This window comes from Myxine glutinosa, chromosome 4 (assembly GCF_964187855.1).
Source record: "Myxine glutinosa chromosome 4, kmMyxGlut1.1, whole genome shotgun sequence".
Lineage (NCBI taxonomy): Eukaryota > Metazoa > Chordata > Myxini > Myxiniformes > Myxinidae > Myxine > Myxine glutinosa.
The window spans coordinates 61031436-61089785 of NC_136264.1; the positions used below are offsets into that span (position 1 = coordinate 61031436).

At 43.7% G+C, this 58350-nt stretch overlaps 1 long non-coding RNA gene across 1 annotated transcript; it reads left to right on the forward strand.

Annotated features, from left to right (window-relative positions):
• Window positions 1-19112: 19112 nt before the first annotated feature.
• On the forward strand, window positions 19113-44310 carry LOC144891721 (uncharacterized). Its single transcript, XR_013623063.1, has 3 exons — window positions 19113-19192; window positions 22637-22710; window positions 44220-44310. It is a non-coding gene; the product is annotated as an uncharacterized LOC144891721 (long non-coding RNA).
• Window positions 44311-58350: the final 14040 nt, after the last annotated feature.

Sequence of the window (58350 nt, forward strand, 5' to 3'; positions counted from 1 at the left end):
AAACTTTTCAGACACAAGAAGTGTCAACAGTTATTCATATTGGTCTAGTGGTTTAATCTGTTGAGGCCAATCGTCATTTTGGATCTGCAGCAATGAAGGCCTAATCGTTATCTGAGGTACCTGTAAGCACTGGTACCCTTAATCTTGGTTCTCCCTTGCGAAATCGTGTTTTAACATATGGACATCTTCTTTTCCAATGTCCCATTTTCCCACAATGGAAACATTGATTTCTGTTGTTGCCTGGTCTGTCGACCTGTTCACTTGTTTTGCCGGGCTGCATCTCTGGGTCTCTGGGTTGCCACTGCGATCTCTGGTTACCTCCTGAAACATGAAAAAATTCTCTATGCTGTTCTCTTTGGGGAGACAAATGGGATTCAGATGGGACAACTGTCACTTTTATTCCTATGTTCGAGGGCAGTTGTGCATCTATCTTCTTCAATGTATCCTGTATCGTCGTTGTTTTAAGTTCTCGGTCCATTATCCGTTCTTGCTGTTCCCTCGTCCTGGCTTCAACATCCCAACAATGGAATGCAAGCCAGTCTACTGTTAAATCCTGTTGCTCCCTGGCCTTCAATTCTTGTCGTAATCTCTCCAATCGACTTCGCTCAAATGTACCATCTCTTGGAAACTCCTTAGCATGTCCCTTTGTCCACAAATACCAATTTTCAACCTCTCTAATAGCCTCTGCACCATAACGGTCGTACATATAATATGCACAAGTACCTTTGTTTGGAATATCTGGTTGTCCTTGTGTATTCTTACAGGCTCCATTCCCCATTCTGCCTGTATGTGAATAACACTCAGTATTCGTTCAATGTACTAGGTAAATTACTAGGATCTGTGCTTTGGAATACACCTGTACACACCTGTACTATAAGTACTGTAAATAAAATCTACTAGGGTTTGTTCTACCTTTTATCAAAGTAGCGTTGGATGTATTGTTGCCTAGCTTGTTTACTTAACGGTTCCAATCGTACTTCCAGGAAGGATCTCTCCACCTGTTCAAATGGTGATTTCCAGAGAATCTCTCTCACTTCTGGCTTTTGCACAACCCAATCTCACAGATCTGTATTGCAGATGAGCCAAATGGGTCAGTATGAAATGGGTGAATCCGCAGGTCTTCCATTCTGTTGAAGGGGGGATCAAACAGAAAATAACCACATATATATAATATATATCTCTATAAACCCACCACCTCGCTCTGTTTTTCCAAGGTTGTCTTCACAATAATGTCTCACAAACAGCTCAAAAGTTCTTTCTTGAGACTTCACCTTTATCAATCAATCGATCAATTCAATTAAATCTATTCATCAACATTCATCAATAAATCACATTAACCAATCAGATAACACTATACCTAAGCGTTTCCCAATGTTGCCAGAACAGTTCCATCCACGATGGAGATATATGATCACTGGTCGTCACCCTTTGACCTATATCTATTTGTCAATTGACAAATCGCCGTTCTGCCCCTGGATCATATCTAACATGTTTTACAATCTTGTCTGGTCAATATATCACAAAGTCAAGTTGAGCAACCACTGAAGGCAACCCAACCTTCCATTTGTGAAACAGTCAGCCAAGATCAATCAAACAGGTATGAGACAGGTCACTGAGAAAATGTCGCAATTTAAATGGTAAGCACTCAAACTTCTTGACAATTAAAATTTCGTAATTTATAATATTTGCCAATTGTAATCCAAGCATGCTAAAATTTTGACACTTAACCCTATTACTCATCATGCCTCATTAATCTTACAGGGCTCAAAAGTTGTCCTTTAAGCCCATGCAATCATTTTACACCGAAACCCTTCTGATCATATTCCTGTCAATCATAACATCATGATTTTAAAATCATCATCATAATTATCATCACTATTATAATCATGGTCATAACATAAGCATCTATTTGAAAAAACAAACATTTCCTGCATCACCACATCCATGTGGTATAATCATCGATAAAAATAAAACTGCATATAGCAAAAGGCTACCTCCTGACCACTGAGTATACCTATTGACAAGAAGTCATAGCAATATCGAATAATCGTTAAAAAAATTTAAAAATTAAAATCGCGTCTAATTCGCCTGCCGCTTTGTCGTACCAAAAATCGTAAGATATAATCAACAAAGAAAAATACACATACAAAAAATACACCAGGTCGACCAAAGTACAATATTATACCATTTCAGTTGACATGACAAATCGTCATGATGTCTGAAATGTTCCAGGGTTTCTGCACACCTTAAAAGAGGTATACTTGTGGTGTTACCCACTTACCACATTGAATTAGCCATTTCAGTATCGTATTGATTACTGAAATGTTCTAGGGTTTCTGCAAACCTAAAAAGAGGTATGCTTTGTGGTGTTGCCCACCTACCACATTGAATTAGCCATTTCAGTATCGTATTGATTACTGAAATGTTCTAGGGTTTCTGCAAACCTAAAAAGAGGTATGCTTTGTGGTGTTGCCCACCTACCACATTGAATTAGCCATTTCAGTATCGTATTGATTACTGAAATGTTCTAGGGTTTCTGCAAACCTAAAAAGAGGTATGCTTTGTGGTGTTGCCCACCTACCACATTGAATTAGCCATTTCAGTATCGTATTGATTACTGAAATGTTCTAGGGTTTCTGCAAACCTAAAAAGAGGTATGCTTTGTGGTGTTGCCCACCTACCACATTGAATTAGCCATTTCAGTATCGTATTGATTACTGAAATGTTCTAGGGTTTCTGCAAACCTAAAAAGAGGTATGCTTTGTGGTGTTGCCCACCTACCACATTGAATTAGCCATTTCAGTATCGTATTGATTACTGAAATGTTCTAGGGTTTCTGCAAACCTAAAAAGAGGTATGCTTTGTGGTGTTGCCCACCTACCACATTGAATTAGCCATTTCAGTATCGTATTGATTACTGAAATGTTCTAGGGTTTCTGCAAACCTAAAAAGAGGTATGCTTTGTGGTGTTGCCCACCTACCACATTGAATGAGCCATTTCAGTATCGTATTGATTACTGAAATGTTCTAGGGTTTCTGCAAACCTAAAAAGAGGTATGCTTTGTGGTGTTGCCCACCTACCACATTGAATTAGCCATTTCAGTATCGTATTGATTACTGAAATGTTCTAGGGTTTCTGCAAACCTAAAAAGAGGTATGCTTTGTGGTGTTGCCCACCTACCACATTGAATTATCCATTTCAGTATCGTATTGATTACTGAAATGTTCTAGGGTTTCTGCAAACCTAAAAAGAGGTATGCTTTGTGGTGTTGCCCACCTACCACATTGAATTAGCCATTTCAGTATCGTATTGATTACTGAAATGTTCTAGGGTTTCTGCAAACCTAAAAAGAGGTATGCCTTGCGGTGTTGCCCACCTACCACATATCTATAATACAATAAACATTCCTTCCATTCATCAGAACAAACATTTCCTGTATAAGCATTTCAAAAACAATAGATGAAGAAGAATTCATTTTCAAAACCAAACCAAAATCAATGCTTTATTGAAAAATAAAGAAGAAGAAAAAGAAGCACGCCTCATTTTCAAATCAAAATCAAAATCAATTCTTTATTGAAAAATAAAGAAGAAGAAAAAGAATGAAATGAGAGCTTGACATAGGACCAAGCCACAATTAGGGGTATTAATACTGTGCGAAATATGACACTCATTGTCATTATCCTAAAGATAGCTGTGTATTATTGGTCGCACTCATTACTTTAGTGTTTTATAACTGTGTTTTTCTACAAGGCTTTCAGAGATTTTTATGTTCATGCTGTCCCCTGCCTTGGTCTATCTGTGCGAACCGTTACACTCATTTAACCATTTCAACTGTGTCGTATCATCGCACTCATTACTTTATCACTATGGGGCCATGGTTTGAGGGAGAGGGGGAAAAGAAAAGAGAAGTGAGGATAAAGGACCTTCATTCAAATCAGAAAAAATGAAAAAAAATGAAAGAAAAAAAAAATGAAAAATAAAAATAAAATGAAATTTAAAAAAATGAAAAAATGAAAATGCAAAAAAAATAAAAATGAAATGAAAATAAATAAGATGAACAAAATCACAATCATCTCATTTCCATTTAAGGACGTAAATGCTCCCTTTTCAAGAATTCACTTTTTAACCAATTTAAAAGACAAACAAGACAAGACAAACAAGCATAATCCCTTTTTCCAATTTGGTCCAACGTCAATTTTGAAAATTAACTCAAAAAGTCAGCCAGAAGGTTTAACCGATAAAAAATATTCGTCCATTCTGATCCATTTTCCCATCCAATGGAAAATCTGCCAATTTTAATCCGAATAAAATTTAATAAAACACCAGTCAGCTCAATACAGCCTAATTCCCCATTTTACAAGTGGGAAACACAAATCCGCTTCTTAGGGGCCCTCCAAGAAGCGAAATGCTTCACACTTATCCTATGACCTCCATCAAAAGAGGATATTACATTTAAACCCATATGATTGTCTGTCTGCACAGAACAATTTTGATTTTCTCCACATTTGTTGATATGAATGACAAAAATCCTTCCTTCCTTCACAGGTGTAATATCCCCTGTGCAAGTGTGTAAAAGCACAAGCATGTCGGTGTGTTTTAACACAGCCATCGCAAAATCACTGAGACACTCCTACACAATCCTGATTTCTGTGTCTGTTCATAATTTGAATCCAAATAAAATTTTCAAATGAACATTCAATGATTGTTCTTCATAGATCCGACATCCCAGTGACATGGGATCGTCTCTCATCATTTTGTAGACTAATTGGATAAATCTGAGCTGTCATCCAAGATGGCGGCCGAAATAAAGATAAAATTTCAAATGTACCTTTAATGATTTTGCCTTATAGATCCTGGATCACACTGACATGGGATTACCTCCCATCATTTGTTACCTTATTTGAAGGAATCTGAGCTATCATCCAAGATGGTGGCCAAAAAAGAAAAAAATCCTGAAAACTGTATATTTTCCCGATCGGGATTTAAATATGGAAAGAAGTACTGTGCAAACATCATATTGCAGAGCGGGAAGATGGTGAAAGGGTGGTGGGGGGTGGGGGGGGGGGTTCAGGGAGGGAGGGGAAAAGGGGTACTGGAGGGAAGGGGGGGTACGATGGGAGTGGATTATGGCCAGAACCAGGGTTAGGGTAGAGGGGGCACATAGGGTAGAGGGAAGGAATGAAGGAGGCAAAAAGGAATGAATGGAGGGAATGAGTGAGGGAGGGGCACAGAGGAATGAGGGGAGGGGGGCGGAAGACAGGGTGGGAAGAATAAGGGGGGATGAAGGTAGAACGACAAGGCAGAGACAAGCTGGGACAAGCTGCAATACAAATAAATTGGAAGAAGAAGAAGAAATATGTGAGAAGGGGGAAAAACACACCAACAACAACACTAGCGATTATTTGCTCCATGGAAGCATTTGCTTCCTCGAATAACTCACTCACTGGAAGAAAAATTAAGGGGAGAGAGGAGGGGGAAAGATGGGTATGAGGGGAGATGAAAAGTGGGATTTAAAATAGAAGGGGGAAGGATTGATGAGAGTGAGACAGGGAAAAAGAAGGAGAAAGAGAGAGAGAGAGGGAAAATGAAGCGATGGAGTTATGTAGTTTCTCCATATTTCATGCAAATAACAAACATGACACAAATTGAAATGTATTCGTTCGAACGACTACATTCTATACACCCCCGGCCTCAACATGACAGGGGCACTGAATCAGCGGCACAGCTGTTCCTTGTCGTTCGAACCTCCACTCATCTTATTTGTACAGTCTCCAAAAGAGGTTGCAACACAAAGAAATTGGAAGAAGAAATAAGAAGATGAGGAGGGAAGAAAAACAGCAAGACTGGCGATGAACAACAGACAGAAGAAGTGACATCGTCAACAGTGCCCAGTGCTCTGAATGTCAAAGCGACGGGTAAACGGCGGGAGTAAGGATACACACCAGCCTTGTACCACTTTAAAATGCAAAATTAATGGAGACTCCCGGTGCTCCTCAATTTGCCTACACTGTATGAACCTCAACCCCAAAACTGAAGTTACTATTGACAATTCAGACTTATTTGCAAAAAAAAATCCACGCATGATATGTCCCTCCCACATATCTCAGCAATAAATGCAAGATAATCAGACAACTACCGCTTTTTACACGATGGTCAAACGTAATGACGTCACCGTACGCACACACACACACAGCATGGAATGTTCCACATCTGCACAGTGACGTCGCAAGCACACACACACACCCACTATCATGGTTCTGTAGGGTGAGGATGCCTGATCACTTCATGAAGAAGAAGATCAAAGAGAGAGGGAAAAATGAAGTGCTGGGAGTTCTATATCTCTTAGACATTGACATCCATTTACAGATCTGTATGTAATCGATATTCCATTTAAAAGCTTACAAAATGGGTCAGATCTCCGTGTACCAGCTTTTCCTGGGATTTTATATTCACAATTCCAGACAGCCGTGTGTGTGTGTGTGTGTGTGTGTGTGTGTGTATGTGTGTGTGTGTGTGTGTGTGTGTTACATCACACACAATCGCATTGTCCTTCCCTCGCGCAAAGCGATTTCCACACTGAAGTCATCCCATTGTTTATAAAAACAAAACCGCCTTTATGTGCACAAGACCACCTCACTTTTAGCGGGTCTGTGTGTGTGTGTGTGTGTGTGTGTGTGTGTGTGTGTGTGTGTGTGTGTGTGTGTGTGTGTGTGTGTGTGTGTGTGTGTGTGTGTGTGTGTGTGTGTGTGTGTGTGTGTGTGTGTGTGTGTTGCAGAAATGAAAAACGAGATGTGTGTGTGTCATCGTGGGTCCTTATTTCTCTGAAGAACTCGTTATAAATGAATTTCAATCAACATGACGTGACAATAAACGTGACAGGTGTACATGTATGATGTCAATCCGGTGATGAAGGTTGGGGTAAGGTGGGGGTGGAAATGCGCGGAGATCAGGATGTGGTGAGGGTAGAGACGCGGTGATGGGGGAGGAGGGCGTTCGGGGGGGGGGGAACTCCCGTCTCACTTTGGCGGGTTTTAGGTGTACCGTAATGGTCTTTGTACAGACGGTGTACAGACGTTTTAATTGTGAAGTAGAACACAGCGCCCCCGCACACTTCAATTGAAACAGGAAAAAATATAATATCAACCAATAATGTCCCAAAAAAATAATTGGATGTTGCCACAGGATTTGAACCGACGACCTCTAGATCTGTTAATTGGCGTGTTGACTCATGTGTCCATTTCTTAAGCTTGTACACTAAAAAGGAAAAAATATATTTATAGGTGTCGGAGCGTGCCACTATTTATTTATTTATATATATATTTTTACATGCATTCCACATTGATGCCAGCGAAGCAATGTACTATGTATGCTGTGTGCTCCGTGCGTACCGTGCACAGCACGGAACTTTGAAACACATTTTACAAATGTCACGAGCACCCGGCCACAACTTTAATTAGAAACCCATCCGCCCATTGCGAATCTGGAGCTATCTTGGTGCCGCGTTTTTCCGTGCGCACGTCAAACGGCTCTGTGTGCAGTAATCCAGTGCCCCCTGTTGCCTCGGAGCAGGAAATTGTAATTAGTTCAGGTTGCCGGCGATAGCTCGCCCGCTCCTCGCTCACGCGAAGTAAACGCGTCTTCAGTGACTTGCTTGTGTCAATTTGGGGCTCTCTCCGATCCCGCACGTAATTTGTCAACAGGACACATGAACAACGATCCCATGGTCACATGTGACATGTAACACGGAACATGGAACATGATCACAGCTGTACCATCACGGTTTTCGAACACCGACTAAGTAGTAGGAGACCAGCCTGTAGGTCCCGTGACCAAATTCTGGGAACAAAGGTTTGAAAGTGTTTTTGTGTTCCCTGATGAATACCGAACAATTTTGACTTGGGCTGCCCCCTTGAAAATGTCAGGCATTTCCGGGAAGGGTCAACAAAGGTCAAACAGGGGTCAAAATTCAAATATATTCCAATCGTGTCGATATGCATATCAAATTACTCGCCTTGTCATGAGGATTCCAAAAATGTATAGTTTGTTATACCTACGACCTTAAATGAGGGCGCTATGGTCAAAAACGTCGAAAGGTCAACGCACTTTTGACTGGCGGTCAAATTCACCAACACAGTTAACATTGTCCGATTCTAATGATTTTAGTGTCTAATAATATGTTTTCTGACATGGCAAATTCAAATAAGCAACTTTTAAAAGTAAAGGTGGTTGCCATAACCTTGAAATTTCAAAATGGCTGGCAAAAGGGCTACTGAAAGACTTGAATCAGGATCCTTGGCCAACAATAACACAGTTATTTCTAAACACATTGTCCAATGATGCTTATCTTGCTTTATTGCCCAGTTCATCATCCTACTCAGTGTCATATCCATCAGAATCAGAGTCAGAATCACTGTTACAATCACTAGTATCTGAATCTGTGTCAGAGTCTACAGTGCGGTTTGTTCTGGCATCAAGTCGACGTTGAGGTAGTGCCGGCTGTGAATACCGTATTGGCAAACATTTGCCCTCTCTCAAGCTCCAACCATGCTGAAGGGGAGATGATGGAGCATCTGGATTCATAAAGTTTAACATGATGAATGCCTGATAGTTGGCCCGTGTTACCTTCAAATTATGTGAATCTGTATCAGGAGGAATCCTGAGAGTCGATTTCCTCTTCATCCCCTCCCACTTTTTGGCCCGAGCTTCTGCGAGTGTCTTGCTTGATTTATCCTTGTATATGTATTTGATGGTATACTGCTCTAGCTGTTTAAGAGTTTGTGATGTCACTGGGAGACATTTCCCAAGCCCTCTAAGTAGCTCTCGTGCCTCTTCTGACTTCATTGTGCTGTCAAAGACTGATGGTTTTCCACGGCCATAGAAACTGGAAATAGCATCTGCACCAGTGTGGATGTGAAATGGGATAATGATATCACTAATATCCTTATCAAGGAGTGTTGCGCAATCAATTATGCTTTTCTTCCTTTTCAGTCCTAGCATACCTTCAATTTGATGTGCCACATACGATACTAAAACCAACACATCTGTGTCTTCTGCATCAATGACAACGGCATCTTTTACTCCCGACTTTCTTAGTTGGGAATATATGTACAACAGAATGGTGTCTGCTTCCATATGCTGACATGTCAACTCAACTACCTCCTCATCAGTGGACAAATCACTACAGCGTTCCCTCACAGAGTAAATAAATCTGGTATCTGGATGTTGGAGTAACAGGGTTTTGAACTCAGTCTTCAGAAATTGCTGCAGACGAATTTTGTTTCCTGGGTTCTTGAACATGTTGTTGAAGTGCCTAGGGGATGGCACTTCATCATTTCTCTTGATGAAAATATTCCTGGTCCCAACAACAAAAGGCAATTCACCTGTTCGCCTTTCATGTTCACTATCTTTGATGCTGTGTTGTAGATCATATGGGTCATTTACAAATATTATCTGGGAAGCCGTAGGATGGCGTTGGACAACAAGGTTAAACATTTTAGCAGCATAATCGCCCCATGTATAAGCACTTTCGTCTTGCTTCTCTCTATCCTCAGCAGACGGGGTTGATAGCCTCCAAATGAACCCCATATCTACTAGTGCAATGTATCTATCCCGGAACTCCAGTTCAATAAAGTTGAACTTTTGTGCCAGTTTACATTTTTGCCCTTTGCGCATTGTTCCATTTACATTGAAGATGGGGAGACACTCTTCTGTCACGCGGTATTTCATGACTTCAGATAGCACTAGACCATCATCTAACTCTTGTGCCAAAGTGATGATCTCGGCCATGGCTTTGTTTTTCCATAGCATCTGTTTTTGTGACCTTCTGTTTTGATGCGTCTTTGATAACTGGTGGTTTGCTGAAGCTGTGTCTGCTGTTTCTGTGTATGGTTGCATCAAACTGTTTATCACCAGAGAACTTGCGCTCTTTGAAGAATGATTGCACTAGAGTCTCCCCATCCTCATGTGCTGAGTCAAAGTCTTTGACAAGTGCATCTGATGCGACCATTCCTGACTGGAGTGACCGCAAGATAGGCTGTGTAAGGTCGAATGGGTCACAATCAAATTCCGTGATGCAATTGTCTAGATCTTGTACACCGCGCTCATCCAGCAACAACCTCGTTGTGGAGTTCTCTCTGTGACCTTCAGATGATTTGGTGAGGTTTGCCAATGCATGTAGTGAACTTCTAACTCTATTCACAGAGTTGATGGTTCTTGTGTGAGTCAACAACATCTTTTCATTTTTTAAGATGCGCTTCCAACCTGCTTTCATCTTCGACCCTTTATTCATGGTCATTTCTATCCAGAGATCCAGGGGTAAGCACGAGTACGGTTTCCCGGTCATTGATTGCGCGAATAGGCCATCTCGCATGTACCTCTCTTTTTCTTTGGGGAGACTGCTAATCTCAAGCCAGAATTCTACAAGCCATCTGCTGTATTTATCATTGTCGTATATCTGCAGCCATGGCATCATCATTCGGAGGGATGCTTTGAATGAATCCCAATCCTGTGTCCTCAGGGCGTATATGTTCATGATCAGTATTTCAACCATTTCCATAAAGCTCAACCAGAACCTTGCCATAGGGCTGTCTGATTTCCCAACACTCTCAAATGCTCTTTCTACAAAGGACTTGAACTCTGCATCCATCAGGAAATCATCTGCGATGGCCTGTAATTGTTCTTTTGAGCTATTGGGTGGACTTCTAAGAACTTCCAACTTTGATTTGAGCTCCGATGATAGCTTCAGTCCCTCGCTGACCCCACGAAAAATAATCCTGCGAATGAGCACCTCATACATAAGTGAAAGGCACCTTATGCCTCTGTTGTAGTGTTTACCACGAAGTGCTTGGTCAACTGATCCTTCTGAAATTATATCGGCTGCCACAAGAATTTCAGATAAACCTGAGCCATGGAACCGCTTGTTTATCGCCGATATGAAGGAAATGTGAGCGTGGAATGGACCCAAGAATGGAAGGATAAGTTGAAATTTCTCAGGATTCTCATTTTTCAGCTGGACAATAAGGGCATAGACTGGTTGGTCGTCTACCAGCTGAATAAATGGCATTGACTTGCACTCGGCTGCGGTGACCATGCGACACATAACCTCGTCAACCACTGACTTCTGAGGTGGCTTTGGAAATGTCAGAAAATAGTATGCTGTACTTTTCACCACATACTCATGGATATTAGCCTGGAACCCAGTGAAACTTCCAACTTTCTGTTCATCAGCTGGTATGTTCTTCCCTGCAATATCCAGACGGGCCAACACGTGCATAACACCTCGCTTTCTTTGCTCATCACTTGTTTGAAGTGAGATATCAATTTCCTGATGAACTGCTGGCTGGCCACGTTTGACTGTTTTGTAAGGATGAATCTTGTGTTGTAAAGTACTTAAATCTTTCAAATCTTCAGACTTGGTCAATTGAAGTATAGGACGACCCTCCTCTGAGTCCATTGATGTAATATCATCAGGTTGTACAAACATAACATTGGTCCGGTGAGATGTATCGGCCCCTGTCAATGTATCATCTTTGAAGTCATCGTTATCTAGGATACCTGTTCCTGGAAAACCATCTGCTAACTCGTCAGGACAAGCAACATTTGCTTTGATATCATCCATGGCCCAAGCTTCATACAGAGCAAGAACATCTTTGTAACTTATTCCAAGAGCAAATTTTTTCAAGATGTCAATGATTTCACGACTCCGAGTTAATCCATGAAGAGTCACTAATAACTTTGTTTGGAAGGTGTGCGTTTGCCGGTGATGAACGAAAACAAGAGGGATGCCAAAGCAGCAATTTGTGGATCATGACATGCTTCAGTAAAGTCATTGGAATCAGGATCCTTGAGCCATGTCAAAAGTTGGCGCAAAAGTTCATGGGGTTCTTCAATATTTTCAAGCTCATCAACACGGAGAGGCCAAGATAAACCCACTTCTTCTGTAAACTTCTTTCTCAGACGCCTTGCAACATTGTTTAGTAACTGTTCATCACTTATTCCCCAAGAAAAAATGGCTGCTTCAATGTAACTTCCACCAGCAGATGCATCATAGACAATTGTGCTCTGGTTCTTGTGGAAACGATCATGGAATCCAATGTTGTCTTTGAATTCATTTTGAAGCATTTGTTTTATGGTGCTGGTTTTCATCACAGTTTCAAAACCAAAGTTTGCACTCATTTGGTTATAATCAACCAGAAGACCCTGTAATGTTCTTGGCTCATTCATCTCCAGCACAACTGTACGGACATGCCTAAAAAACATCTGTCTAACCTCTGTAAGTCGCACGTTCTGTAAGTGCATTCGGTCACCAGATGAATCAGAATGTTTGTAGTGAGGCTTCACATACTTCATCCAGCAGGAACGATGATAGCGTATTTCTGATGCAAAGGGATCAGGGGTAGAATCTATGACAGTTAAAATTCTTTCTCTCATCTGGTCATCTTCCAAGTGTATTGTATGTGACTTGAAGGTGTTCCACGCATTCAACTGTTGGATAATACATAATGTTTTGGAATTTTTCAAGTCTTCTGGTTTCATACACCAAATGCACAGATTCTTTTCATTAAGGAGACCTGTGCTACGTGAAGATCGTCCAGCTTGCTGCTGGTCTTTTGCATGCGTTTCTTGTGTGTCCACTGTTTGTTGTTTCTGTTCTTGATCTCTTTTTCTTAATGCTTGTTGAATTCCACGTTGAGCTGCCAATGCAGTCCTGCATGCCTTATGAAAATAGACACCATTCGGTCCTGCATCCCAATTGACTGAATCATAAACAGTTCCAAATTTATGCAACCCTTTCCAATCTTGTGCTTTGCCCTTCATGCGTTCCCATGCTTCAGGAGAAATGTTGCTTTTATCTTCATCGCATTGTTCATTACACAAAATACATAGTCCAGATATTTCCTCTCGTTTTCTTTTTCTGTTTGGTTGAGGCTTCAGTACTGGTGTTGACTTTGGTGCTGACATTGTTCCCAGAAGATCTAAAATATAAAAATACAGAGCAGATGTTAGTCTTGATCCTATGGGGATCCTAATCATATTTACTTTACATCAATACACAGAAGAAATGTTTGTAAAAATTACTAGTATGTGGACGTCATGAAACAGAACAAATGACTACCAGATATTCACAGCCCATCATCATCATTTACCTATACACTTTATATGGTACACAATATTATATCGAACATGTGCTCTAAAGAAAAATGATACACATAATTAAAAATCATTATTTTGTTTTAAAAATGGAGTGTTTCAATTGTTCGTGACGTTTCGGTGACAAACATTTAATAATTTCTTATCCATGGGTTTGGGAAAAAAATTGTTGTTTTTGGCTAATTTATGTTAACCTTTTAGCAGCCATTTTGAAATTTCAAGGTTATGGCAACCACCTTTACTTTTAAAAGATGCTTATTTGAATTTGCCATGTCAGAAAACATATTATTAGACACTAAAATCATTAGAATCGGACAATGTTAACTGTGTTGGTGAATTTGACCGCCAGTCAAAAGTGCGTTGACCTTTCGACGTTTTTGACCATAGCGCCCTCATTTAAGGTCGGAGGTATAACAAACTATACATTTTTGGAATCCACATGACTAGACGAGTAATTTGATATGCATATCGACACGATTGGAATATATTTGAATTTTGACCCCTGTTTGACCTTTGTTGACCCTTCCCGGAAATGCCTGACATTTTCAAGGGGGCAGCCCAAGTCAAAATTGTTCGGTATTCATCAGGGAACACAAAAACACTTTCAAACCTTTGTTCCCAGAATTTGGTCACGGGACCTACAGGCTGGTTTCCTACTAAAGTTGTTATCTCGACGCCGTCGTTTTATTTTTATTTTATTTTATTTTTTTTCTTCAGCTCTGCATCACGATGCGTGATAAATCATGCTCCACAAGTTCGATGGACGATGGCCATTGCGATGTAAAATTATATTTGCCGACGCAAATCGAGTCTTTCATGATCGCGATTCATATCATTGTGGGCTCACGGGTATAAAATCTAACCAGCCCTTTCAGAGATATGAATATTGTTTGTTTCTTTTTCTCTGTTGTTTTTGTACGTGCGAACACGCTTCGCTAACATGCAGGCAGATCCTAGCTGCGTCCAAATTCAATCTTTTAATACAATGGTGAAGATTTACTTTAAAAATTCTAGTAGCCGAATCCGGATCTTCACCAATATCAAATCAAATCATTCCCTTCCTGTCACAGACGCTACACCTCTTGCCAAATCTCGTCCGAATCCGTCCACAATTTTGAGATATTTTGTTCACAAACGGACAGTGGGGGGTGGTGGTGGTGTGGTGTATGGAGGGATGAGTGCCATGAGGGAGCAAGGGAGAGAGGGACAGAGAGAGAGGGGGACAGAGAGGGGCAGAGGGACAGAGTTTGCATTTAAAACATGAGCAGGGAGTACATGTGCACAAAGCCACGCATATGTCGATCAGATTTGTCAATTTTTTATCGAAATTCGCTAAAAAGAGCGGGAAAATCGTTATTTATCGGGGAAAAAGTTGTGTTTTCACAAAGTCCGTGAGTGTCAGTGACCATCGTGAGATATGTACAATTTGAGACAAAAAAAATTAGGGAAACATAATCTACACAGAAAAAAACGGAATTCTGCACACAACCCGAACAATTTTGTTCCGTAGGTTCATATATCAGTCTGTAAAAAATCGACAAGAGGCACACTTACATGTGATCCTTGTCGTCTTGTCGATCGGAAGATGATATCCTCGTTGGGCGCCAATTGTGGAATAGTTCCTCTTCACTAATAAAACTAAGATAAAAGAAGACTCCACTGAATTTGTTCACTTTGTTCGGATTTATTAAAGCTCTAAGGGAAGGGAAATAACGAATAGATTCACTTTATGAAATAACTATGAACTAACTAAACTCGACGAAGTCTCGATCAGCCGGTCGAAGCATGGCCCAATCTTCCCTCCTTCGGTCCTCGGTCCAGCGCAGCTCTGTTTCGAAGTCCCACTTTCCCTTTTAATATCAATGTTCACTCCTTATAAGGTAAGGTATTCGAGGCTCCGTACGGCTCATACAGAGACACTCTGGTCCTTCTCTTGGGGAACTCTGAGACATATCTTAGACAGCTGTCACAGTTAACGTGAGAAAACACCTTTTTATCTATCCTATAGGTCACTCCTTCCTGACCTCTCCGAACAAGAATGTTCCAAGCTTCATTTCAGAGAAAAACACATTTTAACACGAGTCAAGGAGAATATAAATAATTATATATGCCTCCACATCACAAAGGTCAAATTTTCAAAGTTGTCTGAATCGAACCGAATTTTCAGTATTGTGCAGCTAACTAACCTCATAACAGATAATACATTCTTATTTATATATTTTCAATGTCGGTTTTGACCTTTGTCATTGATTACCGCTCGCTCCTGAACCATCGTCATCTCCTGACTTGTCTAACTTACACTGTTTGAATCCTCAAGGTGTCTAATAAACGAATTTTCATGTTCCCAAGACGAAATATTGTCCCATGGGGTCCGTTGGCTGCCATCTTTGCGGCCATCTTGGATTTCCGATGAAAATCGCTAATTGGTATAACTTTTGAACTGGACATCATACAGAGGCAATGATCCCATTTTTCCGGCTAATTCTGGCCTGAAGAATCGTTTGAGATGATTATTTTCATGATTTAAACAAGTTTAATACAATAAAACTCGAAGAGTATGCAAAGAATCATTAAAATTTCACTCCAAATCTTGCCAGACATCTAACTTCAAATATACCAAACTATAAGATGCCCATGCTTACTGGAAATGATAATACTTGTGAGTAATTAGGGTTAAATAAGACAATATAACACACTATTAATTCAATAAATGAAAATAAGAAGAAAACGTTGCCAATAATGTTCTCCTCTTGCACGACAGGTCAAGCCACAGAAGCGGTATGCAATGTCATTTTTTCATGTCAATGTCAATTGGCCATTCCACACCGGGATGAATTACATGGGTATGGTGACTGATCACAAATGCAGGGGCTCAGGCTACTCTGAAATCCTCATTGAGGCTGGACTCGTCACAAGTGGCTGCCTGAATAGTGTGCTGAGGGGGAAGGCATACACGAAAGCCCTGTTCTGTCTCAAAACAGTCAGTGAAGCCATGAAACGGTTGTTAATTGAGAGATTCATGGAGGAGGAGAAAGTTGGGGTCACTAACCCCGAGGCCCTGCTCAATCTCATGCAGACATGTAGTCGCGAGACCCTCGACCTTACTTTGCAGGACCCTTCCACTCTCACCATCCTCGAGAAGTATGTGGCCTATGAAGACAAGGTGCGTGCCGGCCACCTCGGCAAGACCACTACATTCTGGCTCAGCGTGATAGACCATACCCGTCTGATCCTAATGTTGCAGTATTCTGTGAAGACAAACACTTGGCCCTCTTCCACAAGTGCAACGGGGATATGGCAGACCTATTCTTTGCATATGATGGGCCAAACTACTCCAGGTAAATGTCATTTCAGCCTAAAATGTGCATCTTAAAATTAGTATGGTGAGTAAACTAGAAGAAATGATGTCATTATCTGATTTGTAGTCGTGATGAAATAGTTACTTACATCCTTTCTATCCCTCCACAGGTACTTGTTGTGGCTGGAGGAGTTCCTGACAAATATCAATCAGTCTCATCATGGAGCCAAGTAGCTGCTGAAGAAGTGTGGCATCGCGGTGGCACGGTCTCTCATTCCTGGTGCTCTCAGCCTGGTGGACAAGACGATGGAGGAGACCTTCATGAAGTTCGCCAAGTCAGCAGGTACTGAAATACTATAACTACTTTGGTGTTTTAGATGAAAGTTGGTATTAAAATATTTTCTATCACTCCATTATTTATCTCTCCAGGTGGATTCGTGGGGCTCTTCTCCATGTCCGGTGCCTTCCAAAGATGGTGCCGTACGACGTCAACCCGTGCTCAGTACTTTGAGAAGATGCTAGAGATGTGTGGCCTAATCGACAACCCGGAATGTCCGAATGCTGGGAAACACCGTGAGCTGGAGAGAGCTGAGATCAAGACGTCTGACCTCTCACCATCCCCTCTGCCCTAACCTCTCACCATCCCCTCTGCCCTAACATCTCACCATCCCCTCTGCCCTAACCTCTCACCATCCCCTCTGCCCAAACCTCTCACCATCTCCTCTGCCCTAACCCCTCACCAGCCCCTCAACACTAACCTCTCACTATCCCCTCTGCCCGAACCCCTCACCATCCCCTCTGCCCTAACCTCTCACCATTCCCTCTGCCCTAACCTCTCACCATCCCCTCTGCCCTAACCCCTCACCATTCACTCTGCCCTATCCTCTCACCATCCCCTCTGCCCTAACCTCTCACCATCCCCTCTGCCCTATCCTCTCACCATCCCCTCTGCCCTAACCCCTCACCATTCCCTCTGCCCTAACCTCTCACCATCCCCTCTGCCCTAACCCCTCACCATTCACTCTGCCCTAACCTCTCACCATCCCCTCTGCCCTAACCCCTCACCATTCACTCTGCCCTATCCTCTCACCATCCCCTCTGCCCTAACCTCTCACCATCCCCTCTGCCTTAACCTCTCACCATCCCCTCTGGCCTATCCTCTCACCATCCCCTCTGCCCTAACCCCTCACCATTCCCTCTGCCCTAACCTCTCACCATCCCCTCTGCCCTAACCCCTCACCATTCCCTCTGCCCTATCCTCTCACCATCCCCTCTGCCCTAACCTCTCACCATTCCCTCTGCCCGAACCTCTCACCATCCCCTCTGCTCTAACCTCTCACCATCCCCAATGCCCTCACCTCTCACCATTCCCTCTGCTCTAACCTCTCACCATCCCCTCTGCTCTAACCTCTCACCATTCCCTCTGCTCTAACCTCTCACCATCCCCCACTTATACCTCTAACTTCCCCAATCCTTCACCATCCCCCCTCTACCCCAAACCCCCCACACCCGACGTGTGCCTCTCCCTGCGGCTCCGAGCTGGACGGGACGCGGATGTTGTGGCGTTTAAACTGATTGTCATTTGTTCGGCGCTTGTATCGAGTTTCTCGTTTTACGGATAAACTGTCAAGGGTGAAATGAAGTGGAGAAAAGTTTGAAGCGAGTTGGGAATGTTGATAAGAATTCCCTTATTGTAAACGGGTCCAGGTATTGATACTTCCGACCTTATAGTTCACACAATATAATATATGATGATGAATTTATTCAGCTCTCAGTGTTGTTTCGGGTGTGGAAGAAGTTAACCCTGTCGATTAATTACGTACCGAGAGGATGGGAAATTTCACAATGCCACGAATTGAAGTCACAAAATATTCCCTGTGAGTTGAATTTGCGGAAATATTTATTTATAATGTAAAGAGGAATGTCATGAATGAAGCAGCCGAACTACATGTGTTTCATAATCAGGAACTTGAAGACGAAGATTCTTGTTTATGTTCAACTGTTGGACTGTTCACAGCTCTCTGAGACATGGATAATGTGAAGTCAAGATGGTGACTTTCTCCGAGTCGGTCCGTGGGACTCGGAATTCAATGTTTTATAATGAATGTAACTTCATTGACAGGTAAAAGAAGGGCAGGTAAATGTTCCATGCGAATTCATTTCGATCTCAAAGTTCGGACTCTCCTGCAATGAACAAACGGAACTTTCTTTTCGATGTTTCCCTCCATCGATTTTTAAATATATTTTTCTGCATGGTTTGAAAACAGCGTCAAAACATTGATGTGAACAATTCAAACCAAAAACGTATTTTTTACACTTCCATCTTTGACGAAACTTCCAAATATTCATCACCACCTCCCCCATCACGTGATGCGTCCGTCATCCATCACGTGCCTATGCTCTTGCTTTCATGAGGCAATTAAATATGTATATCATGTAATCTGTACACACAGTAAAGTTTCTTTGAAGATAATGTTTCATGTAAAAATGTGTTGTCATCGATTATTGTTTTCTTTACATTTCAATAAGAACACTTAATCACGTGTTGATTGCTCAACATTAAGTGTAATTGTACTTGATTGTAATCGGGATTTAGGATTTTGCTATAAAACCGGGACCATCCGGGGCTCATTCTCCTGTTGTGCTCGTCGAGACCGCTGTACCTTCACATCGCCGAGGATCCATTGCCTCCTCTTGCTGTCGCGGTGGACACTCTCTCCTCGATGCAAAGCTTCGGTTAACAAGTATGTCAATGAGAACCAATAATCACAAAATATCGCGAGAACCGTAGAGTTTGTTGGGAAAACTTTCGAGTCGGATGTTCTTTCTTTGTCCGTTTGTTACCTGCGCCACCAAAGGTTGATGGAGGTTTTGTTTTCACCGCTGTCTGTCCGTTTGTGAACGAAATATCTCAAAAAGTTGTGGACGGATTCGGACGAAATTTGGCAGAGAGTTATTGTATGTGATAAGGACGAAATGATTACATTTTGGTGAAGATCCGGATTCGGATCCGGATACTAGAATTTTTTAAGTGAAAATTTTTAAGCGAGAGACGACCATTGGAAAATAGGGCCAAAAATGATACATAGCAGGATATCTCAAAAAGTTATGGATGGATTTGGATGAAACTTGTTGGACAAGTTGTGTGTCTGACAAGAACGATTCTTTTCGATTTTGGTGAACATCCCAATATGGATTCGGATATGAGAATTATTTAATTTTTCATGTGATTCTTCAACATTGCGACATGGGGCCAAAAACGATACATAGCAGGATATCTCAAAAAGTTATGGATGGATTTGGATGAAACTTGTTGGACAAGTTGTGTGTCTGACAAGGACGATTCTTTTCGATTTTGGTGAACATCCTAATATGGATTCGGATATGAGAATTATTTAATTTTTCATGTGATTCTTCAACATTGCGACATGGGGCCAAAAACGATACATAGCAGGATATCTTAAAAAGTTATGGATGGATTTGGATGAAACTTGTTGGACAAGTTGTGTGTCTGACAAGGACGATTCTTTTCGATTTTGGTGAACATCCTAATATGGATTCGGATATGGGAATTATTTAATTTTTTAAGTGATTCTTCACCACTGAGTGATATGGCCAACCAGGTGGAGGTTGTGATATGATATGGTTATGATATGATATGGAGTGATATGGCTATGCCCTCTACTAAGTGCCGTTCTAGTTCTTTTAGCGACGGAGCGCACGGGCTAACTTTGAAAACCTTTTCAAACAAACTTTTTGCCTCCATTTGCATCGCCCACGATTCGCGCAAGAAGTTCGAGTTTTATCTTCACATTGACGAGTTCTCATTCGTTTTATGTTGTAAATTGCATCTTTACCGCAAACTTTTAACACAGACATTCCGTCATTCGAATAAAAGTTTATGGCTGTTTTAATAAGTTAACGTCGTCGTGTAAAGTAACCAAAGTTAAACAAGTACAGGTGCAGTCCGTTCATCCATTGTCGTTCGACGTGCATTCACACCTCGTCGGTCTTGGTGCTCTAAACCAGACTCTCTCAATCACGTGGTGGTATGTATCCCTGTTAGTGATGGACACGAGTTGTTTCACACTCAGGGTGATTCACCAATGTATGCGACGTCCCTGCAGGTGAGTCATCGCCAGCATCCTTAACAAATTTCGAAACACGCAGGTGTGTACTTCTTAATTCTTAGATGCAGGCATAAAAAATCCTACATAAACGCAGCCATTGGGCCTCGGAGGCCCAACGGATGTATTCGTGCGATATTTTTAAAATTCATTAATTTTTTTAATAAATTTTTTTCTTTCATATCCTTTTTCAATCCAAGTCGATGCTCAGATGTGTATTTGCTCAGAAATGTGAATCATTAATCCTATTAGGTGGAAGAATCCCATGCACGTAATGAATAATGTTTGGGTTTTTTTGGAAAAAATATTTTGTTCTTGGTTTTTCAACTTTTTTCTCTCTAAAAAGTTGAGGCTCGTGGAGGAGTATTTGCTCAAAAATTATGATTCACAAATCCTTTTAGTTAGAATGTATATGTCCACAACTGTCAAAAATCCTACAACTACGCCGCCATTGGGAGGAGGCCCCACAAATGTATTCGTGTAAAGTTTTTTAAATTTTCATATTTTTGTCACTGAATTATTTGTAACGAAGTTATAGGAGCATATAATGAGGCTCATATCAAGAAAATAATGATATAACATAGTAGTACAACAACATTTATGTCGGGCCTCGAAGGCCTCAGGCCTGCATTCGGGTCGGATTTTCAGGTTATAAGTGAAGACTGAAGATTTTCCCATGAGCCTGAATGAATTTTTTTTCCTATGTCACTGAATTTTGTGTAACAACCTGAAAGTCGGTGAAAATGAGGCTCATTCCCCAAAAAAATTGTACAGCATAGTTTTTGCAAACAAAAAAACCTTGTGGGCCTCCGAGGCCCAATCACTACATTCAAGGGTTAAAATCATCCAAATTCCTGCCAAAACTAACGCTTGGAAGACAATTGTAAACCACCCAGTGTAATATTTGCTCACGAACTTGTTTTGGAAGTTTGGAAGAGCATCGCACATCAGAGAGAGAGAGAGAGAGAGAGAGAGACATAGCTACCCTTTACCGGTGCATTGCCCCTCAATTTTTATCTCATATTTACATTAAACTAGGGCATGCCCGTACTATATATATATATCTAAAATTATATCCCCCCCCCCCTCTATTTACATGAAATGGTTTGGTCCAAAGCGAACGGCTTGCGAGTACGGTGACAATCCCCCCCCCTCTATTTACATGAAATGGTTTGGTCCAAAGCGAACGGCTTGCGAGTACGGTGACAATCCCCCCCCTCTATTTACATGAAATGGTTTGGCCCAAAGCGAACGGCTTGCGGAGTTTGGTAAAGAAATCGCCATAGCGTGCACAAACGCGCAGGAAAGCGAAAGAATCGCAAATTAGTTTTAATTAGTTTTAAAACATAGTTTAACGCCAACATAGCGGCAACATAGTTTGCCAACGTGAAATAAATGAATACGCTCTCAAATGTGCCGTCCGAGGCAGAGTCTGTTCGGCACGTTCGGCACACGTGATAGCTCGCTGCTCTCTGATTGGTTGAATCGTTTTTTGGACATAGCTCGGTAACTACTTGTCCGATTAATATGAAACCATGAAAAGGCACATCCTCGGGTCCCCAGCAATATACCTGGCAAGTTTCAAGTATATCGGACCCGTGGTTGTCGAGAAAGAGCGGTCACAGACATACAGACATACATACATACATACATACACACAGAGATTACTGGAATTATAGATCGATTAGACAATACAAACGGGGATGAGGAAACTCTGTCTCAGTACAAACGATTTCGAGAGACGAGTCTTTTTTTCCTTCATTAACACGAGATTTCCAGAAGGTTCCTTGGTAATGGATATCAAGCAAGATTTGTTGTAAAGTCAGTTTATTTTTTCAACACAATTACAGATTTGCTTTGTCATTCGAAGTGAAGTACGTACAATATGCAGTTTTGATAATGCATGTTAATATTTGATCATATAACCTGTATGATTGTGCATGAGATTTTAAAGGAAGGCCATTTCATAAAGAATCATATTTTTTTTAAACCGTTACATTTTCATTAGGTTAACGCTTTGCATGACATGATGCATCATCTGTTGAATTGCTCGTTTTCCAGGTGGGAAAACCATATAGGTGCGAGCAGTTGGTGAGGCGTTTGCTTTGACATCCAGAAAGTTCCACACCATGGTGGTAAGTGCCAATTACTTTGGGCAAAGAATGTATACCTTGACATCGATCAACATGGAAGGCATCTGTGTTTCTTTTATCTTTTATTTTCTTAGTTTATGGAGGCATTTTTTTCACAGATTATCATATGAATAATATAATAGGCCTTTGCTTGCTCTTTCTTTGTCAGTGATCTGTGCGATATTCTTTCTTGAATATAATGGTCCACTCGTGTTCAAAAATATTGGCACTCTTGCACTTTTTTTCAAACAACTCACAGTTTTCTCGAAAAATATGTTGAAATTGACGAAACTATTTGGTCTCTACTATTTATTTAACTGTTAATATTACAGAACCTTTGTTTTAGATTCAGAACTTAATCTGTCACTTTAAATCAGAAAATAGAAATTTTAGCACAGCCTTTGGACAAAATAACTGCAGTCAAGCACTTCCTACACCTCTCTACTGGCAGTTTGTCCCGCTATTCTTGTGCAAACTGCTCCAGTTCTCCCAGATTTGAAGGGTGTCTTCTCCCAACTGCTGTTTTCAGATTTCCCCACAGGTGTTCAACGGGATTTAGATCTGGACTCATTGCTGGCCACTTCAGAACAGTCCAGCGTTTTGTCTTGAACCATTCCTGGGTGCTGTTTGAAGTATTTTTGGGGGCATAGTCCTGCTGCAAGACCCATGACCTTCGTTGGGACCCAGCTTTCTGACAATGGGATGAACATTGTGCTCCAAAATGCCTTGGTAATCTCCTGATTTCATGATGCCATGCACACATTCAAGGCACCACCCAGTGCCAGAGGCAGCACAGCAACCCCAAAACATCACTGAACCTCCTCCATGTTTGACTGCAGGGAAGGTGTTGTTTTCTTTGAAAGCTTCATTTTGTTTTCTGTTTACATAGAGATGATGTGCTTTACCAGAAACCTCTAATTTGATCTCATCTGTCCACATGACATTCTCCCAGAAGGATTTCGGCTTGTTCAGGTTCGTTTTGGCAAACTCCAGTCGGGCTTTCTTATGTCTATCTCTCAGCAGCAGTGGGGTATTCATGGGTCTCCTTTTATTGAGTTGGTGACGGATGGTGCGAGTTGACACTGTCGTACCTTGTGTCTGAAGGTCAGTTTGAATCTGTTTGGCAGTTGATATAGGTGCTTTCTCCAACATTGAAGCAATCCTTCGCTGCAATCTTCGATCAGGTTTTCTCTTGCAGTCACGTCCAGGGAGGTTGGCCACTCTATCCCTGATAACATTGTGTACGGTTGACACAGGAACGTCAAGGTCTCTAGAGATGGACGTGTAGCCTTGATATTGTCCATGCTTGGCTACAATCTTGTGTCTGACCTGCTCAGACAATTTCCTGGTTTTCGTTATTTTCTGGTTTTCGAGAAGCACCGAGTCTAACAACACCTCCCCCCCCCTTCCCCCAACGTGGTAAAGGCTCAATAAAGCTCCGCATGTTCCCTTCACGGTGCACACGAAAAACGCGACCGCCCGTCACAACGCCAGCACCAGACAGAGGGGGAGAGTGAGAGGGATTACCTCGGTGGTTGTGGCGTGGGCTAAGCCCAATCGGCAAATGTGCTGGGTTCCGTCGGCTTGTCGGTGTTGTGGCTAATGGAGCCCATTGCACGGCCGGCTGAATGAATGTAAAAAAAATAAAAACACACGGGAAAAATCACAAGGGTCAATTCCACACTGGGTAATTAATCTTAGGCCCTGTCTAGTTAACACAAGAACCCCGCCCCTTATGGCGACATGCAAACACTCTTAACCTGACGGGTTCCCTACTTATGAGATTGAGGTTCTTCTTCTTCGCGTCCATGCTTCATACTAAAACCTATACGATCCTAACTCCATTATGGCAATTCGTCACCAACCCCCACAAACGTAACGGTATTCAACCCCCTGCGTCAATACTTTGTAGAAGCTCCACTGGCAGCGATTACAGGTTTGTGTCTTCTTGGGTATTTCTCTATCAGCTCTGCACATCAGGATTTGGGGGTTTTGCCCATTCCCTGATAAAGGTCCTTCCTGCCCAGTTGCTCAGTTTGGTCGGACGGCCAGCTCCAGCAAGAGTCTGGGTAGTTCCATATTCTACCAGAAGGATGCATACTGCACCCTTCCTCATCGGGCTCAGTAGTCTGTAAAGACAGGATCCAACCTTTCACGGTATCATTTTGTTTGCTTTTATCTAAATCCTGCAACAGATTATCTTGTGGCGCACTTGCAAAACCATTGTTTAAGCTGGGGTGCAACATGAATTATTTGTGGTGCCTGGCAAATTCTGCCGCATGATCCTGCAAGCTCTGATGCGAAGAGAAGAGAACGTTTCTGACCTTTTGCCCCCGAGTGACGACATATCGTAAAAGACAATATTGTCTCTTTCTGTTTTTAAAAGACCCAATATTATCTCTATCCAAAATTGAGCATAGAAAATTAACATTCCTTGTGTTTAATGGTCGTATTGAAGTATTTATTTTAATTGGAATAGATTGATATCCGTCATATTTAGCTGTCATGTAATGCCCCACTGGAATGCATAACAGCGTTCAGGATATGTACATCTATATATATATATATATATATATATATATATATCTGCACTATTCCGGAGTGTCTAAGCTTCCAAAAGGTTGAAGAGGGTGTGAAGAGACAAGCACCTCGACCTATCTTTATTCGCAGACTAATTAGGCACGATGAAGACTCGGTCAAGCACACTACGTGACCACAACTTCAAGCTCTATGAGCGAGTCTTGGTGCCTCGGTTTGGGAATCTGAAATTGATTGGGAAATGCCCTTTAATCATCCCCAGGGAAATAATCAACTCCACGGAGGTTTCGTGAATGGAATATATTTTTCAAAAGTTATTCACGACGTGTAACGCATCATTGTTATGGTGTAGGGAGGTGGTGAAATTAGAATGATCGCTCATTAAAAAGGGTTTTTGTAATTGATTTTTAATATGCTAATTGTCTGTTCTCTCTCTCTCTCTCTCTCTCTCTCTCTCTCCTCCCACTTTGCACAGCTGCCGCTCGCTTAGCACGCACGTGCGATTGCCAGGTCTGTTGCTCAGTCACTGGCGGTACGTGCTGTGTCTCGTGTTGCTTTTTCCTTTCTTCCTACCTTTTGGTCCTTTATTCCTACCTTTTGGTCCTTTCTTCTGTCCGAGTGTCGGTGTCCCTTTCTATCGTCTTGTCTACTGAGCGAGAGAGGGAGAGACAGCGCGGTTAGAGTTATCCACTTTAGGTGGTTAACGGGATTTATTTATTTATTTCCCAGTTATTGTTGTTGTTGTTTATTTTCATTTATTTCGGCTTTATAAACCTTTGTACCATTTATTGGTTCTTTTTCGTTTAGTTACTTCAAATGGCTAGCAAGAATAGTCGAAGTAATGCCGGTCGTGACGCCGATGAGGTGTTAACAGATGAACACGGCATGTGTTTTGTCCCACCGGAAGATGTCTCGCTGGAGGAGACGCTCCTCGCAATCGGAGGATTGATCGGTTGTGAGAACATACGGGCAGCGTCCCGAATGCACCACAAGGTGGTTGTCTTCGTTTCACGTGTCCGTTTCGCGCGCATCGTCGTGCAGAACGGACTCACCTTGGGCAATGACCAGTTTGTTCCGGTTTCGCCATGGAACACTCCGGCCTCGAAGGTAATACTATCAAACGTTCTACCGACGCTGTCTAATGAGGAAATTCTTCAGAAGCTCGGTCAGTACGGTACTGTGGTGTCGAGAATTATCCAAGCCTCCATTCGCACCACAGACGGGAAGCTTAAGCATATCGAAACGTTTAGACGGTTTTGTTATGTTGTTTTGAAGGATGGTTTGACGCAATTGAATGTCTCTCTCGTTTTTAAGTCGTCAAAACGTGAGCACAGGATTTTTGCGGCAACGGAGAGGTTGATTTGTTACGGGTGTGGTGTACATGGACACACTCGGCAGTATTGTCCTGATGGGGAGAAAACGTATGCCACAGCAGCCGGACCACCTCCCCCCGTGACCACTACGGATGATTCTATAGATGTTTCGCCTTCAGTGCGGGAATCTACATCGGACCATCAAGGTACGGCTAAGAGTGGTGCTGATGAGACCCATACGGATGTGCTTCGTGTAAGCGATGAGTCATCCAGTACAGCTGGCCATCGTGCAAACGATGAGTCAGCAAATGTAAGGGAGAAGCCTCTACCTGTAGAGGGAATGTTTTGTGAGGAGCAGCAGATTGTAGATGCCGCGTCTCGGAAAAATTTGAAACGGTCACTTGTAAGTGCGAGGAATGAGGACAAAGGTGTTAAAGTGTTGGTGGTGCAGACAGGAAGCAGTTTAAACGATTCAGACAGTCCTCCACATGAAGATCAGCAAGGTGGTGAGACTATGGCTGACATGATACCACCTGCTCAGGATGAAGGGGAACTTTTTCCTGAAGGTTGTAAATCAACCTGCGAAACCGAACAGCCTACTGATGACCATATCAATTCTAATGGGGAATGCAAAATACCCATTACTACTAATAACGACTCCTCCCCCCCCATTGCAATGATGCATGAGGATGAAGAGGATGAAGAACCTAAGGTAGATGGGGATGGAACAGGTGTTTCTGTACAGGTTCAGGAGGAACTCGTTACTAGCGTCACGGAGGGAATTCTAACTACAGAGACACTGATCGGCCATGAGGAACCAGTGGCAATGGTTGACAGGGCTCCCCCCCCTCAGGAGGAAGAGCAGCCTTTGGAGATCTCAAAAGAAAATATTGTCAGATTTTTGAAGGAAACTTTCAGACAAAGGCATGTACGAATTAAGGATCATTTTCCTAATATCCAGGCCTTCCTTGCAGCCGCAAAACCTTTGCTGCAAAGGAGTGAGCATGTGGAAATCTCCGAACCTGAATTTCAGCGGCTGAGGAAATCCATCACGAAGGCAAACAAGGAATTAATTGAGGAAGAGGACTTCACCCCCTAGAAGAATCAACCATGGAACTAAATGTTGTATCCTTAAATATAAATGGGGGTCGTGCCCCCTTACGGAGGGTGCAAACCATTCAAGCGGTTGTAAAAGAAAAGGCTGACATTATTCTCTTACAAGAGACCCACGCTACTAGTGCTCAAGTAGCCGATTGGGGGAAACTTTTTAAAGGGCAATGGTGGCTAAGTGGGTTCCCTACACCTCGGGCCGGTGTTGCCATTTGCCTAAGTCACAAGATTTGTGCTCAACAGGTTTCATTTAAAGAAATCTATAAAGGGCATTTGATCTCCGTAGATTTTCTTTATAATACCCAAAAGATTATCGTAGTGAATGTTTATGCACCGTGTGACCCAATGGAGAGGAAAATTTTCTTTTCCACTCTGCGGGATTTTGTAAAAACTCTGGACCCAACAGCCTTTATCTGTATCGCGGGAGATTTTAATTGCACAATTTGTCCGTCGATTGATAGGAATGGTCATGAGCCTCATGTTGCCTCTACGAAAGCTCTAGAGGACACCATCAACATCTTTCGGTTTAAGGATGTGTGGAGATCACAACACCCACTCTCACGCTGTTATACATGGTGTAGATGCAATGATGGTATTATGTCAATGGCAAGGCTGGACAGATTCTATGTGAACAAGCCAATGTTGAATGTGGTGTCTGTCTCCAAAATTTTACCAACTGGATTCACAGACCACAGTTTAATCTCAATGTCCTTTAAGTTACCCTTTCCACCCGGTGGTAGTGCTTACTGGTCTTTGAATACTCGTCTCTTACATGACAAGGAATTTAATGAGGCCTTTCACGTCGTGTGGGAGAAAATTCGCTCCTCCAGACCTGAGTATGATAGTCTCCGGCTGTGGTGGGACATTGCAAAATCCCAAATTAAGAATTTCTGTCAACAATATAGTGCATACACCACCAAAATCCAATCAATATCAATAGATCAGTTAAAATCTGAAATTATATCGTTAGAACAGAATGTTGACGAGGTTGGGAGAGGTGCACGTGACCAACTAATATGGGCAAAGAAAGCAGTGCTGGAGGAAGCGGTACGGCAACGGGCGATGGGTGCCTTGGTCCGAATGCGAATGAGCTATTTAACTCTGGACATGCCAAACAAAGAGTTCTTTAAGTTAGAGTCTTCCCTCAAAAGGTCATAACAAATTCATACTTTACTCACTCCCAATGGGTCGCTGGTGACCTCTCAGCAGGCGATCAGGTGTACTCTGAAAGGGTTCTATTCTAACTTGTATTCTCCTCAGAACGTGGACAATGAGGTGATACGAGAGTTAACTGCTGGGCTTCCGAGTGTCGAGGAGGATGAGCGATGCATGCTCGATTCCCCAATCTCGGCTGATGAACTTGAAGCAGCTGTGCGGAGCCTGAAAGATGGGAAAGCTTCTGGAATAGATGGCCTGCCCACAGAATTCTACAAGACCTTCTGGGCCCTTGTGGGACCTGACTTACTCGATGTACTCGATGAAAGCATACGTGTCGGAGAACTTCCAATGTCTTGTAGACGAGCAGTCGTTTGTTTGCTACCAAAAGCTGGGAATCTTCAACTGGTTGATAACTGGCGACCTGTCTCCTTATTGTGTGTTGATTACAAGATTTTCTCTAAAGTACTTGCTAATCGTATGAAGACTGTGATCAGTTCAGTTATACACCCGGACCAGACCTACTGTGTGCCTGGAAAATCTATTTATGATAATATTTTTTTGGTAAGAGATATTATTTCATGCAATAAGTTCCTGCGTGACGATTTTGGGTTGCTGTTTCTTGATCAAACTAAGGCCTTCGATCGTGTTGACCACAAGTACCTTTTTTCTGTCCTGAAAGGAATGGGGTTTGGTGAAACTTTCACCTCTTATGTGAAACTCCTGTATACTAATACTCAATGTATGATGAAGATCAACAATAGGTTATGCTCTCCCTTTCCTTTCCAACGGGGTATTCGCCAAGGTTGCCCCCTCTCTGGGCTTCTATATATAGTCGCCCTTGAACCACTCCTTCGGTCTATTAGACAGCAAATACCTCAGGGAATGAGAAGTATAGAAGGAGCAGAATTTGTGCAGACGGCTTATGCTGATGATGTCTGTGTTTTGATTAGAAGCTCCAATGATGTCTCTGCTTTACAACGTTGTATGCGAGATTTCTCTGCAGCCTCTTCCGGTGGGATCAATTGGAATAAAAGTACAGCATTATGGTGTGGCAAAGGCAATCTCTCTTGTGTATCACCACCCTCACTCCCACACAACCTGGTCTGGAGAACGGACGGGGTTAAATATCTTGGAGTGCATATCGGTAATCGTGAAACAGAAATGAAAAATTGGGAAGGAGTGTTGGAGCAAATTATGCACAGATTGAAAGCATGGGAAGGACTGCTGAGGTCCATCTCCTATCGAGGCCGTACCCTTGTCATAAACAATCTGGTTGCAACAAAATTATGGCACAGAATTATTGCTTTACAGCCATCAAACCAACTAATTATGGCTACTCAGCGAATGCTAGTAAACTTCTTTTGGAGTGGCTACCATTGGCTGAGGCCTGAGATATTGTACTACCCCCGGAAGGAAGGTGGCCAGGGCATTGTTGATATCTCTGGTCGGGTTGTGGCCTTTCGGCTGCAGTCTCTGCAGAGACTACTGTTCGCTGAACAGCTGCCCTGGCGGCCCTTTGCATTTTTTCTGTTACAACAGGCTGGTAGACTGAGATATGATCGGCAGCTTCTTTTGATAGACCTCGAGCATATAAACTTTGCCTCTCTTCCGAGATTCTATCAGAGTTTATTGGACACTTGGAAAAGGTTTGACGTCCACCGCTTCCTTGAGGGCTATAATTGTCGAATGTTCCTTCAAGAACCCCTTTTCTTCAATAACTTTTTTCCTGGTATCCCTCATAGCCATGCCCTGATTAAAAAATTTATCCAAGGAGGGATTAACAAAGTATGTGATCTGAGAGATTCATCTGGAGTTAAGTGGAAACCTGCTGGTTTGGTGGCAACCTCAGTTGGATCTCGGTCTGTCCGACTTGTAGACCAAGTTGTACGTATAGTCATAAGAAAATTTAGACAGCTAAACATCGGCTGGGAAGGTGTTGGTAACATTGAGGACTTTCGGTTAGGTTTCCCTGAAATCAAAGTGCTCCTTTCGTCTTCTCTTCAGCCGGAGATTGAACATACCACCCCTTTTCATCTTGTAACTAAGATTGGAATCCGTGATCTCTCTCGACAAAATAAGAATGTACCCCTCTCTGGGAGAACACGAGTAGCTTTGTGGTCAGAGCGGTTAGGGTTGGGGTCTCCCTCTACCCCCCTTTGGCCTCACATGTACACCTTGCCAATACATGGTGTGTTAGCGGACATACAATGGAGGTTAGCACACTGGGCGCTTCCCTCCAATATTTTTGTCCACCGTATTAACAGCTCACTGCCGGAAACTTGTCCTTTCTGTGACCAGAAGGAGGATTTGTTTCATGCTTATGTACAGTGTCGTAGACTGACATCGCTTTTCTTGTTCCTTGAATATCTTTTTCACCAATTGTCCTTCCCTTTCAATATGCATATGTTTATATTTGGTGTGTCTTTCAGGCCCACATGTAGGGATGTGGGTGTTCTTCTCAATTTTTTGGTTGCTGTTGCAAAATATGCGATATATAAATCTCGGAAAATTAAAATAGATAACGGCTATGGCTCTGAGGCTATTTCTAGTTTTAAAGGGTTTGTCTCAACACGACTCAAGCTAGAATTTGATTTCTTTGTCAGTAATGGAAACGTCCAACTTTTTGAGAGAAAGTGGTGTATTGGCAATGTTCTGTGCTCAGTCGATGATTCAAAAGTGGTAATTACTTTATAATTCCTGATTGATTTGACTTTTTTCTTTGGAACTGATTGCTTGCATATATGTTTCTTCCTGTGTCCTTGAATACATTTCTCTCTCTCTCTCTCTTAGTTTTTCGCTTAATTTGCTCAATATATATTTTTTGTATATTTGCTGGTTTCTTTTAAATACCCTTTGCTCTTTTTGTGGTGCCTTCATGATCCTTATGCAATTTCTTTAAACTAGTTGCTGTGTTTTTTTTTTTTACAACTGCTTTGTGAAATGTGTTTTTTTTACAACTGCTTGTGAAATGGCTTTACATTGTTTATAATAAAAGGACACAAAAGTCAAAGTCTCTCTCTCACTCTCCCACTCTCTCTCTCTCTCTCTCTCTCTCTCTCTCTCCCTCTCTCTCTCTCTCTCTCTCTCTCGCGCCCCCTGCTGGCCTTTCGTGTGTTGGGCGTGGCAAGATGGCGTGCACTGGTGTTCGTGTGCTGTAGCTCCGTGCTTGTGTTGTGTTGTCCCCCCCCCCCCCCCCATTCCTTCCTTTCCCATCGCGCCTTTGTCGTGTCCCTCTTTACCACCTGTGCCCCTTTCCCTCCCTTGAGACAGAGAGAGTGAGAGAAGAGCCCAAAGGTGAGAGCAGACCCGTTCGGTTCAGTCTACCTGCTCCGTCGGTGCTGTTTACCTTACTCGCGTCGTGTGAACTTTATTATTCATTATTTCATTTCGACTTTATTTATTTTGTGTCCTTTCCGCCTGGTCAAGGTGGAAAGGTGAGACATCGCCGTTATGGCGAGTGTTCGTGCACGGCAGGAAGGGTTTGAAGCCCTAACAAGGAAGCATGCTTTCGTGTGTGTCCCTCCCGAAGGTGTTCCTACCGAGGACATTATCCTCGCTGTAGGGAATGTTATCGGCGATGAAAATGTCCGCGCCGCGTCGCGGATGAACCAAAAGTTTGTTGTTTTCGTGTCGGACGAGAAGTTCGTGCATGATGTTGTTAGTACCGGTCTCTCATTGAAAGGTGGGCAGTTCGTCATGGTTTCCCCGATGGACACACCGGCGATAAAAGTTATTATTTCAAATGTCGCTCCGTTTATCACAGATGATAAATTAATGGCTGTTCTGACCCGGTATGGAACTGTTGTTTCCCGAATCTCGATGATTCCCCTGGGATGTCGGGATGAACGAATGAAACATGTTATGAGTTTCCGGAGACAAGTATTCATGGTGCTTCCTGATCGCGGCGACGATACAGGACTAAACATCTCGTTTAAAATTTCGGTAAATGATCGTCAATATCAAATGTACGCTTCGTCAGGCACCTTAACGTGCTTCCTTTGTGGAGCCTTCGGACACGTTAAAAGGTTTTGTCCCAAAGCATCTTGTACGAAGTGCGGCAAATTGGGACACACCAATGTGGGCTGTAAAAAAGAAAACGCCCCGACCGTGCTTCCTCATGCCTCGACCGTGCTTCCTCACGCCTCGACCGTGCTTCCTCACGCCTCGACCGTGCTTCCCCACGCCTCGACCGTGCTTCCCCACGCCTCGACCGTGCTTCCCCACGCCTCGACCGTGCTTCCTCACGCCTCTACCGTGCTCCCCGACGCTCAAACCGTGCTTCCTGGCGCTCAAACCGTGCTACCTGAAGCCCCGACCGTGCTTCCCGACGCCCCGACTGTGCTTCCTGACGTCCCAACTGTGCTTCCCGAGGTCCCGACTACGCTTCCCGAAGCCCCAACCGTGCTACCCGAAGCCCCAACCGTGCTTCCCGAAGCCCCGACTATGCTTCCCGACGCCCCGACCGTGCTTCCCGACGCCCTGGTGCTACCCAAACCCAGTGAGATGGCACTTGGTGATGCTAGTACTGCTGACGAACCCATGAATGAAGAACTTGTCATACTGACCAAAAAACGGAAAGCACCACTAACAAATAGCCCCGATGGTGCGATAAAGAAGGCTGTCTTGGGCAGAGACACTGTCTCTGCAAAAGAGGGCAAAACGTTTACAGCAAACGAAAATATCGAACGCCAAAGTGGTAAAGAAGATGTTACTGATTTCCCAAGCTCTGAGAATAAAGCCGACATTGATCCGAACAATGCGGCCATTTTTGAGCCTGAACGCGAAGCCCCACCGGTCCCCCCTCCAGTAGCTGAGCGGACTGGTGACCAAACAAATTGCTCTGTCTCACAAACAGAAATCGTAACCCCGGCTACGCAGAGATCTGCAGCCATTTGCCAAAGCACACATAAAGAAAGTAAGCACCAGTCTGCTCGTGAGTGTGCACCAGAGTACCCAACGAAATCTCAGGAAATGCCTCCAGAGGAGCTCGTGAGAGCTGCAAGTAAGGCCCAAGATCCAGGTGGGACATTATCAGACCTGTCAGAGTCTGAGGACGAGGTGGAAGTGACTGAGCTGTCACAGTCATCAGCATCTCAGTCACAGATACCCCCCCAACACATCGTGTCGTTTCTAGCCGAAACGTACAGACAGCGTAACATAGTCATTAAAGACCATTTTGACGATTTGGCTGCATTCATCCACACTGCAAAATCCATAATTAAAACGCCTGAACAATTCGACCTGAATAAGTCACAATACCACAGGTTAAGAAAATTCATCACACGTGCAGGTGTAGAGTGTTCCCAGCCACAGGCTGATTTCATCAATACAGGATGAAAACTATAAAACTCGCAACCTTAAATATTAACGGTGGTGGTGCTAGACACCTCCGCCAGGTCCAAGTAAAAAACATATTTCAACGGAAAAAGGTGGATGTGATCTTACTTCAAGAAACTCACATCACACCAAATGTGGAACATAACTGGCATCAACTTTTTAAGAGCCAATGCTATTTCAGCAATTTATCAGCTTCATCTGCTGGAATCGGCTTCTTGCTGAAGCCAGGCCTCGTGTGTGAGTCATGCCATTTTCAGGAGGTAATAAATGGTCGGCTTAGCTCTCTCAAACTAGTAAGCCATAACTTCCATTACACTATTTTTAATGTGTATGCGCCAAGTGATAGCGTAGAGCGTAAGTCCTTCTTCACCGCAATGATAAATCACTTAAGATCAGTTGATTTTGATCATTGTGTGTGTGTCGGAGGTGATTTCAATTGCACCTTCGACCCATCGGTTGACAGAAATTCTGCCGAACCCCATCCTGAGTCCCATGTACACTTATCCAATTTTTTTAGCACAATGGGCCTCGTTGATGTTTGGCGGTTGCACCACCCAAGCACATCCCAGTACACCTGGTGTCGATGCGCCAATAGTCGAGTATCCTTGGCAAGGCTTGACAGATGGTACATCAACGTACCCTTTAAAAATACTGCGGTTTCTTCAAATATTTTTCCTTCCGTGTTTTCAGACCATCATATGGTAACCCTAAACCTTTCCTTTCCTCAACCCGCAAGTAGGAGCGCTTATTGGAAGTTTAATGTTAGACTTCTAGAAGATGGTATGTTTAAGGAAGCCTTTCGTGTTTTCTGGGCAAGTCTAGTAGCAAAGAAATCTTCCTTTTCTTCATCCAGCATATGGTGGGATAACATGAAATCTCAAATTCGGGTTTTTTGTCAATGTTTCCAATCACACAGCACAAACGACAAGCACATTACAATGGCCCGGTTGGAATTGGATATTCTACATTTGGAGAATAAATTGGCTCATGAAAACAATGACGCCAATTACCGGTTATTGCTTGTAAAGAAAGCTCTTTTAAGGGAGTTAGTTCAAGAGAAAGCAGCCGGAACATTAATTAGACTTAGAATACAGAATGTAAAGTTATCAGACACCCCAAACAAGTCTTTCTTTCATTTAGAATCCTTAAGCAAGCCATCACGGCTAATCTCTTCTGTTTTGGACTCAAGAGGCAACGTTGTTGTCAACGAAGATGATGTTAGAATAAACATTATTGAATTCTTTACAAAACTTTTTGAGGAGCAGACTGTTTGTAATGATACAATGATGGATTTAACCTCTCACCTCCCCTCCCTAACTGAGGCTCAACGGTTGGAGCTTGACCTACCAATCACCCTCCTTGAGCTAACCTGTGCTCTTGCTGCCATGGATTCAGGGAAAGCTCCGGGTATTGACGGTCTACCTCCCGAATTCTTTCTGACATTTTGGGACCTTTTAGGCCCTGAGTTGCTGAATGTTTTGGACACTTCTATACAGACTGGTATAATGCCGCTGAGTCTAAGAAGAGCCGTAGTGTGCTTGCTCCCGAAAACTGAAGATCCCCGACTTTTGGTGAACTGGCGACCGATCTCCCTGCTGTGCACGGACTACAAGCTTTTTTCAAAAGTACTAGCTAATCGACTAAAAAAGGTTATTGGTGATCTAGTACTGCCAGAACAGAGTTACTGTGTTCCTGGAAGATCCATCCATGATAATATTTCTTTAATCAGAGATCTCATTGATGGTAACCGTGTTAAAGAAGACTTTGGAATGATGTCGCTTGATCTTGAAAAGGCATTTGACAGTATCGACCATAAGTTTATGCATCATGTGTTACAGGCATGCGGCCTCGGAGCAAACTTTCGTTCCTACATTTCCTTGCTATACACGGATGTATTTAGTTTAATTAAGATTAATAATGTGCTGGCTCCCCCCATCAAGGTTCGGAGAGGGGTCCGGCAAGGGTGCCCAGTCTCTGGTTTATTGTTTGCTCTTTCTTTAGAGCCTCTTCTCAATCTACTGAGAAAGAAGATTTCTGGAATAGCACTCACTCCCATGAGTGCACCGCTAACCCTATGTGCTTATGCGGATGACGTCTGCATCTTTGTAAAAGATAAGGATGATATCGATATCGTTGTTGAGTGCCTGTCAAAGTTTCACGCTGCCTCCTCTTTAAAAATCAATTGGAACAAGAGCAAGACGTTATGGATACCCTCCCTTTATCGCAACCTTCTTCAGCCTGTACCACAGCCGCCCCCATCCCTCCCCGCAGGGTTGCTGTGGGGAAGTGAGGGAATTAAGTACTTGGGCATATTCCTTGGTTCCCCACAGTATGCTCAAAGAAATTGGGACGGGGTAATTGAGCAAGTGGGAGAAAGATTGAACCGATGGAAAAGGGTTTTACCTCATTTGTCCTTCAAGGGCCGTGTGCTAGTGATCAACAACTTAGTTGCCACAATGTTGTGGCATAGGTTCATCTGCCTGCAACCGCCGGAGGCCCTACTCAAAGCACTCCAGGGCAAACTGGTGGACTTCTTCTGGGGAGGCTACCACTGGCTACGACCCGATGTGATATGTCGCCCCTCGGCTGAGGGTGGCCACAACCTCGTCGACATCAAAGCCCGCCTAATGGCCTTCCGGCTGCGGTCCATTCAACGTCTCCTCTACATGGAACATCTGCCAGGCCGGCTCCCTGCACGCCTTGTACTGCAGCGAGCGGGTAGGCTCGGGTACGGGTTTGAACTCTTTCAAATGAACCTCCAGCATGTCGACATATCGGTTCTCCCTGCTTTTTACCAAAGCCTCTTAAATGCCTGGCAGAGCCTTTCTGTGAGTCGTCAGGCGGACACATATGTAACGAAAATGCTGGCACACGAGCCTTTGTTCTATAACCCTCTCTTTCCCGACATTCCAAAGAGTCGAGATTTTTGCCAACACTTTATAGCAGCTGGTATTGTGAAGGTGCGGCATCTCCGACATGACTCAGGGTATGGTTGGAAATCCGTAAGTGAAATCGCCGACCTGACAGGGATTTGGTCCCATAGGATGATTGCAAAAATTTTGAGGAAAATGATTCAGTTGGGACGGCAACTTGGCCTAACTTGGACTCGAGGTACAGAAGAAGATCTAAATGAGCCGACAGTGCCTAAATTAATTGTTGAACCCATTCAAAACGATTTGTCCCCTGTTAGCGATGGGTCAAAGCTTTTCCAGACAATGGACAGCAAGGGCATCTACAAGATGTGCCTCAAGCTGTTAAATGGGAACCCTTCGTTAAATGGAGTTACCCGATGGAAAGGATTGTTACCCGGAGGACCCCCCTCCGAACCTATCTGGGAAGCCATGTACAGTGAGCCCACATCCAAAAGAACAGGTGATCTCCAGTGGCGTTTGGCCCACTGGATTGTTCCCTCTAACACGTTTATTAGACATTTTTCTCCTGTATCTGTTTGTTGTCCCTTCTGTACAGTCAATGAGGACTTGTTTCACGCATTCATAGACTGTATCCGATTATTTCCTTTGTTTCATTGGTTGAATTACATTGCACATGAAATGCATGTTACTTTTTCTTTGAGAAGTTTCGTCTTTGGTTTTGCCCCTAAACAGAATCCTGCATCTAAACTGTTTAGTTTCCTAATAGCAACTGCGAAACTTGCTGTTTATTTAACAAGAAAAGACAAACTATCTGGCAAACCGATAGAGCACTGCAATATCATGTTGTGTTTGAATGCATTAATCTCAGCGAGATTGAAACTGGAATTTACCCTGTCCAACGAGTCCGGAAATTTTCATAACTTTGTTGATACTTGGTGTGTTGGTGGGTTTTGTGAGGTTAAAGAAAATGAATTTAGAATACTGTTGTGAGATACTGATTGTTTTTTATTTGATGATCATTGGGTGCTTCTTCTTTTTCTTTTTTTCTTTTTGTTGGCATTATTGATTTTATTGCAAAACGTGTATATTGTTACTTTTATATTTTTGTAATAAAAGGACTAAAAAGTCAAAGTCTCTCTCTCTCTCTCTCTCTCTCTTTCTCTCTCTTTCTCTCTCTTTCTCTCACTCTCTCTCTCTCTCTCTCTCTCTCTCTCGCGCCCCCTGCTGGCCGTTCGTGTGTTGGGTGCGGTGTCATGGCGTCTGTTCGTGTCTTGGCATTGTAGCTCCGTGCTCGTGGTTTGTATCTTTACCCTCCCCTTACCTTTTCTCACCTTTGTTCCGTCTTTTGTGTGTCACCCTTCCACGTTATCATACCCCCCCCCCTCTTGAGAGTGAGAAAGTGAGAGAGCACACGTGGTGAGACCGGTAAAGGTTCCCCCTTAGGGCGGTTCCCTCTTCGGGTTTTTTTCGCCTCGTGTTACAAATCATAATCCTTTTTCCGTTTCTTTTTTCGTAAATATTTTTATTTTTCGTTTGTTTACTGGAGCTTTTTGGCTTCATTAACCTTTATACATTTACCCTTTGTTTAAACGTGCAAACGATGGCGGATAGCTCTCGTTACACGTCTCTTGAAGCGCTAACCCGGAAGCATGGGTTAGTTTGCTCACCTCCGTCGGGAATCGATGTCGAGGCCATTATCCTTGCGGTCGGAGAGTTAATCGGTTTGGATAATGTAAAAGCGGCTTCTCGCATGAATAAACGCGTGGTAATCTTTGTTTCCACAGTGCCCATGGTTGCTCAAATAGTCGAGCACGGGCTATTCTTTGCTCCCGACGTGTTTGTTCAGGTATGTCCACTCGACACGCCGGCAGTTCGGGTTTCTCTCTCTAACGCTCCTCCGTTCCTTAAGAACAAAGACCTGGTTACTGAACTAAACAAACTTGGTTCTGTTGTCTCTTCAGTTACTTTGGTTCCTGTACGAGGGAAAAATAACCGTTTAAAACACGTCATGTCCTTTCGTCGTTTTGTTTATATGATTTTACCGCGTGGTGTAACCTCTTTAAATGCGGTATTGCCTTTCAAGGTCGAAGGTCACACTTATCGGGTCTTTGTCTCCACAGAGTCTCTAGTTTGTTTTGAGTGTGGTCAATATGGTCATTTAAAAGACTCGTGCCCGAAAAAGTCCGCAGATAGAGCCACTAGCCTGAATGGTGATGAACAGCAGGGCTCTACTGAGATCGTTGTCGATGAGGTAAACAGTATGGGTGGTGCTGATGCAAACCCCATTGTAGACAAACAGAGAACCAGGAAAAGAACCCTCCCACCTTCTAGCGACCTCAACGAGCCTCCTGTCCTCCAACCTTCGCTCAAGTGGTTAGTGAAGGTTATGGTGGAGCGCGACCTCCTCCTCAGCAGTTTCCTCCAGTTGAGGAAATTGCTCAACCTCCCCCGCCTTCAGAATACTCTGAGGGTAATGTGATAAATGCTGAAAATGTATGTGTTGGCCAGACAGCACCTGAGTCTCTCCAGTGTTCTGAGGGTAAACCTCCATGTGAGGTTGAGCCTCCATGTGTGTCCCCTGATGAAGCTTGTGTTGATTGTGCCACCCCTCCCTCTGTGGGGAGTGGTGAGTGTGTTGGAACTAGTGATCTGTCTGTGGAATCCTCCATTGAGGCAGCTGAGCCTTGTCAAGCTCATGGTCAGCAGGGCGATCGTGCTGAAGTCTCAGATTTTCACGTCGATGAGCCTGTTGCCTCAGCAATGGACTCTCAATGCAATGATTGTGACTCTGATGGGGGTTCTTCCATTGCCTCACTGAGTGATGGTGAGGCCGACTTCTCATCGGAGCATGTCTCTGGAGGCTCCGTCCCTCCTGCTGAAATCGTGGATTTCCTACAAAAAACTTACCGTAAAAAGCGCGTGAAAATCTGCGATTTCTTCGTTGATACTCACGCCTTCATTAGTGGGGCTCAGGAAGTTGTACAACAATCTGCGGCCCTTCATATTTCTGATCAATCACTGAAAAGACTGAAGAGGTACCTTGTCACAGCAAGGAAAGAATTAAACCTGTAATGGCTGTGTTGCTGCCTATGTTTCTATGAACATAGCAAGCTTGAACATTAATGGTGGGCGCAGTCAGCTGCGTCGCTCCCAAACTGTGCAATTAGCCAGGAGGGAAAAGATTGATGTACTTTTATTGCAAGAAACCCGTGCCACTGCAGACTGCATGGCTGATTGGCAGCAACAGCTGATTGGCACTTGGTTTTTTAGTAATACAGATTCTGTGAGTGCGGGTATTGCTTTTTTTGTCAGTTCACGTTTGTCTGTCTCCCCCCCCATCTTTAAGGAAATCGTACCAGGCTATCTAGCCTCTGTAGAGCTTGAATACAATCAGCAACGATTTATGTTTGTTAACGTCTATGCTCCAAGTGATAGCACAGATAGAGGAACTTTTTTTAATCAGTCCTTTAATTTCCTGAGACACCTCTCTTCTGATACGTTGTTGTGCTTAGGGGGTGATTTTAACTGTACTTTAAACCCAACTTTAGATAGGAACAGTGCAGAGCCACATCCAGCTTCAAGTAGGCCTCTTTCCAGTATAACTTCGCGGCATGACCTCAACGATGTATGGCGGCAACAACACCCAAACCTGCAGCAATTTAGCTGGTGTCGGGTTTTACTAAATCATCTTTCACTTGCTCGTCTTGATAAATTTTATATTCCTAACTCTGCTGTCAACCTTGTGACATATACAGCTATTGTCCCTTCAGGCTTCTCTGATCATTCTTTGGTAAAACTGTGCTTTTCCTTTCCTCGCTTCAAACGCCGCACTCTGTATTGGTCTCTTAACACCTCACTTCTGAGCGATCCTTTCTTTAAATCATCCTTTGTGGTTTTTTGGGACAAGGTTGTGGATTTCCAACATCGTTTCCTAAATCTCTGTCAGTGGTGGGACTATGCTAAAGCGCAGATCCGTGTTTTCTGTCAGCAATACAAAACCAATTGCTCTCAAAGTAAACAATTATGTATTGATGCCTTGAAACAAGAAATTCTACGATTGCAGGAAGGTGCTGAGGTCCTCAGTGATGAAAGACGGTGTCAACTCCTCTTTGAAAAACAAACTCTGCTTAAGGAATTAATTCAAGAAAATGGTATTGGTGCCTTAGTCAGGCTGAGAGTTAATAGTTTACTGTCGTCAGACACATGTTGTAAAGATTTCTTTAAGTTTGAGAAGACGACGAAGGCGAGCCAGCAAATGCTTAGTCTTCGGGCTAGTGATGGGCATATTCTTAGTGATAATACGGAGATTGTTCACTTTGTTCGGTCTTATTTTGAGAATGTGTTTTCCTTTAAGCCCAATGATGTGCCTGCAATGCAGAATATTACGACCAATTTACCGCAGATAGATGAGCATCAACGGCATGTCTTGGATGAGAACATTACTCTCGGTGAACTTAAAACTGCGCTCGATGGCCTTGCTGATCATAAGGCTCCTGGTTTTGATGGGCTACCAGCTGAATTTTATAAAACCTTTTGGGACATGCTTGGTCCTGCTTTGCACTCAGTGTTTTTATACAGTCTGCGTGAGGGATTGTTACCCCTTAGTTGTCGGCGTGCAGTTGTTTGCCTTATCCCTAAGAAAAACGACCTGCAATTGATACAGAACTGGCGTCCAATCTCTCTTCTCTGCACAGATTACAAGATTTTTGCCAAAACGCTAGCTAACCGTGTAAAGACTGTTCTAAGCACAGTTATACATCAGGATCAATCGTACTGTGTTATGCACAGATCTATGCACGATAACATTTTTTTGGTACGAGACCTGTGGGATGTGTGTGCATTTCAACAACAACATACCGGTCTCTTTTTTATTGACCAAGAAAAGGCTTTTGACTCTGTTAATCATGAGTATTTGTTTCACATTTTAAAGCAATTTGGTTTTGGGGCATCCTTTATTTCATATGTATCCTTATTGTATAATCACATTTTTAGCTTGATCAGAATCAATGATGGTCTCTGTTCACCTTTGCGGATTGGGAGGGGAATTCGGCAAGGCTGTCCCTTATCTGGAATATTGTACTCTCTTTGCATTGAGCCCCTTTTGATTCGTTTACGATCTTCTCTTATGGGATTTTCAGTGACTCCCTCAGAAAATCCCGTTATCATTTCGGCCTATGCTGATGATGTATGTGTTGCTGTTCGCAGCAGTAATGACATTGCTCTGCTATTTGAGTGCCTACGGGTTTACTCTCAAGCATGTACAACGCAAATTAATTGGTCGAAATGCAAAGCAGTTTGGGTCGGCGGTACGCCACCTTCTGCCCTTCCAATTCTCCCTATGAATTTGACATGGGAAAAAGAAGGTGTGAAATACCTCGGTGTTTACCTTGGAACCCCAGGCTTTGTCAAAAGGAATTGGGATGGTTTGCTCCACAAAATCAGCAACAAATTAAACAGATGGAGAGGAATTTTGTCGACCTTGTCTTTCCGAGGTCGTGCACTGGTCATTAACAACCTGGTGGCCCCTCTCTTATGGCATAAAATGATTGCCTTGCAGCCACCTGCAACGTTGGTGTCGTCAATCCAAAAATGTTTACTTGACTTCTTTTGGGATGGCAAACACTGGCTAAAGCCAGAGACTATTTGCCTCCCACTGGCAGAAGGTGGTCATGGGCTTGTGGACATTCTTTGTCGGGTGATGGCCTTCCGAGTCTCCACAGCTCGTCGTTTTATATTTCTGGAGGCCTTGCCCTGGAAATCGACTGCAAACTGTATACTAAAACAAGCCGGCATGCTTGGGTACAATTGTGAACTCTTCTTCATGGAGCTGCAACATGTCGATGCTTCGCTGCTCCCTGACTTTTACCAAGATGTCTTGAACGTCTGGCGGTCCATTTCAATAACTCGCCAAATGGAGACATACAACAGTGAAAGGTTCCTCCGGGAACCCCTTTTCTACAATGCCCTCTTTCCTGCTATTCCTCGCTCACGTGCCTTTGTGCAACGTTTTGTGAGTGCTGGCGTGAAAACGACTCGGGACCTTCGTGACTGTAACAGGAACAGTTGGTTCTCCGCAGGACATCTTCAAGTAAGAACTGGCATCAGATCTTTGAGGAGCGTAGCCAAGGTCCTACAGGAAATCCTGTGTGTTTTTAGGCACCTGGGCCTGAGCTCAACCACCAACAATGGTGACCACCGTACACCACCACAGATCTGTGCTAGCTCTAGCCTGCCAGCTGATAGCACCACAACATCTATCTTGCTATCCTCATCGCCACTTTCCAGCAAGGATAAAAAGAGACTGTATCGTTTGTGTATCTCAGTTCGGTTTCCCTCGTTACAGCCTCTTTCTTTTGGGGCTCGATGGAAAGAGAAACTGCCTTCTGGGTCTCCCTCCCATCCGCAATGGTCTGCAATGTATGTTTCACCGATTGTTAAAAGGACTGGTGATATTGCTTGGAGACTCGCCCATATGGTGTTGCCCTCCAATGTTTTATTACATCGTTTTAATGAGGATAATTCAGTGGAATGCCCCTTTTGTATGATTTCTGAAGACCTTTTCCATGCTTACGTAGATTGTGCAAGACTCTTTCCCTTCTTTGGTTTTTTTATCAACTTTTTTTAATCGTATGAACTTTTCTTTTTCTACACGTGTTTTTATCTTTGGAACACCACTTAGTTATAAAAAACGCTCTGAGACTGCTCTTGCTAATTTCTTAATTTCTATTGGAAAATTAGCAATCTACAAAACAAGAAAAGCAAAGCTCCTGGCAAATGCTGATATTTTATGTGATGTGGTAATTGTGTTTAAGGCTCTAGTCATGGCAAGGTTACGCATGGAATTTTCTTTTTTCCAAATGAAAGATGATTTACAAACCTTTGTGGAAAAATGGTGTGCAAAGGGTGGGTTTTGTAAACTTGATCATGGTTTGTTAAGTTTTTTATTTTAGTGTTTGGTGTTTTTATTGTTGTTGTTTGGCTGCACATGTTTTGAATTGTGGTGACTTTATTATTTGCATGACTTGTATGGGTTTCTTACCTTTATAATAAAAGAGCTTCAAAGTCTTTCTCTCTCTCTCTCTTTCTCTCTCTCTCCCCTCTCCTCTCCTCTCCTCTCCTCTCCTCTCTCTCTCTCCCCCTCTCTCTCTCTCTCTCTGCTGTTTTTCCTTTATTTCTTATTCAGCTTTATTTCAACATCACAAAGGACAAAATGGGAAGAAGTTGAACACATGCTCATTGTGTCCTGAGGATTTTGCACACTCGTCCACATTGAGACAAAATTTGTGAAGAATCAGCACAAGCGTTGTAAGGATTTTGTGGTTATCAGCAGCAAGTCAAAAGGATCAAATGGAGATGGACACATCAAGTTGTGGGAGTACTGCGTTGCACCTGCTGAAACCCGCGAATGAAGATAACAACCAACGGGGGAAGTTGTACAGGTGTTATGCGTGTTCAAAGGTTTTTAATCAGTTATCAAATTTAAATATACATAAACGAATTCACCCGGGGGAGAAGCCGTACAAGTGTTCTGTGTGTTCAAAGGTTTTTAGTCATCCATTAGCCTTAAATCAACACAGACACATTCAGATTGGGGACAAATCATTCAAATGTTCTGTGTGTTCTGAAGATTTTCGTCGTTCATCAAGCTTAAATAGACACAACCTAATTCACACGGGGGAGAGCCATACAAGTGTGCTGTGTGTTCTGAAAATTTTCGTCATTCATCAAGCTTAAATATGCACAAACTAATTCACACGGGGGAGAGACCATACAAGTGTGCTGTGTGTTCTGAAGATTTTCGTCATTCATCAAGCTTAAATAGACACAAACTAATTCACACGGGAGAGAAGCCGTACAAGTGTTCTGTGTGTTCAAAGGTTTTTAGTCGTCCATTAGCCTTAAATAAACACAGACACATTCACATTGGGGGGAAGCCATACAAGTGTGCTGTGTGTTCTGAAGATTTTCGTCTTTCATCAAGCTTAAAGAGACACAAACTAATTCACATGGGAGAGAAACCGTACAAGTGTTCTGTGTGTTCAAAGGTTTTTCATCAATCATCAAATTTAAATCGACACAAACTAATTCACACGGGGGAGAAACCGTACAAGTGTTCTGTGTGTTCAAAGGTTTTTCGTCAATCATCAAACTTAAATAGACACAAACTAATTCACACGGGAGAGAAACCATACAAGTGTTCTGTGTGTTCAAAGGTTTTTCATCAATCATCAAATTTAAATAGACACAAACTAATTCACACGGGGGAGAAGCCGCACAAGTGTTCCCAAGTGTTCCGTGTGTTTTGAGGTTTTTAGTCGTCCATTAGCCTCAAATGAACATAGACACATTCATATTGGGGACAAACCATTCAAATGTTCTGTGTGTTCTGAAGGTTTTTAATCAGTGATCAAATTTAAATAAACACAAACTCATTCACACGGGGGAGAAGACAGCGTACAGGAGCAACTCACCCACAGGTGGAGATAGCAGCCAACAACACAAACATACACACCTATACATGCATATATGGACACGCACACATTCACACAAACACAACTCACACACACACGAAGGTGGATACTTTGAGACCTGGGTTGCACCTTCTGAAACATGTGTAAGGGATTACATTCGAATCTCAGGCTCATTGGGGGCAATATGACCCATATGCCTCCCGAGCATCTGACTGTCTGGTTTTGGGAAGCTGTTGACAAAATCTTTGTTTGACCTTGCATCAACATTCTTTCCTTATGAGCAGCTCCCCAACTGCTGAGCCTTTCTCCTTGCTACAATCTGTGAAACTGGGGAAATGTTTTGAGTTCCTTGTCCTTTGAAGAAAAGTATATGAAGCAGAATACAAATTGTGATTCCTTGAGATGTTGTTGGTTGCTGGCTGTGTGAGGATCAAAAGGTGCTACTCGCGTGTGCGCCCATATATCTACCATGCATGTTATCCTTATCCCTCAATAAATCTCTTGCACAGTGTCTGAGTTGAGGTGCTTATTCCAGAACCGAAGGGATTAGGGAAGCCATGACACATGCATATGGAGATGATAACCAACGGGAGAAGCAAAGAGTACCTACGGAGTGTTCGACTAATTCTGAAGTCATCGCTCTCTCCAATGAAAAAAATCAAAACTATAAACCAATGTGCAGTACCGGTTTTGCTGTATTGTTGTGTATTTATGAACTGGCCACAATCAGAGATCAACAACTTGTACACCTAAACAAACAAAGTGTTCTTTGTTCAAAGTTTTTCGTCAGCGATCGGGTTTATTTACGCACAAAAACATTTATCACCAGTGAGAGTTCTTCCACCTTATCTATTTTCAGGGTTTTGCACATTTCTCCACATTAAATATGCAAAACATTATGTTGAGAAGCCAATTGATGAGATTCTAAAGAGTAGTCAACCCTATTGCAAGGGTTGCTGCGGTTACATCTTGTGCAGGTGATGAATGTGCAGGTGTTGAACAAACCTTGTGCAGGTGGTGAATTGTTTTGTTTTTATTTTGAAATTTTGAGTGGCATTGTGACGATTTTTGTATATTTAACCGGATTATTTGCTTTGATATTTTTATTACGAGTTGATCTTTATTCTCTTTGAATCGCTGCAAAAAAAATAAAGGTGCAGATAACCGGATTATTTGTATTTTTTTTATTACAAGGTCTTCTTTATTCTCTTTGAAATCTCTGTGGAAAAAAAAAAAAAAAAAAAAGTGAAAATCCTGAAATATCTTCTCTGATTGCGTTATCTTTTTTTGTGTTCGATACTTTTTTTTCTTGACAGAGGAGAGGGTATCTGATTTCATCTGATCTGCCCTAACCTCTCACCATCCACTCTGCCCTAACCTCTCACCATCCACTCTGCCCTAACCTCTCACCATCCCCTCTGCCCTAACCCCTCACGATTCCCACTGCCCTAACCTCTCACCGTCCCCTCTGCCATAACCCCTCACGATTCCCACTGCCCTAACCTCTCACCATCCCCTCTGCCCTATCCTCTCACCATCCCCTCTGCCTTATCCTCTCACCATCCCCTCTGCCCTATCCTCTCACCATCCCCTCTGCCCTATCCTCTCACCATCCCCTCTGCCCTATCCTCTCACCATCCCCTCTACCCTAACCCCTCACGATTCCCACTGCCCTAACCTCTCACCATCCCCTCTGCCCTATCCTCTCACCACCCCTCCCCCTCCCCCTGCTACCTCTAGCTCCCCCAATCCTTCACCATCCCCTCCACCCTAACCTCTCACCATTCACTCTGCTCTAACCTCTCACCATTCCCTCTGCTCTAACCTCTCACCATCCCCTCTGCTCTAACCTCTCACCATCCCCTCTGCCCTATCCTCTCACCATCCCTCCCCCTCCCCCTGCTACCTCTAGCTCCCCCTATCAGAAATCAGATACCCTAGCTCCCCCAATCCTTCACCATCCCCTCCACCCTAACCTCTCACCATCCCCTCCACCCTAACCTCTCACCATTCCCTCTGCTCTAACCTCTCACAATTCCCTCTGCTCTAACCTATCACCATCCCCTCTGCTCTTACCTCTCACCATCCCCTCTGCTCTAACCTCTCACCACCCCCCACTTCTACCTCTAACTTCCCCAATCCTTCACCATCGCCCCTCCACCCCTAACCCCCACACCCGACGTGTGCCGCTCCCTGCGGCTCCGAGCTGGACGGGACGCGGATGTTGTGGCGTTTAAACTGATTATCATTTGTTCGGCGCTTGTATCGAGTTTCTCGTTTTACGGATAAACTGTCAAGGGTGAAATGAAGTGGAGAAAAGTTTGAAGCGAGTTGGGAATGTTGATAAGAATTCCCTTATTGTAAACGGGTTCAGGTATTGATACTTCCGACCTTATAGTTCACAAGATATAATATATGATGATGAATTTATTCAGCTCTTCAGTGTTGTTTCGGGAATGGAAGAAGTTAACCTTGTCGATTAATTACGTAACGAGAGGATGGGAAATTTCACAATGACACGAATTGAAGTCACAAAATATTCCCTTTGAGTTGAATTTGCGGAAATATTTATTTATAATTTAAAGAGGAATGTCAGTAATGAAACAGCCGAACTATTTGTGTTTCATAATCAGGAACTTGAAGAGGAAGAATCTTGTTTATGTTCAACTGTTGGACTGTTCACAGCTCTCTGAGACATGGATAATGTGAAGTCAAGATGGTTACTTTCTCCTCGTCGGTCCGTGGGACTCGGAATTAAATGTTTTATTATGAATGTAACTTCATTGACAGGTAACAGAAGGGCAGGTAAATGTTCCAGAAGAAGACAAACAGAAGACAAACCAGAAGACAAACCAGAAGACAAACCAGACAAAACAAACCCAGAAGACACTCGATTGCAGCGACTGTAGTCTATGTCACATCTGCCTTGGTCTTGATGGTTGGAGGATCCTTTATTCTGTCTCGTGCCCATTCTTCAATGATGTGTACTAGATGGTTGTGGTCACAACTGCCTTCTTAGGATTGTGTCCCCTAATTGACCCCCACCCCCTCTACGCACTTCATCCACTGCATTCTTACGATGTCCCTTGCATTGCTTTATTCTATCCTATTATGTGGACTTGAACTTAAATGTTGTATACGTACCTGACATTTTAAATATTGTGGATGCTTATATGCACTTAGCTCTTGGCCTTCACGGAGTTTTGGGTATCGTTTTGTATTGTAATACAAAATGCCTTTTCCGAATAAAACGTCACTGGAAAGTTTATATTTTGTGGTCATTATCTTGTCAACCTCTTCGAAGGAAGGACTTCGCTCGACGGAGGATGCCCAGTCGGCGACTGGCTTTGCAGGCCAGCTTGGAAATGTGGTTTTCCCAGGAAAGATCATGGCAGATACTGAGACCCAAGAGCTTGACTGACAGACCTTGGAGAGCATTGTTGAGAAAGTAGATGGGAGGGTTGTCCAGACAGTGACAGTGAGTGTAAGATTTGTAAGGATTGAAAGACATGTTCCACTTGTTTGACCAGTCTGTGATTTTGTCCAGGTCTGCAGAGAGTGAGGAGGCTGCAGACTCCCGATCTGAGGGATGAGGTATGGAGCGGCAGAGAGTGGAGTTGATATCCGAAGCGATGATGGATTCCATGACTTTGCTGATAATTGGGAGCAGGCTGAATGGTCTGTAGTTGCAAGGATCTGTTTTTGCACCTTTTTGTGGAAAGCAGTAATGTTGGCTGATTTACATGCTGATGGCAGGCGACCTTGAGCAAAAGAGAGGGTGAAGACAACAGAGATAGTGTGAAAGAGCGGCAGAGAAGGATTTTAGGAGCCGTGGGCTGATGCCGTCTGGTCCAGTTGCAGAACCAGAGTCGAGTATTGACAAACTTTTCCACCTTGTCAGGAGAGGAGGACACAGAGTCCAGGAGCAGCTGGGTACGACTCAGTACTTTGGGTACAGAGAGAGACGGATTTGGGACACAATATTTTAAGGCAAACAGAGTGGAGGCATTCAGCTTTTTCACATGCAGTGTTAGCTGTGTAGCCGTTTGAGGTAAGGAAGGGGATGGAGGGAGAACAAACACCAGAAACAGATTTGACCAGACGCCACCACGATTTGGAAGGGGGAGACAGGTTTGAGAGTGGAGAGATATTGTTTCCTGGCTCTCCTGGGGGTAGACACACACTTGTTCCGGGCTTTGTTAAAGGAAATGAGATTGCCTTCCGTTGGATTTGCCTTCCAGTTGGCGAAGGCAAGTTGTTCCAGGGCAACTGCCTCGCCAAAAGATTCCTTGTACCATGGATGGGAGGAAGAGTATGACAACTAGAGGAGATGGGATAAATCTGTGCATGAGAGGGAACAATTTACTTTGAAGAATTCCCAGGATGAGTTGATGGCAGAGGCAGTAGAGATGGGAGACCTGTCCAGATGATTGATGGCTGCTTGAAGACCGTGCCAGTTGGCCTGAGTGAAATTCCAGATTCGTCGATGCTGAGGAGGCTCTCTGACAATGGCCAGAGAGATGTCCACTTTAACAAGCATATGGTCAGATGAACCGATTGGAGCAGAAGAAGGGCAGCAGACATTTGCAGGGAAGTTTGTCATAACCAAGTCTAGAAGGGAAGATGCTCCGTTGACTGAGATCCGAGTCGGGAAATTGACAGATTGTGTCAGTCCCAGTGAGTCGCAGAAGTCCTTTGCTGAGGCATCATGGCTGGTGAGAGAGGTACCCATACCCAGCCAGCTGGCATGGCGACAATTGAAATCACCACATTTGAGGAAGAGAGAGTTGGGATGAGTAGATGGAAGTTGGTCCATGGTATCAGACGGTGAGACGTCGAAACAGTCATCACTGTTTGGCGGACGGTACAACACACATAAGAACAAAAGGTGGGAGCGAAGGGGAAGCTGTAGCCAGAGGTGCTCCTAGCGGTGAGGTGGAGAGAGGGCACCACAGGGAGAGCGAGGAAGAGAGTTTTTGACAAAGATAGCAACCCCACCTCCAGGACGAGGCTCAGGTCTATCATACCTAAGGAGAGGGAAACCAGGGAGAGATATTGAGGAATCCAACATCTTGAAGGAGGAAAGTTTCTGTTCGGCAGATTAGGTCTGGTTTGTCAGAAGCAACCTGTATGGAGATTAATCAGGTCTGAGTAAAGGCCCCAGATGTTTGAGGTCCATACCGTTGAGGGAGCATCGGATACAGGACAGGGGAGGGGATGGGGATGGTAAGATGATGGAGGAAGTAGAGGAGGTAGGGAGAGCTGTTGATAGTGTCAGATTTCAGAAGAGCTAGGAGAAATGGAAGGATGAAGAGGACAAAAGGTTTGCTGGTGATTGGATGAGGCACAGTGAGGTGTTGTTTGAGTGGGGGTGGGGAGAGGCAGAGCAAGGAAGAAGGTTGGAGGAGATGGAGGTAAGAATTGGAAGGGAAAGGAAGCGGGGAAGAGGGGAGAAGTGGAGAAAAAAGGAGGGTGGAGAGATTTGAAGGTGAGGGGGGAATTTAGGGGGGGAGGTGTGAGAGAGTTTCAGAGCAGAGGGGGAGTTTGGTGGGGGGTGAGTTTGGGAGGGGTGAGGGGGGAGTTTAGGTGGGGAGGGGTGAGTTTGGATTTTAGGAAGTATTGGACGATCAATGGAAAACGAACATTTTTTGCAAAATGAGTTTCTTGTGATTTTCGAGTCAGAGATCCGTTTGAATTTGTTGGAGGAGGGGTGGAATGCAGGTTGAGTTTCGGGAATGTAGGAAGGAAGAACTGTAAGATATTGAATTTTTATTTGAAATGAAGAGCTTTGGTGAGCAAATCGAAAACAACCTTTTGAAGAAGAAGAAGAAAAGTGTGTTATAATATACAATAGAATTCAACACTTCAGGGGAAAGTTTAAACATTTTAAAACTAAACCATGAAAACTATCTGGGGAAATTCCCTGAATGAGGGCATGAAGAATTCCTAATGGGAATTAAGGATTCCAGCACAGATTCAAAAACAGAAGAATAGGACATTGACAGCCAGGAGAGCAGAGAATGAGGGAACAGGGCGGGGTATAAGCAAATGTTGGTATGGGAGGTGATGCCTACTTTTTAAATTCTTCATTAATGTTTTTTTTGCAGGTTTGGTGAAAGTGGATCAGAGGAAGAAGGAAGAAGGAGAAAGTTGAAGGAGTACGGTGAAAACTAGAATTGGAAAGGTGTCATTTGGAGAGGATAGAGTTGTGAAGGAAGGAGAGGAAAAAAATAACCGGGTGGGGTGAAACACTTGGTCGAAGATTGAATGAACAAAGAAGGAAATTAGATTTTATTATTATTATAATTTATGGGGTGAAATTTATGGGGAAGTATGGGGTGAAAAGAAAGACTGGAAAAAAAACAGAGAATGAAAGTAAATGGACCACAAACGACCGCCGAGAGGAGACCTTGTGTGACTCGGCCTGAAAAACATGGCAAGAACCAATCGACGATTATACACAGGTATGCATGATTTACACTAAGATCTTACTCGAAACACACAGTGGGCACACACACCGTAAAATAAAAATAGTTTTGACAAAAATACAAACGGGGAAAAATAGCTAACTTAGTGTGGAGAGCTTGGAAAATCACAACCTCGCCAGCAAAGCCAGAAGCGGGGGTCAACTGACCTTTTGCTGCAGATTTTTTTTAGAGTTTTGCATCCTTGACAATTAGGTTCAGAGTATGAGTATAACAAGGGAGATGCCATTTGAGGAGAGTACCAGCAGCTACCATATTTGCAACATTATCCGTCACTATGACAGTTATTCTTCTGAAAATGTTCCAATCCTCTGCTACTTTTATGAGTTCCTTTGCTATTTTGTCTGCTGTGTGCTCTTGAGTCATTTGCAATGTGCCAAGAACAAGAGCATGCACGTTGTAATCACTCAAGGAAGTGGGTGGTGATAGTCATATATGCCTGAGATTGACAAGATGTCCAGATGTCTGTTGTGAGGGCAATGGAAGTAGCAGCATCAATCATCCTGGCAAGCTTTGTCCCAGTTTCTTGACACACTGTAGGAAGAAGAGTTCACATGATTGTGTGAAGACTTGGGAGGTCATATTTACAGTCCAAAGCTCCCACAAAGTCTTTGTAGTCAGTCTTCAACAACAGATTCAGGATGCAGGAAACGTTACTGGGCCAAAGTGAGGGATTGTCAAGAGCAAAGGCCCTGGAGATTGGAAAACAGTTTGAGTTGTCTCGCAAGCAAATTCACATCCTGCGGATGAAGGTAACTACCAACCTGGAGTGTCAGCCATTTCAGCGCAAAGGAAGTCACATCCCAAACCCCGTGCCTCATCACAGCCACAGGAATTAAAAACATGCTGTAGATGTGGCAAGGATGAGCAGCATTTGCGAAACCAAGGAGAATGTCCTGTAGTGGGCTCCTGTTCCTATTGCAAATACCCGAACCATTGGATGTTCGTGTGCCGCAGGCGACAGCGACTGGGTAAATCAAAAATAATTGATGATGTAGTTACGCAGCAAGGAACATCTATGGGAAAACAATTCAGAGGATCTTCAGATATACAAGGTTGACAACATCTGGCACTCTGGCAGGTGCCAAATTGTCAGACTGTCCGTGTCAGTGGCATTGCGACCATTACCTTCCGTATTGATACAGGTGCAAGGTGTAATGTACTCACGCTCAGGGACTTTCAAAGACTACCAATTAACACTGAACTTCACAAGTCTAACATAACCATGAGAACATACTCTAACTATATCATTCAGCCGGTTTCCTCCACAGATCTTTCCCTGGATTTCAATGGGAGGTCTGTAATAGCTGCATGTGAGCTGGTCAACTTGATTCAGGAGAACGCAATATTTGGGAGACTGCTGAGAACCTGGGCCTGAGTTGCTCAACTGAGTTCCCTGGCAGCAGCCTCTTCTTCATCCTAATACTGCTTCCTCTCACATGCAATGTCCACTTCCCTGGCAAAAGTCTCCATCAAGGAGATGTATGCCCAGCTGCAGGAACAGACCCAACTGTAATTGCGACACCTGTTGTGCATGATCCACACTGGATGGCCTTGCTCTCTGAGTGAAGTGCCCATTCCATTGAGACATTACTGAGACTCAAAAGTCTGAGTGAGGTGTCTCCGATAGAATTATCTGTAAAGGTATGCAAATACTCGTGCCACCGAGTCTCCATCAGCGCATGTTCTCCATCATGCACAGCTCTCACCTTGGTATTGTAAAGTGGAAAGAGAGGGCTCTGGAAGTGCTGCATTGACCAACAATGCACCAGCAGATCACAGATGCGGTAAAAAAAACAACACTGCTTGTGCAGATCATCCAAATAAGCTTCCTCTGGAAGCGCTAATACTGACAGATTCCAGATTTACCCTTCAACCAGGTAGCCATGGACCTATTCGAGTTTGAGTCAAACCTGTACATTTTAGTTGTTGATTTTTATCCAAATTTGTGGAGGTAAGTGAGCTGAACGATATGAGAAGCCGTGCAACGGATGATATGGGTCTTAGGAGTGACGCCTCCATGTCGGTGTCTGGAGGACAAACATCTGGCTTTGTCACACTACCGCACCACTCCCCTAGAAGGACTACACTTGTCCCCTGCACAGTTGTTGACGGGTGTAAGACCAGGTATTAATCTGCCTGCAAAGTGCAGTTTACTTGCACCAAAATCTTCCAGCTTTCATGATGTTAAATGACATTTTGACATGAAGATCAAGCAGAAGTTCCATCGTGAGCAGGTAGTGAGAGAGTGGCCACCTTTAGTTCAGGGTCAGCAGGTCCGCATAGAACCACTGCCAGGAACTAGCAAATGGCTGTTCCTGGTGAGATCGTACAAAACACGAGTCTCCTCGGTCATACGTTCTCAGAGCAGGCAACCAATCTTCAAGCAAGCTGTGATGGCCAATCACACTGGAGATGTGTGCGAGCCAGAGATTGGAGCTATGATGAGCGCCCAACGATGCTTTCTCCCTCTCTCCAGCCACCAATGATGATCACAAAGTTTACCCCAAAGCCCCCACTGTTGTGTTCGATGAACAGCTCCACGAGCCTGTTTCCTACAGCCTTGGACTACTCGCTCAGGCCTTGTTGTAAAACCTCCAGACAACCTTAATCTTTGATTTGACTTTCATTCTGAATAAGAAGAGATGTAATGTGATGCTTTGTCCCTGCTCCATGTTTATATCTTTAAGTTGATTTTCATTCTGAAACTAAATGTTTAAATTGATCGACACTCTGAGGTAGAGATATAATGTGATGCCATATATGTTCCTGATCAATGTTTGTGTTTGCTTCCGTGTTTTATAAATTTCCATGTGCCCTTCCGACTCGAACAGGATCGTGTGAGATCTCGTGAGCATGCGATGCAGCTCATGGCCTACAATAATGCACTTATGATATGCCCAGTTTCATATTCATACAGTGATGCCTCGCCATCCCTGCAGACAACATGGGTGGAGGATTGGTTGTGGATACCTCTCAAGTGACAGTAAGTTATGAAGAAAATCGGTGAGGAGAAAGCGACCAGGTAGACGCACAACCTTGGCATATACCTTCGAGGTACGACTTCCCCTGAGTGTCATCGGTGACCCCTGTCAAGCAGCCAAGGCCATACGGCCTCACAGGGAAAGCAAAATGTCTGGCTGTAAAAAAATATGCCAAATAATAATAATAATAATAATACATTTATTTTATATAGCGCTTTTCAAGAAGCCCAAAGGCGCTTTGACAGAGTACAAAAAACAAGTGCAAAAAGACAAAAATCAATAGGTAAATAATCAAAGCAAAAGGAAGGAGAAGGAGAAGAGACAGTCAGGAGTTAAATGCTGTGGGTTAAATGTTGAATGCAGTGTTGAACAGGTAGGTCTTGAGTGATGTTTTGAACGTGGTGAGTGAGGAGGAGTCTCTGATGGTGTGAGGTAGTGAGTTCCAGAGGGTGGGAGCAGCGATGGAGAAGGCCCTGTCCCCCCAGGATCTGAATTTGGTCCGGATGGGGGGGGGGGGGGTGTCAGGAGGTTGGTCCAGCAGAGCAGAGGTTGCGGGTGGGAGTGTGTCTGGATGGGACGGTCAGTTAGGGAGGATGGGGCCAGGTTATGGAGGGCTTTGTAGGTCAAGAGGTGGATTTTGTACTGGATTCTCTGGGGGATGAGGAGCCAGTGAAGCTTATAAAGGACGGGGGTGATGTGGTCATGGGTCCGGGAATGGGTGAGTAGACGGGCAGCGGAGTTCTGAATGTATTGGAGTTTATTGGTGATTATTGAGGGTGAACCATAGAGGAGGCTGTTGCAGTAGTCCAGGCGGGAGGTGATGAAGGCGTGGATGAGGGTTTCTGCAGCCGTGGAGGAGAGGGATGGATGGAGACGGGCGATGTTTTTCAAGTGAAAGAAGGCTGTCTTTGTGATCTGTTTAGTGTATTTGTCGAAGGAGAGGGTTTGGTCAAAGATGATGCCAAGATTCCGGATGTGAGGGGAGGCGGATACTGGGAAACCGTCGATGTTGAGGGCAAAGTTATGGGTGGATTTGGTGAGCGTTTTTGGGCCAATGATGATTATTTCAGATTTATCATAGTTAAGTTTGAGGAAGTTGATTTGAAGCCAGGATTTTATTTCAGTGATGCAGTTTGTCAGGATAGAGTGGGTGGCGGTGGAGATGGACTTGGTGGAGATGAAAAGCTGGATGTCATCGGCGAAGCAGTGGAATTGGAGACCATGACGGCGGATTAAGTGACCAAGGGGGGACAGGTACAGGATGAAGAGGAGGGGGCCAATAACTGAACCTTGGGGGACACCTTGGGGGAGGGGAGCAGTGGGGGATTTGCAGTTATTGATGGAGATGAACTGGCGTCTGTCAGAGAGGTATGATTTGATCCAAGGGAGGGCAGTGCCGGTAATGTTAAAGGTGGTTTCAAGTCGGGTGATGAGGATGGTGTGATTGATGGTGTCAAAGGCGGCACTGAGGTCGAGGAGGATGAGAATGTTGAGGTTGCCGGTGTCAGAGGAGAGGAGAAGGTCGTTGGTGATTTTGAGGAGAGCAGTTTCAGTACTGTGGTTGGAGCGGAATCCGGATTGGAATGTTTCATACAGGTTATTGGCAGAGAGGTGATGTTTGAGTTGAGTGGCTACAGCGCGTTCCAAAACTTTTGACAGAAAGGGTAGGTTGGAGATGGGTCTGAAGTTGTTTAAGGTGTCAGGGTTTAGTCCAGGTTTTTTCAGAATGGGGGTAACAGCAGCAATTTTGAGGGATGGTGGGACGATGCCTGTAGACAGGGAGGAGTTTATTGTTGCAGTGATAAGTGGAGAGAGAGCAGGAAGGGAGGCCTTGACAAAGCTGGAGGGGAATGCGTCAAGAGTGCAGGTGGCAGTTTTCATTCCTATGAGGAGTTCAGAGAGGTCAGTAGGGGAGACTGGGGAGAACTGAGACAGGGGTTGGCAGGATAAGGGGGGGGGCAGGTGGTTTGAGGGGGAGTGGGTGCGGTGGTGGTTAAGCTGTTGTAGATGTTGTCAATTTTGCTTTGGAAGAATGAAAGGAAGGAGATGCAGTTTTCTACTGTGAATGACTGGGTGGTGGTGTTCAGGGGGCTGAGGAGTTTGTTTATTGTAGAGAAGAGTGCTTTTGGGTTTCCAGAGCCAGAGTGGATAATTTTAGAGTAGTAGGCGGAGCGGGCATGGGAGAGGGCATCTTTGTAGTGCTATAGGTGGTCCTTGTAGGCTTGGGAGTGAATTGTGAGACCTGTTTTATTGCGGAGTCTTTCAAGTTGGCGAGCACGAGTTTTCATCAGGCGGAGTTCAGGGGTAAACCAGGGAGCAGAATGGGTGAAAGAAACTGTTTTGGTTTTTATAGGCGCAAGCTGGTCAAGGCAGGAGGAGAGAGTGTGGTTGTAGTAGTCAGTGAGGTCAGAAGGGGTGTGGAGGTCAACGAAGGGAGAAGTGGACATTTTTTCAGAGAGGGTAGATGAGAATGAGGTCGGTGAAAGAGCGTTTAGCTTACGGAAGTTGATAGTGCGATAATGCCTTGGTGCTGGGGTGGGGATGTTGATGGTCATATTGATGGCTAAGTGGTCAGAGAGGGTGAGGCCGGAGCCAGAGAGATGGTGCAAAATTAATCCAGTAGAGCAGACAAGGTCCAGAATGTGCCCACAGTTCTGGGTAGGAAAGTTGACATGTTGAGTGAGGTTAAAGCAGGTGAGTAAATCAGTGAAGTCAGTGGTTATTGTGGAGTCAGTGGAGTCCATGAGGAAATTGAAATCACTGAGGAGGAGGATTGAGGGGGAGAGGGAACAGAGCTGGGTCAGAAAGTAGGAGAAGTCAGACAGGAATGATGGGTGTGGTTTGGGAGGGTGGTAGACGACAGCCATGACTGACTGCGTGTGACCAGAGAGTTTAAAAGCCAGGTGTTCAAATGATGGAGCAGATGAGATGGAGATGAGGCTGGTCTTGATGTCCTGTCGGTGTATTACGGCAATTCCACCACCTCGGCCCTCCGAGCGTGGTTTATTGATGTATGAATATCCATTGGGTGTTGTGAGGTTGAGTGAGAAGTAGTCCAGAGGTTGTTGCCAGGTTTCAGTGAGACAGAGAAAGTCCAGTTTATTATCCAGAATGTAGTCGTTCAGGATGAGGCTTTTGTTGTTGAGGGACCGGGTATTGAACAGAGTGAGCTTCATGTTTGTTTGTACGGTGGGGATGAACTCAGGTGATTTAGCCAGGGTTTGCAGACAGGAGGTGCGATCGTGTGCGTTGCTGTGACCAGGTGCGCTGGGACGATGAGTGGGAGTGCGCTGAGCCGACCAGAGTACGGGAATGAAGTGACCTGTTTGTAAGTAAACAAACTTACGACCAGAGCCTCTATGAATATATCTGGG